The sequence below is a fragment of the Sinohyriopsis cumingii genome, chromosome 4 (assembly GCF_028554795.1).
Source record: "Sinohyriopsis cumingii isolate HCF-2022 chromosome 4, ASM2855479v2, whole genome shotgun sequence".
Classification (NCBI taxonomy): domain Eukaryota; kingdom Metazoa; phylum Mollusca; class Bivalvia; order Unionida; family Unionidae; genus Sinohyriopsis; species Sinohyriopsis cumingii.
Window position 1 is genome coordinate 82,081,690 of NC_142964.1, and position 72,089 is coordinate 82,153,778.

Consider the following 72,089-nt stretch of genomic DNA (forward strand, 5'->3'; position numbering starts at 1 on the left):
TTTTAACTCTAATAATGCACAATGTAACTCAGAATTGAAATTGTGAGCGGAGTAGAGTGTGCAGAGCACCAGAAGCACACGTACGGCACGATTATTGTAAATGTTTAAGCAATTCTTGGTTATTACGTGTTCCGCATGCTAACTCAACTACGTATGTAAAGATCGCACTGTTTTAATTTATAAGTACTTTAGCTATGCAACTGTGATAGGTTTAGACTGGGGAGAAACCGAACTTATCAGCAAATCAATTTACTTATTTTATTTCGTGCGCGTGAGCCAGGTGGGCCAGTTTGTTTTTGAAAAACCCGAAAGGGTCAATGGGAAGGCAGCTTTTCTTTAGAAAAAATAAATGGTGGATGATGAACATTTTTAGTTGATACATTTTGAAAATGGAAATGAGACAAAAAAATGTTTACTGTCTGAAAATTTTAAGGCAGGATTCATACTCTTATACGAGTGTTTTAAAATAAAAGACAACAGCATGCTGATGAAAATTGTGAACACAGGTGGTAGATTAAGCTAGAACTATGGTTTTCTATGTACCGAAATTAAACTGCAGAGACTGAAAAGAGCTGTCAATTCCAGTTCTAGTTTCACAGCAGGTACTATGCACTGATCAATAGAAAATGACTTTCGAATTAAGTGGGAAATGCTGATTAATTACATAGAGGAAATTGTCAAAATTTACACGCCAAACTATCTCTAAATGAATAAAAGACATTAGCGAACGGCTTTCTAGGTCTTACAAAGTTGTTCACATCTATAAAAGGATATGATAAGACTGACCGCCGATGGAGAAATGCTAGAGACGCTACTAAGACACTGTTCAGAGGACGTTATGATTTGAATGCTAATCCAAAATGTACGTTTACGTAAACATTTAGACCAATCCGTTAAAGCTAGCTATAATACGTCAACTTTCGTCCGTTGAAATAGCAATCCGCTATAACGATACATTACGAAATCAGTTCCATAAAGGAATAAGAATGCTTCCGTTTTGATCTTTTGTACATAAATTTAAATTATCAGTTAGAGACTTATTACTAAAAATACATGATCGATTTAATTTTAATTTATCCTCCTGTGGGTTTGCGGATGGATAATACATTGTTCCCAACTCGTAGAAGGCAATTAATAGACACAGGATCTACGCTTTCGTAGGCGTGAGCATGCAAAAATCGTGACCGAATGGGTGCGGGTTCGATTTCTACTATTGCATCAGTCTGGGTAGGCTCTCATAATGTATCCTTGGAAGAAATACTTTGCGCCTTTTGCATTGGCACCAAATAACCTGCGTATATTTCTTTACAATAAAACACCAAAACAAACCAAACCAATTCATTTTCTTTTTAGTATGTGCGTATATTAGTTATAATAATTTTTAAAAATATTAATTATAGATCTTAGACGTAAGAGAAAAACAACATAATCCATTATAGCGATATGTTCAGGTTAGAAGAAGGTAATGTTTATTACAACTTTTGTATACAAACCTATACTTTTATAATACTTTATTTGAAAATAACACATTGCAATTTTTATGTACATTTAATTTTTGTATTGCTTGTTGGCTTTTTTGCAATGATTATATTTTATGTATATCTATATTTTATACTTGACCTTTTTCCAAAATGAAGTTAATGATGTACCTGACCAGTGACATTTATTTTGTAAACAACATGAGATATAGTTAATATTTTTCTATGATTGTGGATTAAATATTCAGATCAGTTTTAATTGTAAACATGTTTACTACAGTTTGAGTAAAAGTCTTAATTCTGACCTTAGAAAGTTCTAGAAAGGAACTTTCCCAATAAATTGACAGAGTCGTTCCAGAAAATGGTAACTGCGACTTTGGTCAAGTGGATGGGTACATTTATCAACCGATTTTTAACGTTTCGTCTGCAAATCACAAATTGAATCAGGAAAAGTTAGTTTTAGCCTGATGTTAATAAACTCCGACAACAACAATTCACATTCGTGTGTTTTTATTTTACTAGTAATGAGAGCTGAAGAAGCAGCAAGGAAGTTTAAAATGAAAACAATGTTTAGGACTGAAGTTACTTTATTTTTTGAAAATAAATTGCCATGATGGTTACATGCACCACGTGATGTCAAGCGGAAACGGAATGGCATGATCATTTAGTAGAATATAAATTGCATCAAACTTAGAGAATGCATTAAGCTTACATCATTGCAGGAAAAATCGAAGTCTTCCAGTCGTAAAAAAATCTTTTTAATGTCACTGAAGATTACAAATCTACCGAGGGAATTCGAAAACAATTTCGAAAACTTGTGCACGCTAGTTTCAGCTTCTCAGAGATTAAGGCTTAGATTAAGTCAGTACCAAAATAGTTACATCTCCTCGTTTGGGAAAACGTGGCGAATAAAAGTTCTTTTTCTTGTTGGCGAAATGCGCCTAAATGATATATTTCTCAAATCTTCTAGAACTAACAGACAAGAAAATGTATGGAGTATCTAGAAGTCCATTTGAACCATGGAAGTATTAAACTTAGTGCCATGAAATCTCATAAATTCTTATGGACTAACTATATGTTTGCTTATTTTCAATGTCGAAAATATGTCTTTCGTACGTGAAGAGCAACATAAAGACCACCATTATATCAGCAATTTTTAGCTGACAATATTAATCATATAAAATACCGAATTATTTAAGAATGAACAAATGAACGTGCAGTGAATTGTCAACTGAATGGTCAATGTTTTTTTCTTACGCGCTAGGATCTGAGAATTCGCAAAGCAAATATCCCCGCTAACCTTTCGTAAAGCAAGAAACACTTTGAAATAAGTGAACAGAACAAGTTATTTTCGGGTACTAAAGACGCATAATTTTATGTTTCAAGCTAAAGCATACATTATGCTCATGAAGCCTTTTGGACAATTTTGTTTTGCATATGGAGGATTTGCCTTCAGTCCCCCACGCAAAATAAACAACCATTGAAAACACCAAAAATGATCTGCCATGGAAACGTTTAATAAAACAACAGCGATTGATACAAAGTAAGTTTACCCATGAAATATGTCATTTCGTTTTGCACAAATACTGTTGATCAGTTATCGAGTATAGACGAGGATTTAAAAATATAAAGAAGAATGAAATCTTCTAACGTGTACATTTTTACAGGAAGCATCCTCCTAACTTAGAATGTTTGCTTAACTGTTATTGCATTCAACTATAAGTTATATATCAGGCGTGTGAACGCTTTCAGGACCACTTGATTTCTTGTTTCCAGTAACTTGAAAAAATTATCTAAAGACAAAGTTCCGTGAGAGGCGAGAGAGAAAGCACTAGCCAACGTTTGACAAAAAGGAAGAAAAATGTTTGCATTTGCAATTGATCAAGTTCAAGATCATTATTTGATTATTAAAATAACTATAATCATCGTTTGTCTGGTTGATGCGTATCTGCACCACATTTGATCCGCTAGGCATCTGAACCTCAGAAAGTTTCTTACCAATGAGATCGAAATACAAATGTGCAACATACTATATGTGACTCGCACCCTGACCTTAATTTCTGAAAATATTCAAGTGTATCATAGACGCAGGTTACTGGTACACACGCAAGTTTTGAAACGTTGCAGAATAGTGAACAAAATCTGATAACTGTCTGGCAACATGGCAATATTGGTTGTGGTCAACAAGGTACAAATGCTACCGGTCATTTCGCACAACTGTCATCTTAAAAATGATTTTCGAGAAAAGTAGAAAATTATAGCAATTATCTTGATGTAGTCTGGTTTTTGTTGCAGCCACTCCTATATCCATATCCAAAAGGAATACGATGCATTATTTATATTTCAAATTGCACCGTTGAAAATTCCACTCATTATGTATGGCGGAGGCTGGAGGACCTTAAAATGAGGCTCATTGTTTTCTTTAAGGATTGTTGACGTTTGTTACATATTACACAAAATGCTATTCAGGTTAAACTCATCAGTATTAACAGAGTCTTGATGAATTCAGTGTTACATGAATACTGTTAAATTCATCAGTGTTACCAGAGTACCACAATGCAGAGGAAAATATGTATATTTTTGCCTTAGGAAGCACTGTTCAGGTAAATTCAGTGTAATTAATTGGGAAATATTCTCCATTTTTAATCTCTCGCTATAACTGACAGATCATGCAACAATTAAACTCATGATGTGTCATGGGACTGAAGGTTGGTTTAACATCAGAAGTAGCTGATATTTGAGTTGTATATAGCGTGGCGATATGGGCACAATGGGAATTTGAAATTACGCCTACATTTTGAAATGAGGCGATAAGGGCACAAAGGAAATTTAATATTATTCCATATATTAAATATTAATATGGCACTATAGACACAAAGTGAAATGTAATGCTAAAATGTCCATACCACTGACATGAAATTTCTCCATGTGCTCATAAGTTGCTTCGCTTTAGGAATACATAGATGTCTCTATGGACACAAGTGAAATTTAACGTTTAGAGTATCCATAAGTTTAACACACACCTACTATCCACACACACACACACACACACACACACTGATCGAAACACCGTCTTACTGACCAGCACCCATGCTTACTAACCAATAACCAGCACCCATATATGCTGACCATTACATATACTTACTAAGCGTCATCTACTGACCGGCACCTACATCTCTTAACCAATAACCAAGCATAATAGCCAATACGTAGGCTTACTGTTCAGGACCCACAACAGCTGACCAGAGGTCACATATATTGACCAACACCCATTCTTACTGATCAACACACATACGTACTGGCAGCACATTTTTACTGAGCAGCACCCACACCTATTGACCAACAATCACTCCTACAAACAGACGTGTAAATGTAGAATGTAGCGTAAGTGGACAAACTATATAGATTTATTGTTGGGTCTTGGCGATAATTTTCCATATATTATACTGTTGTCATAAAGAGTTGTAATAAATGAAGCCGCTCATACTAACACTCTAATGGCGTAGACTTAAGTGATGTTAAAACTACAAAACTATTACGGAATTTTGAGGAGATTCTAAAATAAAGCATGGAATAAGTTAAAAAGGACGACTTCGTAATATTAAACATTTTCGAAACTAATAGGGACTTTAGTGGAGAAAATTCAAAATAAAATCTAGAAAAATGTAAAATTATAGTTGGTACGGATGGCGCTACTAAATAAAGTTTGTCCCATTTGAGCTACCTCATTATCAGGTTGAACAACAACTCAGTTTGAGCTGACCCATATGGACCAATTATAAATGCTCGAATGGAATCTGGTAACATTGGATGATGCTTGACCGGTACTTGCTCACGTGTCGCTGACAAGTCAATCACGTTCATATTGTACAACCATAATATTATTTATAATCACGAGTTTATAATGTGTTCGATGCAAGACAGTCTCCGGTACAAAATTTCTGAAAGCAACCACGTTGAAAAATAACATGCCGACACTTACAGGTAAATGCGCAAAATGAGCACACAAAAATATAAGTTTGTGAGTACCCCTGTTGTAAAACAAGCTGGCGATATTGCTTAGGTACTCTGAACAAATACATGGAACACCATGGGCTAATTATGTTGGGGAAAAACATCTTCCAAGATGTCTTTATTGTGGTACTGGAACTCAACTTGATAATAGACTTGAGGGAAAAAAATCAACCAAAACCAGGCGAATTTCCGGTGAATGCGATTGATCAAACGTGCCATGTTCACGTTGTCGCGTATAAAAATCAAGATCTACAACAACCACATACTGCGGTTGTCAAGTTAACTCACACGCTGAATTCTTTAAAGAATAAAAACCTACGATAATTACTCGCGAATTGGTTGTTACAATCGGTGATGAAAGATAAAATAATATTGAAAGCGGGCAATGAAATTTCAACAATTATATAATGGAGTCGATTTATTATAGTCCAAGAGGATATTGGACAAGTAGAGCAGCAGTTAAAAACTCGCCGATGCAGCAGGTGTCACACGAGCTGTAGCCGCAGTTTGGTTGTCACGACAGGCCTTATGGCAAATTATCTACCACGTCTCAAACCGATTCAACATGGATGGTTTGATGTCAGCACACCCAACGAAGTTCAGGAGGCAGAAATCTTGTTTTTACCACATGACGTACATAAACAGTGCACATACAAATACGCGTTAACTGTCGTAGATGTTGCTAATATACAAAGAGGCTGAACCGTTATCGTCTAAAACTGCAACTGAAGTCTCAAGCAGCGTTTGAAGGAATTTATTTGTGAGGTCCCAGGCCACAAGGTAACCTGCGCTGGCTACAGTTTAATCCTGGCAAAGAATTTCTCTGTGCAGTAACGACGCTGATGCAACAACATAAAGTTAAAATCAGACGGTGACACACAGCGATACATCGCGATCAGACAATCGTTGAATGATTTGATCAAACACTTCACAGTGACTCTCTGGACACCAATTTGCCCAAGAATTACTGATAGGAACGCTGAGCGTTCAGAACAGATCTCGTGAATGGGTTGCGAGACTACCTCATATGGTGATCGCGTTAAACAACGAGGTCACGAGAGGAATTAGCATGAAACCTGTCGATGCAATTGCGGAAAAACACATATCACGACAAAAATCACCAGATCAGTTATAACATTTATATGAACCTAGTGAACTTGAGGGTGGTACGTCAGGAACAACTGATCCCGAGTGGACTGTAACAACACATACAATTTTCAGCGTTGTATGATCTACTGTGCAGCCACCAATCTATGGATTGGATTCAACAACTCCTCAACGTGGATTTGTCTGTGAACAGTTATAGGTAATTCCTAAAAAATAATAGGTACCACCAGATTAGTAACGCGCCAACAAAAAACGCTAATAATTGTCACACGCTCTGAGGACCGAAGCTCTTCTACGTATGTTACATTTAAGACATGTCAGTGAGACATTTTCCAGTGTGTGGCATAGACTACTATCGATTCTGTCCACGGTAAATTGTCTTGCGTCATTAGGAAAATACTGCCACAACATTATTGTGTTAAGGCAGACGCAGTGATTATTTTGTCGTTGTTTCAGCATCAGGACAAATTTCACATCCAGATCAAACTGGCGCTATTTTTTTTTTATGTCATCTCGCGCATAACCAGCTAATTTTGTTTCTTCAGTATATCGATAATTCCTGGTGACGCCGTTGTTGTTTGTGATGCTGTTGACAGCTCCAACACGCAGACAACTCTGTGTAACTGAAATATTTTTGTTACTCTAGACACACCCAGATAAACTTAATTTGACCATTGGATGCGATCATCGACATTTCAGAATTTAATATTTTATATTGTTAATCCCTGAGACGAATGAATTATTATCGCATATCAAAGAGTACAGCCGATGGGTTTGGTCGTGAAATGACTTGCGCCTCCAACGCCTCCAACGCCTGTTGTACAGCCTCTATTGGAAACTCGACGATATCATTAAGAACGAAATTTTGCTTTTGGCAAACTCCGTTTTCTGCCGAAATATCAGCAATTATATTTTGTTTGCATCTATATGTTGGTCGATAACATAATGGAACAAGTTGATCAGTAAATATTTTCATTGTGAAGCTCAGATAATTTATGCTGAAGTGAATCACGGACGTTTCTCCTGGATAAAACTATTAGATTATTCGGGCGCCATAAGTTCCAGAAATCCGACATTGGAGTCTCTGAAAGTACAGTACGCAGCCAGGTACTAATCTTATTAACGATTTCAGTTGTCGTAGTTGTTCATCCTGTGATCGATGGTCGTACAAAACTTCTTCATAGTGACTAACATAGTTGATCAACCATTCGTGTGGGTATTCACCTGTAAACGGCGGAAGTTGTCAATGATCGCCACACATGCTAATTGCAGTAGATTTTGTACATAACCAGTCAAGAAATGTCTGTAATGTTTCTTTAGGTACTGTACAAATCTCATCCCAGATAACTATTCTATATTTCTCACCCATTCGTTCGGACGACTATGCATCACCTCGCCGGTGAGTTAGAGTCAACACAATCATGCCAGAGTTTTTAAATAATTCTATCGCACGTGTTGTTTTACCAGAGTCACCTGGACCAGTCAGATAGACAGTGTTATATCTCGTGATTGGATCGTTTACTGACGGTGATGATATGATGAAATCTGTGATAAATTATCGTTGCGATAATAAACATCTGGTGTTTGAACGTCAGCCTACTCTGAATATTTACGTACTGGTTCGTGTTTTATTCGTCATGAACCCCAGTTGACACCACCGGCGTCTTCTTTGAAAATGGCTCAAAAATGTCCATTTTACATAGACTAATATAAAAATAAAACGTGGAGGCTCTAACAGCATCATTGGGAAACCTCTTAATCATCGATTACAGATATGTTGATGAGTAGGAGAGCACTGATGATCGCAAATGAGCAAATTGAGGAGAATTGCCGTCGCAGTGGCTAATGATCGTGCCAATAATTATTACATCTCGTGTTGTTGCATTTCTCCGCGACACCAATATATCTCTTGCCACCGTGTCCTTGACGACAAAATCTAATTCTGCCGAGTTTATAACTAATCTTGTACAACGACGTGTATTATTAGATGATGAACCCTGAGTGAACTTTCCGAAACTTTTTCTGCATATATCTTTGTCGTCTTGTGGTAACCAGAAAGATTTTTGTTTTATTTGTATGAAATTATCGCAGATGTTACAGTCAACGATGTGAGAACTTCGGCATCGAGACTGTATCGTAATAACACTATTTGAGCCCAACGAGGCTGACATTTTGATCAACAGTCGTTGAGACTGACACCGGTATAAGGTTTATTAAAGTGTCTACCAAACCAAAATGGTATCACATGATGAATACTCGCTGAAAAACTCGAATGATTCAATCGCCTCAAATCCAGTAAGATATCTGGTACTGATTCGTCTATTGCAACTCGTGTTATTGAGTGTGTTGGATATCCGAATCGCTCAAAATAACGATAACACTCGCCAAGTCCAAGAAAAGCAGCCGGATAAGCAGCGACATTGTCAACGAAAATCATGTTGTGTTATATTTTGTGTTCCAAAGACCACCAGAGCCAAAACTCAACACAAGATTGTGATACATCGTCGAGAAATCCTTTCGAAGTTAGACGCCATTTATTTTTTTTTTTGTTGGGCTATATGAGCCACAAAAGATGACCTTGTAAAACAGTTAACGAGTAAATTACCGTTGTCACCGTCATATTTTACCAAATTCTGTTTCATCGCACGTTGGAGTGACAGAAGGCAGAAGAAAATGATCAAATATTGATTCACCCGACTCAGAGTCATCTCCGTGAAATAATATGATCGATACAGGGTCACGCTTACTTATGTTATATATTTCTTCGTAGATATCGCCGTCATAAAATCGTATAATGTCGTATGTGATGCAATGGAAAATGACGAGACTTAAATGGGTAATTGTAAACTAATAAAAAAACTTACCAGGGTGCAACTTGCCTGCCCCCCGCCCCAAAAAGGTGTTAATTTTAAAGCGCACAGAGTTCACTTAGGGGGGCGTGCTTGTTTACAAATTAAGTGACCTGAGATATGTTTGGAAGTAAAGTATCTCTTCAGTAAATAGGTTATAAAAAGGAGCCAATTATTAGTCCAAAACCTTCCTTTGAGAAGTAAGGATGAAATTCGCTCGTCTGATCAACTCCATTCATATGTTCAATGCAACATTTTTAAAAATTCAAAGCTAAATATTAAATACGTATATGTAATGTAGACAGACTGATGACACAACTGCCATCTTACATATATCGGCTTAGCCCCAGCTAAGTAAATGTACATGTTGAGGGGGCTGTACAATATCTTTAATAAAACGCCAGATGCCTAATTCATTTTTAAAGTATACATTATAAATATTAAATGAATGTGTTAATAAACAGGGAATATGTAATAAATAAAAACCCACATGCGTGTTTTGTTCCGAGGGGGGGGGACTCGTTTCATACGGCGTAGGTATGACGGCCTCGACTTTCCTACGCCGTATCAAACTCGTTCTTTTCGTCTGTTCCGAACAATACACATGTTATTTTTTACTGATAAATGCATACACAAACATTATCCAACACTTTTGGGAAAAAGTATGCACTCTGAATATACTGCACAATTTTTGGACATCCGTATTTTTATTGCGATGACTTATCGAGAAACGTGAGGTGCTAAACCATAACTTACACTGATTACAAACGACTTTAAACGCACGCTCATCTTACGATCCTGTTTGGTGATTGGTTAAATCAACGACCAATAACGCAATCAGAATCCAAATTTGCGCATTTATAAGGCTTTAAGAAAAATGTTTTTCAGAAAAAATATGTTAACTTTTTTATTTGCTCTCATGACTTCTTTATAAACTAGTCTTTAAGGTTCATTAACTGGATATTCTATTTCAATACAGATAACAATAGATTTAGGGCTTTTCAAGCAAACCAGCTGAAGTAAAAACCATCTCGCGCCAATACCTTAGTTGTTTGCTGGAAGGGCTTGAAATCGACATAAAACTAAGGAAGTCTAAATATAACCCTAGAGTGACATGTCGTGTAGTTATAAAAACACATTATGTCTAGTGCGATTTGTAAGCATCGTGGCAAATCACATGAAATTAGATGATGCACAAATACAACGTTTTGTTGGCCCTAATTTAATGTATGTATGTATGTATGTATATATATATATATATATATATATATATATATATATATATATATATATATATATATATATACAACCACACATAAACATATCAATCATTTAATTTTGAGACCTAAGATTTATTTATAATCTGACACTCCTAATTATGTACTTTATGTTTGAAGAGTAATGAGTTCCAATAATACATTTTAATACATATATCCAAGATTTTGTTGATATCAAAACAATGGTGTATATGGAATGCGCAGATTACCTTAAGTATATAAATTTCCAATACAGCTAAATCCGGAAGATATAAGATATTTCCATTTCATAAAAATAACCTAATGTTTTATGTCAATAACTGATTTTGAAGCAACTCATTTCATGAAGATAATCGCCAATCTGTCGTATTATATCGGAATGGTTGTATCACATCTCGATGAACATATTTCCAGAAGCTACATGAATATGATGCATACATGTTCATAATTTGCCATACGTGAAGGAACTGTTATAATAAAGATGAAAAGATTATTATAATACAACTGAAAGGAATAATGTAATAAAGATGAGAAGATTATTATAATACAGCTGAGAGGAATAGTGTAATAAAGATGAAAAGATTATTATAATACAACTGAGGGGAGTAATGTAATAAAGATGAGAAGATTATTATAATACAACTAAGAGGAATAGTGTAATAAAGATGAGAAGATTATTATAATACAACTGAGAGGAATAATGTAATAAAGATGAGAAGATTATTATAATACAAATGAGAGGAATAATGTAATCAAGATGAGAAGATTATTATAATACAACTGAGAGGAGTAATGTAATATAGATGAGAAGATTATTATAATACAACTGAGAGGAGTAATTTAATAAAGACGAGAAGATTATTAAAATACAACTGAGAGGAATAATGTAATCAAGAGGAGAAGATTATTATAATACAACTGAGAAGAGTAATTTAATAAAGACGAGAAGATTGTTATAATACAACTGAGAGGAGTAATGTAATAAGGATGAGAAGATTATTATAATACAAATGAGAGGAATAATGTAATCAAGATGAGAAGATTATTATAATACAACTGAGATGAGTAATGTAATAAAGATGAGAAGATTATTATAATACAACTGAGAGGAGTAATTTAATAAAGACGAGAAGATTGTTATAATACAACTGAGATGAATAATGTAATAAAGATGAGAAGATTATTATAATACAACTGAGAGGAGTAATTTAATAAAGACGAGAAGATTGTTATAATACAACTGAGAGGAGTAATTTAATAAAGACGAGAAGATTGTTATAATACAACTGAGAGGAGTAATGTAATAAGGATGAGAAGATTATTATAATACAACTGAGAGGAGTAATGTAATAAGGATGAGAAGATTATTATAATACAACTGAGAGAAGTAATGTAATAAGGATGAGAAGATTATTATAATACAACTGAGAGGAATAATGTAATCAAGATGAGAAGATTATTATAATACAACTGAGAGGAGTAATTTAATAAAGACGAGAAGATTGTTATAATACAACTGAGAGGAGTAATGTAATAAAGATGAGAAGATTATTATTATACAACTGAGAGGAGTAATGTAATAAAGATGAGAAGATTGTTATAATACAACTGAGAGGAGTAATTTAATAAAGACGAGAAGATTGTTATAATACAACTGAGAGGAGTAATGTAATAAAGATGAGAAGATTATTATTATACAACTGAGAGGAAAAATGTAATAAAGATGAGAAGATTATTATAATACAACTAAGGGGAATATTGGCATAAAACTGAAAGAAAAATGTTTTTGACATCGTCTTCAACAGAAATGCTGGAAAATATATAATAACACATTCATTTAAAATATACATATTGACACGGCCTGATTATTCTTCGAGATTTCTACTTTCACTTCAAGTGTCCCGGAAACCCAAACACATAAAAACTCCTAGATTCCATTCATGTTTTCAACCTCAAATAGTCAGTGAACCAACCCACCCATAAACATGGTCACATTTTAGACTGGATTCTTCATAGACCTGATGATAATATTCTACGGTCCTCCCTGGTATCTCACGAACTTGCATCAGATCACCTCTGCATTATATGCCATCTTGACGTATCAGTCCCTAACCCTCCACCTTTATTTGCTACTACTACCGCTCCAGTGGCCCAGTGGTTCGAGCGTCCGCCTCGGATGCGGGAGGTCGTAGGTTCGATCCCCGGCCGAGTCATACCAAAGACTTATAAAAATGGTACTAACAGCTGCCTCGCTTGGCGCTCGGCATTAAGAGGTTAGCGTTAGGACTGGTCGGCCTGGTGTCAGGACAATATGACTGGGTGGGACATCATGCTACATGTCTGCGGCATGATGCCCCAGTGATAGACATCGCTTTAAATTGACACACTGCAGACATCGTAGCGATATGACTGAAAAATTGTTAAAGCTACGTTAAAAATCGAAACCACACACACACACACACTATTTATTTGCTACTAAGAGAAACCTCCGTATGATAAATAGAACGAAACTAATGCATGACATCCAAGCAAACCTAACAACTTGCTTACCTCCTACAGCAGAACAACTCGATAACTGACTGAGTTCATTGCTCGACAAACATGCCCAAGTCACCAAGTGCAGAGTATCAATTCAAAAGTGTTCTCCATGGTATAGCAGTGTTTGGGACCAGCTTCGTACTGCTAAAAGAGACCGCCGTAAAGCTGAGAGGCTTTGGCTTTCCACCAGATTCACTATTCATAAGCAAATCTATGAAGCCGCTAAGTAGAACGTCACAAACATAGTCCATGCAGCGAAATCAGTCCACTACACTACTAAGATCATGAAACGTTTCAGTGGCAAAGAGCTCTTTCGAGATTACTAACAAGCTAATGTCAAGGAACAAATCTACACCACTTCCAACTACCTTCTCTCTAGTCGACCTGTTTGCAGATTTCTTCCGTGACAAAGTACAAACCATTAGAGATAAGCTTGACAACACATTTGATTCGTCGTCACCATACACTTGGGATACAGAATTTCAGCGGCAACCATTAGCAGCATCTGAACCTGTCTCTATGGATTTAGTACGTACAATCGTGATGAAGAGTGCACCAAAGTCATGTGAACTTGATCCAATTCCAACATCACTGCTGCTTGAGTGCTTAGATCCAGTATTGCCTTCACTAACTGATGTTATTAACACCTCTCTTTCGTCCGGGGAATTCCCATTATTTTTCAAAACTGCCATTGTAAAGCCTCTGCTGAAGAAACCAACATTCGACTATAACGATTTAGAGAACTACCGCCCAGTTTCTAATATCCCATTCATATAAAAAATCTTAGAAAAGGTTTTTCTATCCCAGCTTGTATCTCATCTGAATTCAAACAGTCTTTTTAGCAATGTACAATCTACATATCTCCCTTACCACAGTACTGAAACTACTCTTCTAAAAGTAGTTAATGACATTCTCTCTACTTTTGATAGCGGAAAGATTACAGTCCTCACCCTCCTTGATTGGTCTGCAGCATTTGACACAATAGACCATGATATATTACTTCACCGTCTCCAGCATGTATTTGGCATTCATTACACAGCCTTACTGTGGTTCAAGGTCTACTCGGTCAACATGACATAAACTGTGTCTGCAAATGGAATACAATCCAGCCCAGTTAGTCTATGCTGTGGTGTTCCATAGGGGTCTGTTCTTTGACCTGTTCTCTTTATTCTATGCACTCAGCCGCCCTCAAGTGTCATAGATCATCATCCAGTGTCTCACCAATTGTACGCTGACGACACCCAAATATACATATCTAGCCACCCAACTTAATCTGATGCTACCATCCAAGTTGTAGAGAGGTGCGTTTTTGAATTGAAATCATGGATGACATGTAACAAGCTGCAGATGAATAATGATAAAACTGAGGCCATTCTGATTACAACACAAAGACTTTCTCATTTACATCCTTTACCTCAAACAATAAATATCAGCAACACCAACATTAAATTCACACAATCAGTATGAAACCTAGGTGTTATTCTGGACAGTTCTCTCACATTGCACCAACATGTCATGAACATATGCAAAGCTGAATATCTTGAGCTGAGACGCATAATCTCCATTTGCAAATATCTTTCAGTTGATGCCACTAAAACACTTGTGTGTTCATTAGTACTTTCAAGACTGGACTATTGTAACTCAATTCTGTCTGGTTCATCTCAATATCTACTTCAGAAACCTCAAAATGTTCAAAACACAGCTGCTCGGATCATACTTAGAGTACCACGATCAGAGCACACCTCCCCGCTGCTCTGTACCCTACACTGGCTATCCATTCGATCCAGAATCAAACACAAAAGTTGTTATCTGTGCTACGTTTCACTGACGGACTCCAGTCCAACATACCTATCCGACCTCACCCATGTGTACACACCAGCAAGATACTTAACGCTAAATCAGGCATTGATTAGTGGTGATGGCAAACAGAAATTAAGTGACGATGCAACGTCTACTATGGTGCTGGAGTGCTAGCTTGCAAAGTCCACACAAAAAATTAAATTTGTATGCAGAAATGAACAAAATGAAGAACTCAAATCTTTTACAAGTAATTTCTCAATCATTAAAATCAGCTTATTAAAGTTGTTACGCTCTGAATTTGTTAGATACAACCGCTGTGTATGGTTACCACATCAAAACAGTATCACTCCGTACATGAAATATGTTAACATAAATGAAAATGTGTTCATTTTCATGCGAATACAGTCATTATTTTGACAAAATACACAATTTGAAATATGATATATATACAAGCTAATTTTGTAAAATGTCGATGTCCAAACGTTATTGTAAAATTTAAGAAATTATTTTTATCGATGTAGTAATGCAGTTGTCAGTCGCACTGGCAAATAATGGAAAAATAAAAAACAACCAAAAACCAAGCCACTCGTGACAATACAATGTTTCCACTCCGCGAGGGAAATATTTCCGTGTATCTACTCAAGAACATAGATACTCTTGTTTATCCCATCATAGCTTCAATATCCTTTTACTAAAAATGACATTGTGTCAGAATGTGTAACAAAACATTAACCGAAGACTGTACTTTCCATATGCTATGCACACATAGTTATGCACTACGTTCATAAATTATACAAGTCTGCAAATGAAGGTTATCATACGATAAAAGAAAGAAAAAAATAAATAAAAATTAAATACCAAACAAATTTGTTTTTGTGATACGGAGGAAGGGGAGATAACACCTGATTTCTTTGCAAGTCTATCCCGTATATTGTTTTGTATATCTAATGTTTCTCATGAAATAATCAAAAAGAGTTTTTGTTTCGCAACATCTTTCTTTGTACAGGTGATATAATTGATATTTTTGTATTGCTTAGTATAAACATGATATCTGGAACTGTTTGCTGAGCAAAAACACTTTGCTGGAACTCGGCTGTAAAGAAAGTTTGAAAGCTAAGGTTTAGGATTCCAGCAAAAACAGTTCTAAAAAAACGTTTCTATTGCATTTTCAACTTTTTAAAAACATCCTTGCTTCCCATTGCCTAAAATATCTTCATCTGCAACGATGAATGGGACTAACAAGTTCTAATCAATGACATTGCGCTGACACGAACAGTTCAATGTCTTACATATCTGGCTGACACCAGCAGTTCAATGCCTTACATATCTGGCTGACACCAACAATTAAATGCCTTACAGGTCTGGCTTACATAAAATGTTCCTTGCTTTACATTTCTGACTATCACCAGCAGTTCAATGCCTTACATTTGTGGCTGACACCAGCAGTTCAATGCCTTACATATCTGGCTGACACCAGCAGTACCATGCTTTACATATCTGGCTGACACCAGCAGTTCAATGCCTTACATTTCTGACTTACATAAAAAGTTCCATGCTTTACATATCTGGCTGAAACCAGCAGTTCAATGCCTTACATGTCTGACTTACATAAAAAGTTCCATGCTTTACATTTCTGACTTACACCAGCAGTTCAATGCCTTACATTTCTGGCTGACACCAGCAGTTCAATGCCTTACATATCTGGCTGACACCAGCAGTTCAATGCCTTACATTTCTGACTTACATAAAAAGTTCCATGCTTTACATATCTTGCTGACACCAGCAGTTCAATGCCTTACATTTCTGACTTACATAAAAAGTTCCATGCTTTACATTTCTGGCTGACACCAGCAGTTCCATGCTTTACATGTCTGACTTACACCAGCAGTTCCATGCTTTACATGTCTGACTTACACTAGCAGTTCCATGCCTTAAACTTCTGGCTGACACCAGCAGTTCAACGCCTTACATTTCTGACTGACACAAAGAGTTGAATGCCTATATTATAGTTTGCATAACCTGCGAGACTACGAATGTGAGCTTATTGCAAATAAACTGCGAAATTATTTTTCCAACCTCATCTTCGCGTCATTAAAATTCCTTCAGGAAAGTGCTTCCTTGAAACGTACCTAACTTTTCATTATCCACATAATTAAGGTGGGATTGGGAGAATATTTAACTGTGTAATATCGACCTTATACATCGTCTGATGGTCTATTCGGAGAGGAAACTGATGATGATTATTGTCTTTGTGGGTTTAACGTCATTGTTCAAGACATGACAGGCTATACGTAGCGGCCCATGTATCTGGCGGAGGAAGAAAATGGGGGGGGGGGGGGGGAGAACCAACCGGGAAGCACCTGGCAAGCTTTCTGACATACCCACGTCGACTGAGCCTGAGACTCGAACCCACGCTGACAGGTAAGATGTCGGTGATCTGTAAATACGGGCACAGTATACCACTCAGACACATACAAAAAGTAAATTCATTAAATATCTAGTTAATGAGACAGAGAAAGAGTGTAAATTTGCATGGAGAGTATTTTGAGGGGATCTACTACCGTACTAATCAAGAGCTTTGCTGTAGAGAACACTAATAGTCAGAGCGTGTTAAATAGCCATCGTATCTTGCAGTCATTAAAGCGTGTTCAATACCCATCATATCTTGTTGGCATTAAACCATTATAATACCCATCGTATCTTGCAGGCATTAATACTTGATAATACCCATTGTATCTTGCTCGCAATTAAACCGTGATAGCTCATAAATTTAAATACGCAGCACTTACCTGCCTACAAAACATATGTGACCTTTAAGTTGAATATGTCTGCAGGATCATTGGCCTGCTAGATTTACACTCGTATAATTAAGGCTTGATAATTAACTACAAGGACCATGCCGTGTCAGAGTATCATTGCTATTAATTAACATGAAATAATTACGATCCTGAAAGAGATAAAACTGATAGTTTTAGGGTCATTCGGCTGACAGCTTATGATGCATAAATAATTTTGGAACTCGCATAAATAATGATCTACCGGTAACTCCATTTGTTCTATAAGGACGGATTTGAAAGTTACATCTTTACTTAAATCTAAAGGTAAACAGGATAATAATATTTCATATATAGCTCTAACAGGACATGTCTTTACAGTAATACATTACCGCACCTAAAATAAATCTGGCAACAATTAAGTACGTGTCACTGAGATACGATCTTTCTTGCACATAACGGTTTAGATGGAAAGTCGCATAATTAATAATACATTTTATGGACAGTGCTGTACGACAATACTTCATTATCTTCGATATAATTACAACCATATTAGAGAAATATAGATGATAGTTTATGTGCCGTCTGACTGATATCACATGTCGTGGAAATGTCTTGGGTGAGAATTTCAATTAGTAAGGAGCTAAATTCAGGTTGACGCATGAGATACCATATTTTTTTCTGACAGGTTGTTTCATTCTGGCATATTTCAGTTATTTTAAATGACTGTTCTGCTGAATACTTTCAGGACATCCAAGGTTTTTATGATAGGAGTGCCTAAATGTAAACTTGTTCCAACCAAGAGATGAGCAAGAGAAGAATTGTGGTAAGTCCATTTCCGTTCTTACCTTTCCGTAGGATATAATTACACTTCGTCTAGCACGTTATGCTGGATTTTTCAATCTGACGCAATTCTTTTTATTTCGTGCATTAAGATGTAGTTGCATTTCCCTGATGGTGTTCAACATATCTCTGTTTTAAAAGTGATGATGATGATGATGATGATGATGATGATGATGATGATATTACGAATAATATAACATGTATTCTCGTTGGCGTCATTTGCATATCCAATGTTTCTAGCAACTAATCATTATTGCTATTATCATCACAAGGAAATTTATACCAAGGTACACGCTGAATTTCATGATAAAAAGCAATATTGTTGGAGGCATTAAATCATGTGAGTGAGATTGATTTTTAATGAGCTTTAACACTTTAACTCATATCGATGCGATGTCTACAGAGTGTCAGTTTATAGTGATGCCTAGCACTGGGGCATCATGTCGCAGACATGTAGCATCATGTCCCATCCAGTCACATTATTCTGACACCAGGCCGACCCGTCCTAGTACTAACATCTGAGAGCCAAGCGAGGAAGCTGCAAGTACCATTTGTATAAATCTTTGTTATGACTCCGCAGGGGTTCAAACCAGTGACCTCCCGCATCCGAGGCGGAAGCACTAGTCACTATGGCCACCGGAGCGATGGCATTAAGCTAAATATAAAACCTGCAAATAATCACTAAAGCGAGAAAAGAAGGTCAGAAAAAGAAGACGAAGACGAGGGAGAAACTGAAGATTATATAAAAATAAGACGATCATGGTGATGGTTATTATAATGACGATGTCGATAAGAAGAATGCATTTAATTATCGTCGTCTTCCTTATTATCATCTTTCCTTATTTTCTTCCTCACTTCGTTACTATCTAGTGATTATTTGCATGTTTTGTATGTATCTTGATATATGGCACAATATAACCTATATGATCATGACAGTTGATGTGTACCATGGTCAGTAGTAGGGGAACCTAAACTAGAAATGAGTGGCGTGCAATATGTGGGCTACAATTTTTGCACGTAAATCGGTTTTTAATGATACGATGCACTTTGTCATCCGGGTAATTCAAATCGACACTGTACTTTATTCTGAATAAGATTTCGCATTTACTACTCAGATAAATAAACCACGATAATGCCTCTAGTCTGTATTGTGGCTAACTCTCTTCACTTAATCGTTGTATCCTCCAGGAAGTTATTCCCGTTATATTATTGTCACGAAATAAAGCCCTAAATTATATATATATATATATATATATATATATATATATATATATATATATATATATATATATATATATATATATATATATATATATATATATCCTTGCAGCAGTTACATATCAACAGTTTTACTGTACTCTTAGCCTCAACGTTCCAGCCAGCTTGCAAAACCATTTAATAACTTCACTGGCTTTTCCAAATATGACGTGGGTTTTGTTTTTCTCCCTTAAAAATTGGCCACCTCTTCTACTTTGTTTCAGGCATGACTGAAGGTTGAATTTAAGTCTAGGTTTACAAAATCCCCTCTTCCAATAGGTAAAAGAACGATGCTATTCAAATTCAAGCCATTTTCCCTGGTGACCGAGTGGTCTAAGGCGTTCGCATTTACCCATCACTGAATTCTCATCGCTATCAGCATAGGTTCGCGTATCCGTTTTGGCCAATGTAGATATGCGCAAAAGCTTGCCAATAGCTTCCTGTGGGTCGGTGGTTAGTCACGGGGTTTCCCCGGCATCTTCTTCCATTAGTTTTATTGGCCACCATGCGTAGCCTTACGTGTGCTGAAAAAGGCATTAAACCCAAACAACAACAACGTTTGTTAACGTTGCTTCTGTCCAGGAATATAATGATATGAAAGAATCGTTGACGGAAAACAACACATAGGATTAAACGAAAATTTCCATACTTATTGTCTAAGAAATGATTATGCGACATACTGATATGTTTAGCGAAGACATGCTGTGACTTTGAACGAATAGGTTGTACTGACATTTTAAGTATATTATGACTATTTCCCCTTTTGAATTATGAAAATACTACATAGACATAGAATATATCTGAATTAATGCTCTTATTCTATGTAAATCTTTGTTTAAAGAGCAAGGCAAATACTTCAAATCGATTAAAAGATGCAGTAAAAATGACTCAATGGTGTTTAAATAAAACCAAAACTTTAAGGATTATTTCCTCTGCTTGTCCGCGTATAAAACTTGTCACTTGGAGAAATCTTACTGACAACAGTTGTTTCTCTATTCATAAGTACAAAATGATGCAGAACGCACTGCCTTTCATATCTTATTTATCCAGAGAGTATTTCTGCCTAACGCTTACAGAGCTGTTAAATCTTTCCTCTTAATCAATACCACAGTAGACTCATTCTCAAACGCATCAACCAGCTTTAGCGTTCTTTATGTGTTATAAACACGGGGTAGCTCACAGCTGTCAACATTTGTACAAGGACCGCATTAAGAGCAACCTTCTTAAAAGCGATTTCCTGTTTCAGATTTAAAATAGAATATTTTGGATTTTAACCATCAAGATAACTTATGTAAATGCTCAATATATATCGACTCAGATATTCTATGAATCGAAATTTATAACATCCTATTTTTAATTCTAGCAAGGAACACAATGAAGATAACATGATTCAGCGATAGAAATGTTTTGAAGACATCAATAATTTAGACGTACATTACTGAGAAGAAAGTATTTTTCTGAGACTGTGAATATATGTATTTTGTGGAGAAATGGAGTATGATTGTCTTGATTAAATACATCCAGTTCATTCACTAAACATGAATATCAACTTCTTTGGAGGTTTACACGCAGACTAAAGAGATATATCAGAAAAGATATAGTCTGCCATATGTCAAACGAAAGTACCACTGAATAGATGTGACTATGGCGTTCAATTCAACGGTTTCTTCCATAATAACCCTACTGAGTGACCCTCAAGTCAATTTTATCTCGTCCACGCGTGACCAGAACAATGTGACGGACTTATTTGCTCCCCGTGTCGATTCATCTGGCAAAAATGAAAGCATAGATCTGAATTCTAATCCACCAGCAAACCAGGAGATTGTGATCATCATTTCTATCTTGTTTTGTTTCATAGGGGCTGTGGGACTCCTAGGGAATTGTCTAGTTATCATCGTCGTACTTCTGGACCGGAAGATGCGTCAATCCGTCACTAACATTTTCATCATGAACCTTGCCGTTGCGGATTTCTTCATCATGCTATTCGGAATCCCTGAAATCGTGCAGTTCATGATGAATAGGGGATGGCTTCTAGGGACTGCTGTCTGTAAGATCAACAGATTCGTTCTTGTGGTGGCATTATATGTCTCTATTCTATCACTTGTTTCTGTATGTATTGAAAGGTAAGTTACTTATTTTGTAATATGTTTCAATTGTTGCTTTTTTAAAGAATGGTAATTATTTATAAAATTAATTTAACTCAGGATCTTTTTCATTGTACTAGAATTTGTCAAGGAGTTGCAAAGTTACTGAAGGAAAGTTAGATACATTTCAAAACAGAGCAGATTTTGTACTTGTAAAAGGAATTTTATCTGGGCAAAGTACAAAATTTAATGTTTTTATTTTAAGCAGTAGATAATCTGGTAATGGTAAGACAAACATAGGTTCCTACCTATAAAACTAAATTTCTTTCGACATTTCTCTAAATCTGGTAATATGCTAAATTTACTTAATTTAAAAAAGCGTTGTTTTTGTATTTGTATTGCAATACTTGCATAGTTTGCAGAAACTTTAATATAAATAAATCAACACTAATTGACATATCATCTTTCGGTGCATTGTTAAAATATGGACATTTCATAAAATTTTGACTTCTAGTGGTAGTCTTGGATTTTCTGTTCTTTCACAACTGTAATGTGTCAATACAACGAAATCTGTCACACTCAAGTTCTAGTCTAAGATTTCCTGTTCTTAATTTACAATTAAATCTGCCACACTGTTGTGGCAATATAGAATTTCATGTTCTTAATGTACAATTATAATGTCTTACCTTAAATGGCAAGATAATCAGTTACTCTTCATAGTTAAATTCAAATTTTAAAATTATATAGTTGACATATACAAATGCCGTATATGCAGTCGTGAAATAAGTTTATATATATATATATATATATATATATATATATATATATATATATATATATATATATATATATATATATATATATATATATATATATATATATAAATATATATATGTATATATATATATGTATATATATATATATATATATATATATATATATATATATATATATATATATATATATATATATATATATATATATATATATATACCACTAATTTACATCCATATGTTATTTATTAAAAGTGAAATCAACATTTTAAAAGTCGAATGAATTATATACATACTACATATGTAGAAATGTCCGCGTGGTTTTATTTTCGCGAATTTCGCAGCCCTGACGAAAGTCGCGATTCAGTCTCGCAGAAAATTAGTTAGTAAAACAATTCGTGGAAACAAGTGGCAGAATTGCGAAACTTAAACACTAGGAATTTTCCAAAATTGTAAATTTGGGAGTACTTAACGACACGGAAATGTCCCTATGAACAGTGCTTAAATATCTAAAGAGTGCTAACGCGTGCTTTGTTTGGTTTTTTTTTTTTGTTTTTTTTATAGCTTAATTATATTAAGTTAGCGTGTTCGCATGCTTTTGTCAGTGTCTGTCAGTATATTGAGTTTCTATTCTTTAGTTAGCGTGTTCACATGCTCTTGTCAGTGTCTGTCAGGATATTTGGTTTCCATTCTTTCCAACTGATGAGTGTTCATTAATGGCGGACAGACGATAAGTGAAGTTTTAGGACAAATTGGAAATTTGGCAAAATAATTACCTATCTGGATTCTTATAATTAACCATGGAACGCAGAAATTTCTTAATCCTATCAAATTTACCAACGATGAAATTTGAATCTTTCCGCAAAGCAACCAGTTGTAGACGTCGACCGAACAGCAGTGGCCTTTAAGCTATTAACAGGATGCAACGGCACCGTGCGTTGTATTGTTTACACAGAATTCAGGACTCATCAATGCCTGTCACCCTGCATCATAATGGTTGATCTCCTTCTCGAATGAGGGCAATTGTACCAATTTTTGATGCGATCCTGTGTATGACTCCAATGCTGCTAAATTCAATATCAGAAAAAATATGAATTGAACCAATCAGCTGTTGTTACATCATATTGGAGTCCCCAAAGAAATAATTTTTATTTTTCTGTAATTTTAATGTTCTTATAGCCAGTGAAGAGTGTTAATTTCAATCAAGTCAAACCACTGTCACGGCTAAAAAAAAACAAAAAAAAAAAAAAAAGAACTTTTACGTAAACAAAAATGTGATTTGACATGTTCCGGTAAATCACTTGCTCTAAGTGTCCCAGTAAGTTTATTCAAATTCAACTATTCTTAGAAAATACAGTACAAACCATTTTGATTTTCTTACATGCTATGTACAAGTTAATGCCTAACATAACTTAATTAGTCTTGGTACATCAGAACATACAACTAATGTGCCGGATTTTATTAAAATGTAGAAAAATGAAAACAATTTGCAAGGAACTTAATCGGAGTACAATAGATTGAACTGCAAAAAGGAAAAATCCAGGTGAAAACATTTTTCTTTTGGATAATAAAGCATCATAGATTTATTCATAGCTCATTATGTTTGCATATAAGCTAAATACGTAAATAAATGGTTTTTGTGCACATGTGAAGTATGCAGTGCCGAAAAATAAACCTTTTTCCAGTTTAAAGGTATTAACATGCACCTTCTATACTCTTAACGTGCCACTTCCATACTTTTACCATGCCACATATATGCTCTTAACGTCACACTGTTTACATGCCACTTCCATACTCTGAACTTGTCACCTCCATACTCTTAACATGCCACTTCCATACTCTTGATGTTCCACTTTCATACTCTTCACATGCCACTTCCATACTTTTACCATGCCACATATATGCTCTTAACGTCACACTGTTTACATGCCACTTCCATACTCTGAACTTGTCACCTCCATACTCTTAACATGCCACTTCCATACTCTTGACGTTCCACTTTCATACTCTTCACATGCCACTTCCATACTTTTACCATGCCACATATATGCTCTTAACGTCACACTGTTTACATGCCACTTCCATACCCTGAACGTATCACCTCCATACTCTTAACATGCCACTTCCATACTCTTCACATGCTAATTCCATACTCTTAACATGCCACATCCATACTTGTAACTTGCCACTCTCATACTCTTAACATGCCACTTCCATATTCTTAACATGCCACTTCCATACTCTGAACCTGACACTGTTAACATGTCACTTCCATACTTTTAACATGCCACTTCCATACACGTGATGTGCAACTTCCATACCCTAAACATGCCACTTCCATGCTCTTAAAGTGCCACTTTCTTACTCCTATTGTGCTTCTTTCATGCTCGTAACATCCCACTTCCAAACTATAAATTCGCCACTTACATATTCTTAACATGCCACTTACATACTCTTAACATGCCATTTCAATACTCTTAACAAACCACTTCCATACTCTAAACATGTAACTTTCATACGCTTAACATGCCGCTTTCATACTTGTACCATGCTACATCCATACTCTTAGCATGCCACTTCCGTACTCTTAATATGCCACTTCCTTACTCGTAACATGCCACTTCCATACCTTTCACATGACACTGATAACATGTCACTTCCGTGCTCTTAACATGCCACTTCCATAACCTTAATATGCCACTCCAATACTCGTAACATGCCACTTCCATACATTTAACATGACACTTCCATTCTCTTAACATCCCACTTCCATACTCCTAACGTGCCACTTCATTACTATTTACATGTCACTTCCATACTCTTAACATGACACTGTTAACATGCAACTTCTATGCTATTAACGTGCCACGTCTTTACTCTTAACATACCACTTCCATACTTTTACCATGCCACATCTATGCTCTTAACATCACACTGTTAACATGCCACTTCCATGGTCTTAACATGTCACCTCCATACTCTTAACATGCCACTTCCATACTCTTAACATACCACTTCCATGCTCTTAATATGCCACTTCTATACTCCTAACATGCCATTTCCATACTTTTACATGACACTGTTAACATGTCACTTCCGAATTCTCAACATGCCACTTCCATAATCTTAACAAGTCATTTCCATACTCCTAATATTCCTCTTCCATACTCGTAACATGCCACTTCTATACTTTTAACATGACACAGTTAGCATGTCACTTCCGTACTCTTAACATGTCACTTGCATACTCTTAACATGCCACTTGCATACCCTTAATATGCCACTTACTCGTAGCATGCTACTTCCATACTCTTAACATACCACTTGCATACTCTTAATTTGCCACTTCCATGCTCTTATGATGCCACTTTCATACTTTTAACAAGCCACTTTCATATTCTTAATGTGCCACTTCTATACTCTTAACATGCCACGTACATATTCTTTTAACGTGCCACCTTGTTACGCTTAACATGCCACTTCCATTCTCTTAGCATGCCACTTCCATACTTTTAACGTGCTGCTTCCATAATCTGAACATGCCACTTCTATCCTCTTAGCACGAAACTGTTAACATGCGATTCCATACTCTTAACATGCCACTTCCATGTTCTTAATATGATACTGTTAACATGCTATTTCCATACTCTTAACATGCCACATCCATACTATTAACGTGCCACTTCCATACTCTTAGCATGCCACTTCTATACTTCTCACAAGCCACATTCATGCTCTTAACATGACACTGTTAACATGCCACTTCCATACTCTTAACATTCCATTTCCATACTGTTGAGATGCCACTTTCATACTCTTTACGTGCCACGTTCATACTCTTAACATGCCACTTCTATTCTCTTAACATGCCACTTCCATACTTTTAACGTGCTACTTCCATATTCTTAGCATGCCACTTCCATCCTCTTAGCATGAAACTGTTAACATGCAACTGCCGTACTCTTAGCATGTCACTTTCATAACCTTAACATGCCACTTCCATTCTCTTAAGATGCCACTTCCATACTCTTAATATGCCACTTCCATGCTCTTAACATGCCACATCCATACTCTTACCATGACACTGTTAACATGCAACTTCTATACTCTTAACGTGCTACGTCCATACTTTTACCATACCACATATATGCTCTTAACGTCACACTGTTTACATGCCACTTTCATACTCTGAACTTGTCACCTCCATACTTTTAACATGCCAATTCCATACTCTTAATATGCCACTTCTATACTCGTAACATGCCACTTCCATACTCTTAACATGCCACTTCTATACTCTTAACATGCCACTTCCATACTCTTAACATGCCACATCCATACTCTTAACGTGCCACTTCCATACTCTTGGCATGCCACTTCCATACTTTTAGCATGCCACTTCCATACTTCTCCCTAGCCACATCCATGCTCTTAACATGACACTGTTAACATGCCACTTTCATACACTGTCATACTCTTAACAAGCCACTTTCATACACTTAACGTGCCACTTTCATACACTTAACATGCCACTTCCATACTCTTAACATGCCACATATGATCTATTAACTGCCACTTTGATACTCTTAGCATGCCACTTCCATTCTCTAAACATGCCACATCCCTATTCTTAACATGCTACTTCTATACTCGTAACATGCTACATCCGTACTCTTAACATGATACTGTTAAAATGCCACTTTTATTATCTTAACGTGCCATTTCCATACTCTTAACATGCTACTTCCATCCTCTTAACATGACACTGTTAACATGCCGCTTCCATACTCTTCTCATGCCATTTCCATACTCTTAACATGACACAGTTAACATGCCTCTTCCGTACTCTTTACTTGCCACTTCCATACTTTTAGCATCCCACTTCCATACTTTTATCATGACACTTTTAACATGCTCCTTCCATACCTTTTACTTTCCATTTCCATGCTTTTAATGTGTAGCGTTCTTACTTTTAACAAGCCTCTTCCATACTCTTAATTTACCACTTCCATACTCTCAACATGCCACTTCCATACTCGTAACGCGCCACTTTCATATTCTTTACATGCCACTTCCATACTCTTAAGATGCCACATACATCCTCTTACGTACCATTCGAGACTCTCAACATGCCACTTGCATGCTCTTAGCATGCCACATGCATGCTCTTAACGTGCCACTTCCATACTCTTAACATGCCACATCCATACTCTTAACATGACACTGTTAACATGCCACTTCCGTATTCTTAACATGCGACTTCCTTACCCTTAAGATGCCACTTTCATACTCTTAACATGCCACTTCCATACTCTTGACGTGCCACTTCCATGCTCTTAACATGCCACTTCCATACTCTTAATATGCTCTTCCATACTTTAGGTGCAATCACTTCACGAACTAATTTTCAAGGTAAGTAATCTAGTACAAATGCTATTATGTAAAATCAATTTATTCTTTAGGTCTCAGTGACTTTGAACTTTTAGTTTTTTGAGCCCAAAATCAACTAGCGTCTTTCCTACAGAATATGTAATTAATCCATAACCTTTGGTGAAAATGTATGGTCAGGAACTGAAATTATTATGCAGAAATCAATGTTCTCTGAGTCACAGTGTCCTTGACTACTGATATTTTGTCTTCAATTGCAACCCACAATGGTTGGTCCAAGTATTTGATGTAAAATAAATATTATTGTGCTGAAAACGCGAATACATTTTTCTTCTTTCAGTCACAGGGATCTTGATCTTGGATCTATTGATCCCAAAGTCAATTGGGTTCTTCCATACCCAAAGTGTAAATCGATCCAAGAGATTATTCATGTCTGTGATAAAGATGTCATGATGGCGAAACTTTCTTGAAAATTTTATGACAGATGGCTAGGTTTAAAGCACTGATTCATGGTATACAATGAAATCATCTAACTAATTTGGAAAGTCATGACGCCTTATGTTCCAACCACCTAAACACTCCATTGGTGGTTCCGGGATGTTTTTAACATAGTCCGACACAAGACTGGCCACTGATTCAATGACATTTTGAAAAAAAGATTGCTTGTCTAACATATGGTGGTAGGTAGGTACGTGGAGCTTAACAATTTCTTACAAGTTGACATCAGTTTTTGGTTTTAATGTCTAAACTTTGTACCGAATTATATATATCATACGACAATAAACATGTAATTTAGATTGGATGTTGTCAACCGAAGAAAACTTTGCAATTTTCAAATCAATATTGTTTCATTGTTATCATTGCAATACACTGATTTCATAATATTTTATATAATGAAACCAATATCATGCCCCACAGGGTATTTAGAGGTGGATGCATTAATCTTGCTAATGCAAGAAAGAAAATTAATGTGTCAATTTAACTGATTGATAAATTGGTGTCTTTTTAGTATGGAATCATCTCTCCTCATAAAAATAGTTTCAATTGTGAAATAATGTTACCATTATTCAAAGATAATTGCTTTTTAGGCGGTGTGGCTAAAATATTTATTGCAATCTAAATTTTATTAACATTAACATATCCGTTGTAATAGCAGTTAGCAACGAGAAGAGTCGTCCTGACAGAATTTTTTTATCAAAGGGGGAAAAACGGCCATTGCTCAGATCTCAGTGAGCATCATGAAGATTATTTTCGATTTCAATCATTTCAAAAATCAGACAGAGAGATCCACATCATGCGAGAGTCTGGTACAGGTCATTACAACTGATTGTAATCTCCAGGACGAAACTGACTGAAAATGTGTTAAAGTCGTTAATGAGTTGCCAGGTTAATACTGTATTCTTAATAAACATTTAAAGCACAGAAGTGAGCAAATGTAGCAGCTGTGTTTATGTGTGGGATGGACCACATAATATATGTACATCTAATATACCTTTTCTCTTTTGCATGAAAATTATGCAAATCATCAAGCTGATTGCATAAAGGGGCATGTATTGTTCGATTCACCGCCAATAAATTCTGTTGCTTCTCACTTTACATAATACAAGTATTTTCATTTATCAGCTGTGCACACAATGTGTCCATGAACTTTACAATACATATGTAGAGTTTTTCAGACTGAGAAAATAAGAAAAGAAAAAAGAAATAAGCGACACTTATCGATTGCAGTCAGTTGTAGAAGACCTTTACCAATCTCTTCGCATTGAGTTACGCCAGAGTCTAGCTAAACGAGACTATGCGGATAGTACTTTTTCATTCATAAGGCACAGATGGTTAATGTTGACAATTCTAAGATGTCTTTGTTATCATTTGCGGTGCCAATGTGCCATAGTTAATGCTTGAATTGCCTACTTGCAGGGATGTTGTTGCTAAGAAGTATTGTTATGTTTAATAGTCAACTTCAACATAATTAATGACTTAGATAAACGATTCCCCAGGTGAACTAAATTTGAAGAAAAATGCAAAACATTCGAAGTCCTTAAGTTGCTCGCTTTTGTAGGTTTGTCTGCAGATTCAATTTAACTAAAAGTTTGCTTGACAAATATAGCATAATATAAACTAAACAACGGCTTAAGTATAATTAAATTTTTTATCTTTCTTACTTCGACAGTTTTGGACCGCACTGCTGGCCAAAGTGGTTACAGCGTCCGTCTCAGATGCGGGAGGTCTCGTGTTCGAACCCTGGCCGAGTAATACCAAATACTTATAAATATGATACTTTCAGCCGCCTCGCTTGGCGCTCAGCATGAAGAGGTCAGTCTTAGGACTAGTCGGCCTGGTGTCAGGATAATGTGACTGGGTGGGACATGATGCTACATGTCTGCGGCATCATGCCCCAGTGCTAGACATCACTATAAACTGCCACACTGCAGACATCGTTGCGATATCACTGGAAAATGTTTAAAGCTACGTTAAAAATCCAAATCTCTCTCTCTCTCTCTCTCTCTCTCTCTCTCTCTCACACACACACACACACACACACACACACACACACAGGATAGTTCTGTAAAAACGCAGATAATCTTTTTAAATAAAAAGTCACAACATAACGCTAAGCATTATTGTAGCCTATCCAAGTTCGGTACTTTTCTCCGAGTTCTCAGATTTTCTCCATCTTCGAGATCATATTACACCAATATGAAAGACACGGACAGTGTGGTTCAAGTTGACAGAATGTATTGTGCAATCAACGTTAGAGTTTAACCTTAAAGATCGTATCACAACAAATTCGTTTTTAGAAATGAATGCAACAAGATCCCAAGTTTGTTGGACTACCATACAAATTCTGTCTTTTGGTTATTCAGGGCAAGAAGTTATGTTTAGAATACATATATAATGGGAACAAAAAACATTAATTCACATACAATTGTCAGATCTCAGATACAGTGTCTGAAGATTCACTGTAGACGAGCTTTTGTTTCTATTTTAAAGATGAATTAATGTAAAACCCAAACCAATATAATGTATAAATTATGAGTTAATCTTTCTTTATTGCGATTGCGCCTTTGTTCACTTCGCAATTTGCAAAACCGTCAATTAAATTTTAATATTATTACATGACTGATGATAGTAAACATTGGGAGAATTGATCCAAAAGATTCTCATAAATTGTTTACCGTTAGTGAATACAATTGCAAAGTGACATATCTTTTCTTTACACGAGGAAAATACATGTATTAATCGTGCTTAATTTATTCTCAAAAGTATGTATTATTTTGGAAAAAAAACAGTTCTGCCCTTAAAACACCTTCTCAGTGTACATATAATGGCATATTTTTATTTTAATACGAGTAAAAATGATACAACTGGATTGGGAGTTTCGGCAAAAATATATTGCCAAAAGTCATCTTCAGGTTTTATTGGCTCATTTAACTACTCGTTTGATGATTCAAAGTGATATGCAGATACTATTAAACAATTACCATTAATCCAGGTAATGTAAACTGTCTGCTAAACATCCTGGAATGTAAATACAAATCGTGATAGATGAAGAATTACACAATGAATTTTGTGTGTACGTTTTCTTGTGTATCTTTGCCTTTGTAGCCAGATATGACTAGATTTGTTTGTTCAAAACGACTTTTTCAAAGAAAAATGGGGTCTGTTAGTTTCATCTTTGTGTCCGTTCGTCCGTTTTTAAATCAGCTTTATTACTTCCACCATGCCCAACCTGACATTTGACCTTCCCATGGAGATTTAGATCTGCAGTACGGATTTTGAATCTCACTGCAGCTCAAGAGACCCCGGTGCATCAGGGGCAGGTTTACGTTGTGAAAATTACGTATAATACTAATTCTTCTTAGCTGAATACACTTCCTAACTGAATAACTTACAAACATGTCATAAAGGAACTAATGGAGTTGGTAATTATTCTATATATTGCCCCTAGGAACAAGAAATATCGAAAGCTAACGATAAAGAATGTCATGAAAGATGATGCACATGGTATCTCGCCGAAGAATTTAGATATCTTTGTAAATTAAGATTTTTAGTTTACTGTTTGTGGTAGAGCATTGAAACTTAGTAACTTCCATGGAAAGTGTTGTCAGTAAGGTTTCAGCGCAACCCCATCTCCAGGTCAAACTATATGTATGCTCTTCATTCCCTGCTGATTGAGTGTTTGATTTACCTATTCGTACAGATCTTAAAGAACTAAAAACTTAGATGACATTAACTAATTTTACATCCAGTTAATAATAGCGGCATTTAGGTAGGGCTTATAGCGGGCCAGCAAATATGACGTACCTGCATAATACCATCATAGGTGTCAAAACAAAAGTGTTTTGGTGTTTATAAATATATATATATATATATATATATATATATATATATATATATATATATATATATATATATATATATATATATATATATATATATATATATATATATATATATATATATATATATATATATATATATATATATATATATTCTTATGTATATTTACTTTGCATCACTGTTGGTTTTCCTATTGATTATACATTTATATTTGTACTTGACATTGTCCAAAATCAAGCACACTGCCTACCTGGCCATGGACAATTATTTTGTAAACAACAGATTACGTAGCTAAAATTTTCTATCTGATTGTGGATACAATATTCAGATCATTATTAATGTAAACATGTTTACCGGAAGTTGAGTTAAAATATACAGTATTGATTCTGACCTTAGAATCTTCTATAGAATGGAAAGTTCCACGAAGTCAGAGTATTTTCAGAAAATGGCAATTGCGATCTTCGTCCAGTAGAGGGGTAGATAATTTTGTTTATCTAAAAATTACCCATTCTTGTTTTAATATCCGAAGCAGCAACATTCTTAATTTTGTGTTCAGTATTTGGATGGATTTATTTATTCAGATTATTATTAATTCGAATTACAAAGTGTTCAATAATATTCTTGGAATAGAAAATTAATTTGGAATTATAGTGAATTCAGGTAAGAACATTTTATACTATATTATTGTGATATATCAAAAACTTCTGATCACATCGCCACACTGCAGGCCATTGTCATATTAGTACATTAGAGACTACAGGCACGTCAACCCTTGCAATATTGGAACTTATTTGGAATACCACTGGAATTGAATTGAAACTTCATTGATTTGGACTTGTGATTTAACTTTTCGACTATTTGAGATTTAATTCACAATTCTTAACCACTGAAATTGAATTGGAATTTTATATATTTGGACTTTTGATTTAACTTTTAGACTATTAGGGATTTAATTCACATGTCTTTAAGTTCTTTTTAAATTTTCTCTTTGTATTCTAGGGAAATAAATTACTTTGTTGAATTTTACAAAGCTTGTTGGTTTTCACTCTTTTCTGTTACTTAAAGACCATAGAGTCGTAAAAATACACACACACACACACACACACACACACACACACACACTTGCAGAGATTTCTAATTGCTACTAAGTACATGTTCCAAATTATATATCATCACAACAACAACAAATCTGCACCAGTCGACCTTACAGGAAATACAAAACATCTAACATACAAATTTACGGACCTCCTTTCACTTCGACTACATTGTTTACTGTACATTTTTTCTGATTTCTTTTACACAGAGGTAGCATGTATCCTGACAATTCTGAGATTAATTTGGTGAAGCTAAAGGAGCCATAATGCTTGTACACTCTGACATGATGATGAAAATGAAGAAATACGACTTTTTTTTGTACACACGAAAGTTGTCATAATTTGCAGCTAATGTAGTATCATTTATTTTCGTTGGGCTCAAATTTCGTGGTTTTGTAAAACAAAAGGCATTTTCGTGGGTACTTAAATTCGTAGCTTTGCCTGTCAAAGTTTGCACATTAGTAGTTATTTAATTTCATGGTTTAACCTCTACAGATACCCAGAATAAAGAATACAAAAGAATAAAACTATGCCGATGCAAATGGCGGTCACTTTAATGTTTAAAACAATACAACCACCTGTATGAGCACAAATCAAAGACCTGGCAAGTTCAATACTTACACCGTGTTTCCGACCAAGTGAATAACACCAGTCGAAGCCGACGCAGCCACCAACACTAAAACAATACTTTCCATCTCTATGAGCAAAAATAGAACACCTGTCACGATTAATCACTTTCGCCATGTTTTCGCTTGAGTGCTCATTATAAAAAGGAAGCCGGCGCAGCCAACAACGCTAGACCAATCGGTTATTAAAGTACATATGAATGATCTCTTACTTAAACCGCTGTCCATCAAGTTGCATCATCATAAATTTCTGACGTTTACACAGTGGCTTAGGAGTGGTAAAATTTAACTTAGGCCCCCCCTCAGTTCCTGGACTTCCTAACTCGTTAGAAGCTGCGAACACTGCGCAGGCGCTTGCTTACCAGGCAGCTAATAACGCAGTAGAACCATTGCTTAGATTCCTTTCCTAGAAAAGAAAGCGAGGAGCGTATAACAGAGTGGTGTGCTGAACAGGTCATGGACGCCATTACGGAAGAAGATGTTACTGGTGACGATCAATGAACAGTATTAGTAAACCTTGCAACCTCATTAATCAAGCCAGTTCACGCTGAATGGATAATCGTAGCTCACACGACAATGAGTGAAAGATCGGACCTAATTATCAGTGGCTTTGAGAAAGCTGGTCTTGCTTAATTCCGCAAGTTGGGGATTATTTACCCGAAAAGCATTTGTGTGTACCATGAGACTCGATTGATACGATGTTGATACAGTGGCTTTGTCCAGAAAATCAGTAAGTGTGAGCTTTAATACTCTGCTGTGATTAGTGTGGAGGATTGGGCGTGGGGCTAGCAACCCGACTCTGCAAAACCCAACTTGCTACAAAAACGCCAACAGAAGAAAAACCAGAAACGGAAAGCCTGTTTACCTGATGACATCCCAGCAGAATCCCTCAAAGCAAATCTAGAGGCTTCAGTGGAAACGCTATATCCCCCCTTTGAGAAGATTTGGGAAGAAGAAGAAAGACTGACTGACTGGAAGGAGGGACACATCATCAAGATCCCAAAGAACGGCGACCTCAGCAATTGCTCCAAGTACAGAGGAATCACACTCTTTTCAGTACCAGGGAAAGTCTTCAACCAGATCCCCTTGGAGAGAATGAAGGAGGCCGTCGATCCACAGTTACGAGACGAGCAAGCGGGGTTTCCGCAGAACGGATTGTGACCAAATAGATACTCTTCACATCATTGTCGAGCAATCGCTGGAGTGGAATTCTTCGCTCTACATCAGCTTTGTCGATTAAGAGAAGGCATTCGACAGTCTGGACCAAGAGACATTCTGGAATCTTCTTCGCCACTACGGCATCCCCACCAAGCTGATGAACCTGATCAAGAATGCAGCGGAATGCTCTGCAGAGTCATTCATGCAGGACAGCACACATACAACTTCCTAGTGCGGACTCGCGTTAGATAAGGCTGCCTGCTGTCGACGTTCCTCTGAATTATGAAGACGTACACCAATGGGCGAAGAAATTGGATCCAGTGGACATTGTAAAGTCACCTTGAGGACCTTGACATTGTTGATGTCCTAGCGCTCTTGTCCCACAGTCAGCAGCAAATGCAGGGTAAGACCGACGTACTGGCAGCCACATCAGCACAGGTTTTGGCCTCAACATCCACCAAGACAAGACCAAGATCCCCAAGATCAGTTCTGTCAGTAACAACCGAGTCACATTGCATGAAACTCCCCCGAAACAGGTGGAGTGCTTCACATACCTGGGCAACATTATCAACCAGCACGGTGGCATAGACGATACGTCAAGGCCAGGGTCGGAAAGGCGAGAGCAGCTTTCATACAGCTCAAGAAGATCTGTAGCTCCAAAGAAATTTCCTTGACTACCAAGATCAGACTGTTCAACTCCAACGTGAAGTCAGTCCTACTGTATGGAACAGACCCCCGGAGAACCACCAAGTCGACCGTAAAGACGGTTCAGACATGTATCAAAAGCTGCCTAAGAAGAAGTATCCAGATCCGCTGGCTAGACACCATAAGCAACGCCAACCTGTCGCAGAGAACCTCCCAGATTTCAATGGAGGAGAGATCAAGAAGAAAAGGTGGGGCTGGATAGGACAAACCCTACGTAAGCCGCCAACCAACACTACCTGGCAGGTATTGAGGTGGAACCCTCAAGGCAAGTGGAGAAGGGGACGACCAAGAAACATCTAGCAACGTAACCTTGAGGCGGACATCATTAAGCTGGGTCACACCTGGATCCAGCTCGAGGGGATGGCTTAGGACAGAGGTCTCTAGGGATCTTTTGTGGGCGGCCTATACCCCGGAAGGGGTGACGGGCAAAACTGACTAAACTGTAATTAGTGTATATACGAAGAGTTTCATTAATAATAGTGTTTCAAGAAATAGTATTTTACAGGATTGTTGTTCTTTTAGATTAAAAATGCATGGATAAAATGAAATGTGCTTTCAGAAGAATTTAAATGTTTCAACAACAGTTGTACTCGAATGAAGAATCGATTTGAAGAAGTATTAAATTTCATTTTCATATACTGTTATTTTGTATTATTTTTTCTTTCATTTTCGGTATTACTATTGTTTGAATGCTAATGCTTTTTCTCTATTTTCTCTCAATCATTACTTACCTCACAAATCGATTTCAGGTAGTGAGTGTAAAATTACAGATATCAGATACCTTATCGAACGTGTGCATCGAAACAATATAAAATGATTTATAATTCTTGTTTCAAAAGGTTAAAATAAAAATAAAAACACATGTAAAAGCTAATATTTAATTATCAGATTACAGTATTGACCTTGATTTATCTAATGCTAGTAGCAGTGTTAATCTCTAGGAATGAAACACTGTAAGAAAATGGGGGTGGGGCATCATCCTACGTGGCTCATTTCTCGTTGGGGATTTAAATTCGTGGTTAGGGGCAACAGCGAAAACCACAGAAATTGGCCCCCTACGAAAACTGATGATTCTACAGTAACTGATAGTTGAATGCAAGGTTGACTGAACTTGAAATATTTAAACATATTTTTCTTTTTTGAATTGATGGGCATTCATTTTAGGACAACCTGCTGTAGTCATTCAAAATCGTTCATCAGTTTTCTCAGAGTATTAAATATGACTTTTCGTATTGCATCATGGGACATACTCGAAAAAAAAAAACAACAGTAATACGTCAGTTAGTGCACGTACAGAAAACCAAAAGAACGAATTCATAAAATTATACGATGAATATGTAGAATAGTATATAGAAGCTGAGAAGTATATATGGAATAAGGATTGTTTCATGATATCAGTGACGTATGGTGAGTGTTGCATCAGTTACACATACAACATCGTATGATACAATGCAAATGTTTCCAGTAGATTAAATGTACAGAATGCATATAAGCTGCTACCTTATGCGAAGATTATTGGCTATGTCATAAGAGCTTATATTTGATCCTAGTTTCGAATTAGAGATACACAATTAAATAATCGATTTTTTATGTTTTACTTTTGAAAGATTAATCGAGCAGTCGTGTACTTTTGTTATAATAAAGAATCAGGTGAGAGTATATGAAAACACTGTCTTCTTGTTCAAGTCTACACTAATTTAACACGTGTCGTGACTAAACAAGAGGGCCATCAAGTCTATGTTGCCTACAAACACCGTATGAATAAATTTAGAAATAAATTAAACTGAGCAATACTGTCAACGTTGCCGGAAATAATCAAAACCTGTGTGTTTGCAGGTGTTATAACTTGACAATCATCGAGTACAGACAGTCGTAAACATACGTGCTTATTTGAAAATTATGCAGAGTTTTGACGTTTAGAAGGTAGACGACCCTAAAAATTCAACTATATGGAGAATGTCATGTGTTAATTCTCATCTTCTTTCAAAATACTCACAATCCATTCCATTATTAGCATTGTTCTACACATGAAAATGTCATAAGCACGCGAAGCAACACAGAATAAATATTTTTGTGCGCTCTCTCTCTCTCTCTCTTCAAGAAACGTTATGACTCAAAATGCAGCACAGAGGAAGAAGTAAACGGAGAACGATTCTTTACGTAAATTCATACATGCACAAGGTCGGTAGAAACGTAAAGTAGTAATAGATAATAAATTGTAGAGATTATTGGCTGACATTCAAAAATGTTTTTGAATTATTGCCATAGTGAAAATTATAAAATATTTTCAAAGCGTAAATTAGTGAAACTATGGATATGTAGAACTTGAAATTATCCTTTCTTGTGAATAACATTCAATATGATGCATTGTGCACTGTAATCAATAATTAAATTAGAATATTAGAAGAATTTGCGTTGATGTCGCGAAAGATGCATGGCAATCAAAGATATTAAATTCTTTGTGAGGTTTCGATTGTTTCCAAGCAAATTAATCGAAGAGTGTCATACATCTATCACTTTATTCTTTTTTTTTTTTGGTATTTGTTACATTCGTTGATGAAACCAGTTATAATCATTCGAGTATAATACATCGGATCAGTGAAAGCATCGTGTTGCAAAACATATACAACTGCAATTTTTCAGACTGGTGCATTCCCTTCATAGGATTGTGCTAACATTGTGTCAGACTAAATGGTATTCAATTCTGAATAAAAATAATTACACACCCTTCTTTGCATGACTCCATTACCAAGATTACTCGTGTCATATTTTATGATCACGAACATGTATAATTGTGTATTAGCGTCAAACGTATTTCAACTGTCAGTAAAATGCACTCATATTAATTAAAAAACATGACATTATTGCGCGGTATTACTTTGATATTGCAAGCAAGATACACAAATCAAGGTTTTAATTTTGTCAAAAAGTGCAATGAAGTGAACCAGAGAGAGGAAAATACGTATACTCTCCAGATTTCCTTTTAATTACATGGATCACTAGTTTGAATGAGCACATTAAATGTCTGTACGAATAAGATTAATTAACTCGGTGTGGCATCCTTCTTGTATGGTGATTGCAAAAGATAAATCTATTTGTGCAAAACCAAAATTTAATGGCCATGTACCATTCACACACACACACACACACATGGCTGGGAGAGTTAGTTGTGTAGTTAGTATAGTAAGCAGTCTGAAACTACAGCTAATATTTGCTAAGCGTTTTGAACAGAATCTTGTGACATATTTTCAGCTTCATTTGTATGATTAAAATTAAAATATATATATATGTATATGCATGTATATGTATGTATATATATATATATATATATATATATATATATATATATATATATATATATATATATATATATATATATATATATATATATATATATATATATATATATATATATATATGCATATATATGCGTGTGTGTGTGTGTGTGTGTGTGAATATAGTGAAACTCATTAAAACCGAAACGAATCCGCAGGATACAGGAATATCCTAAAGTTCGAACCGTTTATTGTTTTTTACTCCCGAAATTTTCTGACTTTAATATTACCATTTTCTCTCACATTTTCATCTTACGCTTTAAAGTACTCCATAAAATCAAAACCTGGATATATGTTTAGCTGCTAAATTTCCGACACGCTCTTGAACAGATTACTTACGATGAACGAGTGCTTAAATGCCTGATCTGTGAAACAAGGATCCAGAAATGAATCCAGGGCAAGTGCGGTTAAAACAACACTTGACGCGCGCGCCGACACAGAGAATGCTAAATCGAAGTCTTCTTAGACTACAAAAGTTGTTGTTGTTGTAGGGTTTAACGCCATTGTTCAGCATAAGACAGGCTATACATGGCGTCTAGTATTAATGGTGGTGGAAAAACCCGGAAAAACCCCTGAAAGAAGCACTTACCCACGACAAACTACTGCCAAGTTTTCTTACATACCCACAGTGGCCGAACCCGAGACTCGAACCCAGAGGTGAGATGACAATGATCCGGAACGGTGAGCGCTTTAGACCACTCGGCCACTGGGGCCCCGTGTACTAAAGAACCAACATTTAAGGCCAATTAATGTTGTAATAACTAAAATGTAAGACTATGTTTATCTGCCAATGTATCGAACTGTGATTGATGCTATTAATTGGAATGTATGATTAATTGATTGAGGAAAATCATTTCTTACATGTATGTAAATAACCACAACGTTTTGCACGCAGTGCTACTGATGAGAAATTGAAACCACTTGTAATCGGCAAGGCTCAGAAACCCAACTGTATTTTTAAGGCCATTAAGGTTATACATTTGCCAATGACATACGTAGCTAACAGGAAATCGTAGATGACTGCACACATATACTCGTTAAATGGATAAATAATATATTCAAACATATAAGTCTGAAGGAGAGACGAACCTTTATGACTTCGACAATCCTACATCACACACACCTAAACTACGTAGTCACGTCATTTCAACCTTGCGTCGTGGTTACGTGAAAGCAATCAGGCTGACGATGAAAGCGATGACTATTGTGACAAGAATGCATGTTCTCAGTTACCTGGCAGTGATATAACACATCTTAAAATTTTAGAGCTTATACAAGAACTTATAAAACGTAGCCATCCCTGAGGATGCCCATTACTTGGCTCTGTTACAATAAATGGAGTCATTTACACAACCACATTAGTTAAAGACCTATGTAAGATACAACAGACAACGCTCTTTGAATTCTTCAGGCCTGGCTCTTGAACTATGAACATAATGAACTACACGGAGTATTTAAGCGTTGTAAAGTATCATTCATAATTCCAATAGACTTATAGTAAAGCTATAAAAGTACCATATATCATTTCTCAGATGTTTCTTGTGATGAGGACAGTAATTTAATGTGGAAGGCCAACATTTGTTCACGTGACTGGATACGAGTTTTGGTAGGAAGATATATCGTTCAGCTAATTCAATAAATGCATAATTTAAAAAAATATTGTGAACTGTTACACATACAGACGCTGATGCTTTCGTAATTGCATTATATATGTCTGTCTGTCTCTAACGCCACATAAGCGCTCAGAAAACTCATTTCTTCACATCTTTAAAAGCGTCAGTGAATCGAACACACACACACACACACACACACACACACACACTTGCTACCAATTCAATGATGCAATATTGCTTTAGATTTTGAACGTAACTTCAGGCAAGTATTCATGCAAGTATTAACAAACTCTCAGCTCATCAAATTATTATATCCTGAATGGAAATATTATATCCGGGATGGAAAATTTTGGTGACCTAAAAAAATACGATTGAGACCAGTTGTTAACCATTCCTATCTAAAGTAAAAACACACAGCATCGTTCAACCTTTACTAAGTATATAATTGTATTTATCCACAGCAAACACAATGTAGACTTTGTAAAGTACCCGCGTTGCTGTGCTTTGCTGTGTTGTCCATTGTGTAATTATCTTTCTGACTTTTTAATCCTTGAGAAAGGAATCGGTAGATTTCGAATGCTCTTGGGCTGGTATCGCACTAGTTTTGCACTGTTCTATGTCAATTATTACGCAGCAAATAGAAGAGAAGGGGCCACAAGATACTACCTTGTGGTACCTGTAAGCTACAGCCATGGGTTCAGACACGTTTTCATTTAGATTAAAAATCTGGATTCTGTTCAATAAGTATGGATGAAACCAGTCAGTTAATTTTACTTGCATAGCAGAAAGTGTCTTGCACAAAATGGAATGATTCACTGTGTAAATTGCCTATGTAAATCGAGCAAAAGCCAACCATTGTATAAACCTTACACGTCTGTATTGTGATGTTGTCTCCCATATAAATTATGCATGCATTTGTTGAATATGAATTTCTAAATTCATACTTATATTTATACATTATTTCGTTTTGAACTAAGTATGTTTCAGATTGGTTGTGGAGATTTGTACATGATGCTCAGAAAGATTTCAGGCCGGTAGTTTCGTAGTTTCTTTCTATTCTTTTTATTAAACTAGGACTTTTCTCTTTGTCATCTTCAGTTCAACAGGCAATATGACTCTTTGGGGCGTACATTGCATCCAGTACCAGATGAATGCATTCCAGGGTCCTAAGCACGGAACATATTATAGTGCACCTCCTCTTAAAAAATATGAAACTAAGAAAAACCAACAAACCAACAAAACCCAATATTAAAAGCTAAAAAGGTGGGAAAATATCTATGTTTCCATCGTTCCAAATTAAAATACTCGTACGTGCAGATCGAAATGGTCATTTATAATTTATTCAATGTTGTCATTAACAATTAACTTGAATTTTTTTCTGGTGCTCTAATCCGGCACATGTTGCACCCCTTGCGAATCTGGCACGTATATGTGATTGAGATTGTGAATTTCTTATGAATAAAGTTTTTATAGATAGGATGTAGTTGAAAATGATTGGCTGAAACAGTCTTTCTTCTGTTATAGTTGCTAATAAAAGAAATCCCGAATCTTTATTATATAGATTACGACTAATGCAATGCTTTATTAGAAAAACTGATGCGAAAGTAGTAGAAGATGAAGACACATGTGATTGTGTCTGCATCGTAGCATTTATTGTCATCAGTACTCAGAATTGTTTTGCTGTCCTGTTTTTTTTAAAGCATAACCTAAGATTTTAATTGCTGCCATAATTGTGTGTGTGTCGGGGGGTAATTGTATGTCCTTTCAATTTTTGTTTGACAAATATTCACATTTAATTCTCTCAATGTCCCTTCTCACCTTGTTCCTTAGTTGACAGTAATATTTTTTAATGATCAGTGCCATTTTTCTTTCTATACAGTCAATGGTCTCTACGTCTAATATTTTTTCTGAGATTTCAAGAGACATTCCTTTGGGTCAGCCATATATCTTTAAAAGATGACTAAATGAAAACGCTCTTTAAAAACAATCCATGCTTCACTCGCATTTAAATTATGTACAATATTTTTCCAATTAACGCCAGAGAGTTTTACGGTAAAGTCTTCTTTACTGTAATGTTTTAAGACCTGATTTTTACAGTGTTATGTTTATTGACAAGATTCTTGATAATTTTCTTATACAATAGATCAGCAAATGGTCACTCAGTCCTAAAGGAATAGTTAATGATTGGCAAATTGTTTCATAATTGTTACAGAAAATGTGGTCTAAGAATATTGAAACTGATTACACTGGTGCGCTCTTTCAATTAATCAAGCTTATAAAGCCGCAAAATAGTTGAATATTTATTGAACAATGCTTACGTTCCACGAATAAAACATATGTTGATATAATCCAATCAGGAAATTTCAGAGTCCTAAGTTTTGAAAAATCTCTTAAAATGTTTCAAGAAAATGATGCTAACTTTAAGGTTTATACCAACTGCCAATTGTAATTTGTTTATATTTACATCAGATAACATCTGCCGTTTTAACTTATATATTTTCTACGTTTATTTCTCTTTAATGAGAATAAGAAATGTTATTTCTAAAATAGGCACAAACGCAGCCATCATTTCTATTTTTATCATGACCAATGGCACGTTACTCGGAAATGGCAATCTCTGCATCATTTACAGAATCATCCAGCAAAGTTCTTGAAACATTGGTATGGACCCGAATCTACTAAATAGGGGTTTTAATTTTTAGCATATGAATCAAACAATTCAGAACTTTCATCCGGATATCGAGCTAATGGTAGAGTTGTAATAGAACCATCCTACAACTGTTGATAAGATCTCATCCGTGGGCCACGTTCGGGGAAGGCGCTGGTAATGGGCTTGAAATGGAGGGTATGATAATTAAATATAATAATAATAAAATAAAATAATAAGAATCTTCGTGATTTTTTATGACGAGCTATGGTACTGGCTGTAGTTTAAACGTTTTGCACGTAGACCTCTAAACGCTTATTCTCGACTGTATCTAATAAGTCTGTATGATGCAATGGCATTTATAAAGTAACATGTTATTGTACTGCAATAAATAACACAAGACATTGCATTACAATCAAATACCTGTACAATCAGTTCATTCTAAATCCTGCACGGCTGAAGAATGTAGATGAAATGCTGATTTGCCGAAGGTCATTCAACACGATTTATTTCAGTCATATATTTCTTCTGTGTCCCTATCACTTAATATAATTCGTGAGAAATTATCTATAAAAGTTCCTTTAAAAGCAATTAAAACTAATTTCTTACACAAGCAATGAAATAAAATGAAATTAATAAACCACATTTATCATGTTTAGTACTGTTATGAGTATGGTATTTAGTATGGGTTTACATAAAAAGTATTACTTTACATACTCTCCAATTAGTCACGTACCATTCATTTGCTATACTCTCCAATTAGTCACGTACCATTCATTTGCTATCACAGCATGAGGCTAGAAAACCATGTGAAGCAATTTTACTAAAGGAATATACAAAATAAATTGTATACTTGTGAAACTAGGTCCATATTTTAAACGGTTGCATGCTGTGACGAATAATATATCATAATTATCCAACTCAAGGTTCGAATTTCACACGAGATGAACACAAGTGTGAGATTTTGTTCACATGATTAAATATATAATGTGTAAAAAAAATAAGAGCTGTGGCCCAAACCATATTTGGACGCTCCCGTCATTGTGGTTATTCATCGTATGACATCTTGACGTGATTCATGTGTAATATCAAATATGATGAAACGAGTTTATGGAGCGCGATATGAACAATACTCTTGTTTAATATATATATATATATATATATATATATATATTATATATATATATATATATATATATATATAATATATATATATATATATATATATATATATATATATATATATATATATTATATATATATATATATATATATATATATATATATATATATATATATATATACATGGATATATATATATATACATATATGTATATATATATGTATCTATGTATCTATATATATGTATGTATATATGTATATATGTATGTATGTATGTATGTATGTATATATATATATATATATATATATATATATATATATATATATATATATATATATATATATATATATATATATATATATATGTATGTATGTATGTATGTATGTATATATATATATATATATATATATATATATATATATATATATATATATATATATATATATATATATACATATATACATATATATACATATATACATATATACATATATATATATATATATATATATATATATATATATATATATATATATATATATATATATATATATATATATATATATAATATATATATATATATATATATATATATATATATATATATATATATATATATATTCTCGTTTCTTTGACCATCTGCGTTGTTAACATCTGTAGGTTTTGCACAATTTTTAAGTCACCTGGCTTGTTTACGACTATCTGTTCCGAATGGCAATGACATGTGCTATCCTTCTGATATACTGTGTTTTGAGTATTTCCAGCCAAGCTGTCAGCATATATTATCCTTATTTGCAGATATTCATGAGTGCAAAATGAAGTTTTCCGACATTTGGTTAACCGCACTGACTTCAAGCAAGGAGCAAATTGTTTAATCAAACATATGACGCAGGAATGTGTCAGCTCGTTAGAGCTTGCAAATTTACGCTCGTCACTGTCTGTGAATAAACTTCAAGGGCTTCTAAAATTATACCAAAATGGACAATTGTGTATTCTTTTAATGAAATTATTCCAAAAAGTACAACTGTTTACTCTTTATATGAAATTACATCAAAAATGACAAGGGTGTACTCTTTAAATGAAATTATACCAAAAAGGACTAGGGTGTACTCTTTTAGTGAAATTATGCTAGAAACGACAAGGGTGTACTCTTTTAATGAAATTATACTAAAAACAAGGGTGTACTCTTTTAATGAAATTATACTGAAAACGACAAGAGTGTACTCTTTTAATGAAGTTATACCAATAAAACAAGGGTGTACTCTTTAGTGATATTATACCAAAAAGGACAAGGGTGTACTCTTTTATTTAATTATACCAAAAAGGACAAGGGTGTACACTTTTGTTGAAATTATACCATAAAGGAAAAGCGTGTACTCTTTTATTGAAATTATACCAAAAAGGAAAAGTGTGTACTTTTTAATGAAATTATACCAAAAATGACATAGTGTGTACTATTTTAATGAAATATACCAAAAAGGACTAGGGTGTACTCTCTTAATTGAAATTATACCAAAAGGGTCAAGGGTGTACTCTTTTAGTGAAATTATACCAAAAAACAAGGGTGTACTCTTTTAATGAAATTTTACTAAAAAGGACAAGGGTGTACTCTTTTAATGAAATTATGCCAAAAAGAACAAGGTATACTCTTTGGTGTAATTAAATAAAAAAGACAAGGGTGTACTCTTTAATGAAATTATACCAAAAAAGACATGTGTGTACTGTTTTAATGAAAATATACCAAAAAGGACAAGTGTGTACTATTTTAATGAAATATACCAAAAAGGACAAGTGAGTACTGTTTTAACGAAATATACCAAAAAGGACAAGGTGTACTCTTTTAATGAAATTACAGCAAAAACGACAAGGGTGTACTCTTTTATTGAAATTAAACCAAAAAGGACAAGGGTGAAAAAACTCTTTTAATGAAATTATACCAGAAAAGGACAAGGGTGTACTCTCTTAAAGAAATATACCAAAAAGGACAAGTGTGTAATCTTTTAATGTAAATATACCTAAAAAGATCAAGGGTGTACTCTTTTAATGAAATTATACCGAAAAAGGACAAGGGTGTACTATTTTAATGAAATTATACCAAAAAGGACAAGGGTATACTATTTGAATGAAATGTTACCAAAAAGGACAAGAGTGTACCATTTGAATGAAATTTTACCAAAAAGGACTAGGGTGTACTTTTTAATGAAATATACTAACAACAAGGGGTTAGTCAGATCAAGATTTTAATAAAAAAAAGACAGAATAATGTTGTCATTTTATCATTTTTAAAACTTTAGATTAATATATATTTTAAAACAAATCCCTATCATGTTCATTTTTATTTGGATTCTATTCTTTCTATATTTTCCAAATTGCAGTTTTTATTGTTATTACCTTACATATCAGTTAATCAATTCCGTATTTAGAAGCAAACATTTAATTGTTGCGACGCCAATCTATTTCTATTACCTTTCTTAAATTGACAATTATTTATACACATTACATTTCTATTGACATTTAATCCATTGCTGTTTAATATTTTATGGTGGTTATTTTTTCTTCCCATTGTAATGGTCTATTTTGTTTCACTAAAATATTATTTTCTATTAAATCTAATTTTGGGAAAGGATAAAGAAGATATAAATGGATATGAATGTACATTTTCCCTCTTCGTTATCGATAATGGGCCTCTCACATTATATTTAATTTATAACAACATAATTCTGTTTGAACACGTGTCTCTTAGAGAGGAATCAATAGTTTAAGACGAACATTTCATTACTGGTAATATCTGATGCTGGTCATTAAGTTTACATAGATGGAGTAGTGCTAATACAATGTTTGTTAGTAGCTATGTATCTGGGGCAGTGCTAATACGATGTTTGATAGTAACTATGTATCTGGGGCAGTGCTAATACGATGTTTGATAGTAACTATGTATCTGGGGCAGTGCTAATGCGATGTTTGACAGTAACTATGTAAATGAAGTAGTGCTAATAAAATATTTAGTAGGCTATGTAAATGGAACAGTGCTAATACAATGTTTGATAGCATTTTTGTAGATGGAGCAGTGCTAATACAATGCTTGATAGCATTTATGTAGATGGAGCAGTGCTAATACAATGTTTGATAGCATTTTTGTAAATGGAGCAGTGCTAATACAATGCTTGATAGCATTTATGTAGATGGAGCAGTGCTAATACAATGTTTCATAGCATTTATGTAGATGGAGCAGTGCTAATAAAATGTTTGATAGTAGCTATGTAGATGGAGCAGTGTTACTACAATATTTAATAGTAATAATGTAGATAAAGCATTAGTAATACAATATTTAATCGGCTATTTAGACGGAGCAGTGCTAACACACTGCTTGATAGTAGCTATGTAATTGGAGTAATGCTAATACAATATTTAATAGGCTATGTAGACGGAGCAGTGCTAATACAATCTTTGATATTAGCTATGTTTTAAGCTTTGACGAATTATTGCGCAAATGCAATGTTTTCTCTGTAGAAAAGAATATAACAAAGAGCAATACGGTTGTGTTTGGAATATTGATATGCAGATAATAATTGCTTGAGTAAAATCCTTGCTTAGAAATGAAACAGAACGTTTGACTGCAATCTCTTTTTAAATCAGAAGGCTACGCGCATTTTGAACGATGATAACTAAAGGGAAGCAGTGCCTGCTTGAAAAAATTTGTCAGATTTCGCTATTAAAAACATACATGTCCTACTGGCTGAAATAGGTTTGTTCATTCTGCGAGAACGAGTTATTAATGGCATAATTCTAATTCATATTCATCGAGTTTACATCATAGTAAAAACAGAGTGAAAGCATGCGTCAAAGAGCGAGAAATAGTGAATTATATTCTATTTCTTTGAACCAAACATGGACTGTATAGAATTGATTAAATATGAAGCTTTGAGATTCGCACGAAATAATTGTAAAGAAATTATTTGTATTTGTTTTATCAGCGGTATACAAAAGACATTTTCTTGCTGTCATTTATTTTAAGTACGAACAGACAAAATAATCTTGGATTTCCTAAGGATGATTTCTCTCTCAGTATATGAACATACTGCATGATGTTCTCTGTATAATATGAACATATTACATGATGTTCTCAGTATAATATGAACATACTACATGATGTTCTCAGTATAATATGAACATACTACATGATGTTCTCAGTGTAATATGACACACACACACACACACACACACACACACACAGAGACACACACAGACACACACACACACACACTCTCTCTCTCTCCTTCTCGTTCTTCTGAAAATGTGAAAATGCTTTCTGCTGGTGGCAATTTTCAGTCAATAAACCTGTCATAGACAAACACATTAAATGTAACTTTGCCTAATACATTCATGCATCTGAATTAATGAGGCAAAGGTTGAGTGATTTGTTGTGGTAATATAAAATTTTATTAATTGAATTACAAGACATGTATTGTCAATGTGGCTGATAGTCAATCCATAATGATAACAATACACTATGCAAATAATCGCATTACTAAAACGATATGAGAAACATTTCATGATGAGAGTAATTATAGAATTCCATCAGTGTCAAACAAGAGTAAGTTTAAAAATACCTTGATTCATACCATTACAATTCTGACCAACTTAGTACGGTATTAAAAGACGGTTAATAATTCTTAGGAATTTTATTACTGAATTAGGTTTCTTTAAAGGTACCTTGATATCAGTTCCAGCTCTTCAAACAAATTCCAATAAAGGCATGAATAGAGCTAGAAATTAAGAGGGTTCAATAATTCGCGAAGAAAGCCAGATTAAATCGCTGTCTTCACGTTTTGATGTCCATTAAATTAGAATAATACCAGAAACAAATATATAACAACTTTTGCATTTTCTGGACAATTTACTTGTATAATGCATTGCAACCCTTTGTTAACAAGTCATGACGCAACTCAAACACAGCGGAGTCGTTTTCTCTCCGCATGACAGGATATGTGAAAATTGTAATGTATCGTTTAAATTTGTTAGTTAGGTGTATGACGACACGCATACGTCTCTCTCTTACCTGATAAGACACGTGTACTATTTTGACGTCAGACGTACTCAAACATTGAAATCAGACATGATGTTTAATAAAACCTTTTGTACAAAGGGTCCGTATTTATAGGTATTTTGTACCTAGTGTTATGTGCTTATTAATTGTTCATGGAAGAATAATGAATATACACGGCTGGATCTCATTGAACCTCTTGTGCTACAGCAAATATTAGCACACAACGAACTCTGTATGGGTCCCTATTTTACATAGAATAATTCCAAAGGTTTTAAACCCGAAAACCTAGCAAGGCTTTTATTATGTAAAATATTCACATATCCAAATATTATTTTGGACTGAAGACTTCTTTTGCGCCCAAAGCATATGATTCTTTGTCATATGGTTTTCGAGGATTTGTGTTGCTGAAATCACTTAATTAGTAGTGTTACGAAAGAACAATGCAACACATTGATGCATCAATCCATACACCCATATTTAATCATGTAGCCAAACAGCTCTTTCGAAAGACAATTTTGAAAGAAAAACCATTTGTCCATCCCAATATCCATATCAACAGTCAGTAATTATTTTTAATATCCTACTTAGATAGGAGTGCCAGCTAATACACGTATAAACTTTGTTTTGGAGTATTGACATCAATATTGTAAAATAGTACAGTAGTATCAGTGGCGTAGCTTCAGAGTTGTGCCTTCCTGCACAAATTCAGTAATGAGAAATACGCCCCATGTTCACCCCTTATGTAAAAACGTGGGATTTTTCGCCTTTTCGAACAACCCCCGCCATCTTTCCCCTCTTTGCAGGGCACGAAAGAGGATTTGCGACGCGGTTGAGTACATTGGACAATAGCAGAACAATTTATTTAATATTATTAAAACATAACGACTAATGCTGGAATGACATTATTAAATTGTTTTAATTTGCAATATGCTTCTGACTTTTCATAGTTTTATCAAATACTCGAAAATGGATACAGTCAGGTTTTCAATCATAATTGTGTAGAAGATATTTGCATAACAATTCATTTTTAGAAGGCCCTGTTTCTCAAATATTGAGAAAATGTTGTTCAAGGAAAGCCCTACACACATTGACTCAAAAAAGAAAAGGATTTTGAATTATATTTAACATGTTTAGTGATAACCTCGCAATGTTTTGTTTGTTAGTTATGTATTGCTTATCGTTGATAAGTAATTCTCCATCAAACTCTGTGCTAGCTTTATTTGTGACTAACCATAATATAATAATAATAATAAAGCTTTCAAGCCGGACCTAGAATCGATCATACCGTGAAAGATTAAATTATTAGGCCAATCAAAAACGTAAGAGAGAAAAATATCCATATGTTGTGTATATTATTTTTTACAAAAATATTATGTTACAAAAAGAAGGGCAAAAGATTTCTTTGTTCATAGATTGCTTAGATAAGTTTAAATAATTTTCAACATTTAAATCATATCAAGTTTAACGTTTTAGCGTAAAGTTGTCAACAAGAATAGTTGTGCATTTCTTATCGTTCAATTATATTATGAGTCAATGCTTTTTGTATTTGGTAGAAAGTAAAGACATGCCATATACTAATTATACATAAGCAGACTAGTTATTTGTTAAATCCACTAACAAAAAGTTTCAATTTCAACAATGTTTATTTTAAGTCTGGAACGCGTAAATTAGAGATATAAAATAACAAAGTACGCAGCTTTGTTGCACATTTTGTTTCCTACAGAAACTGTCCAATAAATGCTTGCTTGACCAAAGTTTAGATAACATGATTAAATCCTTATACTAAAATTTAAAAAAAAATACAGTGCGCTACTCGCTCCATAGGTTTTATAAAATATAACCAGTTTGACATTTTGATTAGATATACAACGGAACTCAGTATACATAAATAAAACGAAACTCATTTTTAAACTCTCAACTGGAAACCTCGACCAAGTGCTACAAGTTTGAAACTGAGTGCACAGAGGGTAAATTCATTGATCACTAAATATAAGGAAATATATGACGAGTGAAGTGGAAACATTGTATCAAAAAAAAATGATTTAGCCAATGTGGCGATATCATTTATCTTCTGCTGATTATTTCAATATCTCATAGTGAAATACATAATAACTGATTGTATCACATGTGTTGTATCCTACATTTATGTTAGAATCTACGTTTTATTTGTAAAGTGTATTCTTAGGAAGTAGTATGTGTCGTATCTTTAACATTTGTGTGGACATGTGAGTTATTGTTTGGTAAAGAATGTGAATCATCGTTTAAAAACAGCGGTGGAGATTGACAGGTGATCCTTTCTTACATATCCTGCATTTTATCTGGTAGATTGCTGCAAACGTCAATCCTTGTTTCTGAGAGTTTCATGAATTATTTGCATTAAATTAATATTGAATGTCTCTGCTCTTTTACGCCGGATGTACTCCGTTGAATGGCATATATCTGGCTTGCACTGAATATTCCTAAATTATATTCATCGGAGGCTTGGCTGTGCGCCAGACAGACATTGACTCGGCGTTGCAGATATTAGACGAACGAGAGCATGGTGAAGAGAAAGGAACAAATCATTTAGAAACTACTTATCATTTTATTTTTGCAAATAACTTGCTGGTGAGGTAATAGAAATTTGATGAGAAAATTATAGATATTGGCATGAGATTTAAGTCTGGAGAAAGGTGACTAAATGGAAAACTTATCTTCCTTGCCAAAGTCTGACTCACGTCTATGTATTTCTTATGTTTAAATGTAACATTGCTTTTAAAGGACAATGCGTCTCAAGGCTGTATTTATATGTCTTCTATAATGGAAAGAGACCAAGGTTGAAAACTATTAGTCATAACTTAACAACACAGCAATAAGTATAAGCAATCACTTAGGTAATAAGCTGACTATAAGGAAGTAGTGAATGTGGTGCTACTGTCCAAGAGGAACCTGTCGCTTGAATACTAAATTATGAAAAAGGAAGCAGTCACTTTTGAACTAGACTGTCCCAAATCAAGCAGCCACTTGGGTTCAAAACTATCCAAGAGGAAGCAGTCACGTGGGTAACTCAGTGTCCAAGATGAAGCAGTCAATTGGGTAATTCAGTGTCCAAGAGGAAGCATTCACTAGGGTAATTCAGTGTCCAAGAGGAAGCAGTCACTAGGGTAATTCGGTGTCCAAGAGGAAGCAGTCACTAGGGTAATTCAGTGTCCAAAAGAAAGCAGTCACTAGGGTAATTTCAGTGTCCAAGAGGAAGCAGTCAATTGGGTAATTCAGTGTCCAAGAGGAAGCAGTCGCTTGGACACTGTCTAAGAGGAAACAAATAACTTGGATAATGCACTGTCCAGAAATGAGAATCAGTACTAAACTGTCCTAGAGGTAGCTGTTGGTTGCTACAAATGCAATCAACAAAAGTATGTATGTATGTATGTATGTATGTATGTATGTATGTATGTATGTACATACGTACGTACGTATGTATGTATGCCACAGTATTTGCAGTTTCACTGTTCATGCTACATGATGGTCCAGTACTGTAACTAAACCGAACATTAAACAGCCACCTTATGTATGATGGTTTCGATTTTAAATACACAAGACCTAGCTAAATGAAGTACTACATAATGTTTAGCAGAAACTGATGCCTGGAAATAAAGACCAATTTTTAAAGAATAATGAGACTTATCATTCCAAACTTCGAGGCTAGTAGAGATGATGTGTAACGCACAAGTTGGAAATCTATTGTATGCTGCTTTCATTGCCCTCTCACATGAACACCTTTTGATCGCAAAGATTAGAGTGTAAAGTCTTAGGGTCTCATGCCTTATTGTATTGAGACTGACATAGTCAAGATATCAATTATATTATCTTACATGGATTTTCATTTCTAAATTGCTCATCGTACAAGACACGCAGACAGCAGCCATACTGTACAAGGAATTCACACAGCAGCCATACTATGCAAGGCATGCAGACAGAAGCCATACTCTGCAAATACATGCAGACAGCATCCATACTATACAAGGCATGCAGACAGCAGCCATAATATGCAAGGCATTCAGACAGCAGCCATACTATGCAAGACATGCAGATAGCAGCCATACTGTATAAGGAACGCAGACAGTAGCCATACTATGAAAGGCATGCAGACAAAATCCATACAAGGTATGCAGACAGCAGCAATACTGTACAAGGCATTCAGACAGCAGCCATACTACGCTACGCATGCAGATAGCAACCATAATACACAAGGCATGTAGACAGCAGCCATACTATACAAGGCATTCAGACAGCAGCCATACTACGCAAGGCATGCAGATAGCAACCATACTACACAAGGCATGCAGAGAACAACCATAATATATAAGACATTCAGACAGCAGCTATATTATATAAGGCACATATACTACAGCCCTACTATACAAGACTTTCAGACAGCAGCCATGTTATAGAATGCATGCAGACAGTAGCCATACTATACAATATATTCAGAGAGCAGTCGTACTATACAAGGCATTCAGACAGCATCCATACTATACAAGGCATGCATACATCAGCCATACTCTACAAGGCATTTAGACAGCAGCCAGGCTATACAAAAGGGTTCAGACAGCAGCCATACTATACAAGGCATGCATACAACAGCCATACTATACAAGGCATTCAGAGAGCAGTCCTACTATACAAGGCATTCAGACAGCAACCTTGCTATACAAAGGATGCAGACAGCGACCATACTGCACGCCGGCAGTACCCACACTATACAAGACATGCAGACATATACACATGCATATTTGGAAGAAGTGGAAGGTATGCAGCGACTGAATTGTTATAAAATTCCAAAAATAGAATTTAAGTAGAAACACCATACCTACATTAAGCGGAACATAACGGACACCTGCAGGAATGACTTTCTAAATCTTAAAAAGAGATTTCAACACCGAGGTGACGTAGCTCGCTGCATGTTTTCATTAAAATCATTCCAAAGTTATATAGCAGTGTCTTTGAAAGAGGACTTTGCAATATTTAGGATTGTGAACTGTAGGAAATTCAACGACACAAATATATCTGAAAGAATAAGAGTACTGCTTTTTAACAATTAGGACTTGTGGGGGGGGGGTAACTAATGCCACTGTAAATATTAAAAAGTTGTAATCGCTATAAATCTGAATCGATAAAATGTCGGAATTAGACTTAAACTGATTATTTGTTTACAATTAATATAATCGTTTTAGAATACGAATTTTAGTGCTCCTTACTAGAGCATTTTCATAATTGCTAGTAGTGGTTTGCTGTAGAAATATAAACTAAAGGAGCACTTGTTGAAGTCACACATGAAAGAATGGTAAATAGTCTTTCCTGGAGTGTCAGGAGTCTGCCAAATCTCTACACAATAACAATAATCTCTTAAGAAGCTTTTTTGTTATAATTTTACAAATGTTAAAGACATATTCTACAAACATGAATAACATAAACTATATCCCCACCCCAAATAGTTTAACAGTTTTATCACATTTTAATTTGATTTCAGTCGATTGAGAGACGACCATGTTGATTATGAACTAATTTTAACCAGTTGTTAGGATCTGAAGTTTGTCTAGTTTGGTTTTATAAAATTATCATAGAACCATGGAAAAATTGTATCACGGTATGATTCCAGAGTCTGTTTCAGAGTTTCTTAGTTGATATCAGCATTGACAATGGTTTTATCGTAATTACACAAATTCTTGTGTCTGAAAAATGAAAAGATATTAAAGACTACAGGTGCGAATATGTAACATTGGGTACTATCGTAGGTATATTGGACCTGGAATTGACAGTCTCACCTATCTTTACACACTGTTGTCTACCATTCATGAAACTGTTATAGTTACAGCGGTGGCTGACCCGCCATATTCCAAGAGGGTTGCAGCAGTAAACTGTGCCAAACGCATTCAAAGACCTTAGATAATTCTAAATATGATAGCAACAAACTTCTTCTCATCCATATCTACCTGCCATTTTTCCAGCATCTTGAGGAGAATCGTTTCGCATCTATAATCTATAACCTTTTAGATATGGCCAACATATAGGACTGGAGCTTATTTTTTTAATAATAATCAAGCTGATCAACCTTGACCTTCTAAAATACCTAATCGTAAGTAGAGGACTGGTCGATACTTTTGTTGCCAAGACTTTCTTATATTTTAGAGACTTGAACTGAATGAAGTTATTTTAATACGTCAGGAAAATTACAGCAAGTGACTGTATGATTTACTGTGGACAAAGAGAAAGTTTCTTTTCTACGTATGTGTTTCATATTTGTCATTGGTGTGAACACACAAAAAAGCATATTACGGTAATAACATAACACCTTAAAGATGGAATTTCGTAACGCTTAATTTAGTTTTTACACTACTTGAGGCTTGAAATAATGTCACTAATTATAGTTTTTAATTTTCTTTTTCAGATTTGTAGCTATCGTCTACCCAATCAAAGCCCACATTTTGTGTGGGCGCCGTAAAATAATAATTACAGTCCTAATCATCTGGCCTATTGCTATTGGATGTGGCTTGCCGACGGCTATATTCAACACTCTTCAGTCGCCACAGTATGTAAGGGAAATCCAGTACTGCATGATCATCTTTCCTGACATAAGTAACCTTATAACCTTCCGATACATGGAATTCCTTTTGTTCTACTTTATACCGGTGGCAGTACAAGCTGTACTCTACGCTGTAATCAGCCGAAAATTGTACGTAAGCACGGATAAACTGCACACTCGGTTTCAGATGCGACCAGACTCCAAACACCGAACGGACAGAGCATCGGACACCATTAGAGCTAGAAAAGACGTAGTCAAAATGCTGGTAGCCAGTGTTTTAGTGTACCTAATTTGCTACGCACCACCTCAAATTATATTATTCTTCAACACGTTTTCTAAACGCCAATTTCACTCTACCTGGTCATTTCAAGTTTTCAGTTACGTTATAGCCTACATTAATTCCGCAGCAAATCCAGTGCTATACTGTATATTTAGTCAAAATTTTCGGAGAAATTTTAAGAAATGTCTCTGCTTTATTTGCGTCGGAAAATCCAAAGAATATCAGAAAATTTTGTTGGATTCGTTTGAATCAAGAGAACTTTCCCAGAGGAAAAACCCATCGCGGAGTACATTTATTCACCAATGAAAGCGTTTGTTTTCGGAGATAAGATATGTAAGGAACAATTAATAATCGAATTGAACCTTAGAAATCACATGCAACTTTAACTCGCAGTAAGTTCGTTTGGAAGTGAATTTATTTTACTTCATTACATACATAACAAAAGTTGCTTACTATTGTCCGGCATGGGTTCGAGTATCTGACTCAGCCAGTGTGGGTATGTACGAAAGCCTGCCAGTAGCTTCCCGAGAGATGGTGGTTCTTATTGGGGTTTCACCCAGTTTTTCTGCCACTAGTTACACTATCCACCATGTATAGCTCTCTTGCGCTGAGACATGTTGTTACACCCCCAAACAACCAACCAACCAAAAGTTGCTTTTCTAAATGGTTGACATTAATTTAGGAAAATAAACCAGATCCTTCTCATGCATATCTGTATTTATCCATCTGTCTGTCTGTATATCTTTCTTTCCATTTCTTAAATCATAACAAGGAAACCTCTTTTAAATCCCAAAGTCTTATTATTCTGGATTTCTACAATGTTCAGTAAAATTATAGTACAATTAATCCCCCCCTTTTTCTGTGAAAAGAATTGTTAAACTTTTTAGTGTTTAATATGAAAATAGAAAGATTTTGATAATGTCATTATGCCAATTATGGAAGTATATGAGAGGATGTAATTACATATCTAGGCAATTTTATGTCAATTTGTGTTTGCTAGAATATTAATAAAGTTTCTACACTGAAATAAGTGACCAATCACATCGTGAAACATTCTTCAAAGAGCAGTATTTACAATCCACTTTTCCAGTTGTTTTGTTTCAAGGACATCCAGTGATGAAGCAAATTGCATTGTGAAAACGGTAATTAATTTAATTAGGTCATTTAGTCAACAAAAAGACAGCTCACTCAGTGTATTACTGATCTAAAGGAATTTAATCATTGTAACGACACTACCCACATAGTCATGTTACCTGTCTGTATTCTTTGGGAACTATTATATTACCTGATGAAGACGACTGATGTAATTTACTGACATATTATAAGACCTAACAAAATATGACAATCAGAAAGCGAACAACGTCCAGATGGTATGTACATTGTAAGCTGAAACGGTCATTGAAAATCAAATTTAGCCAAACCAAATAAATATAGAAGGATATATTTCCATTTGGGAATAAATTGCGAGAGATACGTGGAATAAAATCGCCCAATACTGTTAGTGTAAAGCTACTTCGATGTACATTATACCATATTCTGGTTCAATAAGTAAGTGAATATCTGAAAGAGAGGATACTTTAAAATGCGATGATACATAAATGGCGCATTTAATGATAGGTAAGTGTTGCAGGGCAGTAAAAAAAAGAGATAGAATCATATATGTAAAACCTTATCCTTCAATATATTGCAGACATGTAAGTAGTAAAGGGAGGCAATTTAGGGCCAGTGTTAAAATTGACATGGGCTTTTGGGTCTTTATAGTGTCAACGGGAATTGAACATGGTGGGCCACTATAAGGTTAATGGGAATTGAACATGGTGGGCCACTATAGGGTCATTAGGAATTTGACATGGGTGATGTCACGGTACTGAACTCTGGGGGAAAATGGCAACAACGTTGCAAGTGTCTGACCTCAATCGGGCAGCTACTAAGTAACACTGCTGCAAGTGTCTGACCACATTCTACGCCTATTAAGCAACAGTGTTGCAAGTGGCCGACTGAATGCGGGCTGCTATAGGTGGGTAGGTAGGTAGGGACAAACAAAACATATACATACACATATGCACATATACAAACAAACAAATACACATACAGATACACAAATACCTATAAAACAGAAAGACCAGAAAGTTTTGTTTTAGCAATGGAGTATATCTTTCCGAGGCAGTGGAGTGGACCTAAAAAGGGCCGTTCGGGTTTTGTTAACATCGTTAAGTTAACATACAGAATATCATACGGGTTTTTTCTTCCTCAAACTTCGTCTGACATCTCGGCCGTATATCAAGACTCTCTTCAACAGCCTTTTCACTCCACATAAGTCCTTCGTTTCCAAATAGCCGTATGTGTAATATTCGTGATAGCCTAGGATAATATCACATACATGGGATAGTCCGGATTGAACAGCATTTCCGATATGAGGGTAGATGACTATCTACATTAGGCACATCTTATCATGAGGACAGTTGAAATGAATGAGACAAGTGATGGGTATTTATAGTTCAAGAGCGGGTCGAAACGGTTTGATCTCTTTCACCAATCCAAACATGCGTTGCAAAATTTAGGCAGAGCATGGAAGCTCTCTTCCAGTCAGTCAGAAGAGAGCTGCATGTGACGTCACATTCCCTATAAAAACCCGTCACTTGTCTCATTCAGTTCAACTGTTTCGGCGACGTTTGGAGAAGAAAAGAAGACCACTTGCAACACTTTTAATTAGTAGCCGCCAGATTGAAGTCAGACACTTGCAACACTGTTACTTAGTGGCCACTTTGCTGCTATATTTCATCAGTGCCAAGTACGGTGTGCCAAGTCACCCATGTTAAATTCCAACTGACCGTATAATGGCCCACCATGTTCGATTCCCGTTGACCCTATACAGGCACAAAAGTTCATGTCAATTTCTTATTGACCTTATTGTGCCCTACTCATGTAGCCATCTCTTCTGCTTTTCATCAAAGCTCTCTCTCCATAAATTAACCGTTATGAAATATTAAACGTTTTTATCTACCTAAGATTTGGGATACTAAATAAATCATTCAGAACCTTACTAAAATAATTACAAAATAATATTCAAATTGGCAGGTACACGACATCTAATGCTACAGTGCATTGCTCATATCCGTATGTTTCAAATTTTTCTAACATAATTGTGGAAATATTATTTTGTCTGTGCACTTTGAATAGTATTAACAGTCATCGATAAACCGTGTATGTCGCCGAATATTTCATTTAAGCTCATTCAGGTTATATAAAATCAATCTTGAAGGATAATCGTTTTCATTTTCTTTAACCTTCTTGTTCGTTTTAATCAATTTAGTTTTTTCTCCTGCTTCTTCTCATTATTATTATTATTGTAATTATCATTATTTTCATTATTATTATTATTATTATTATTATTATTATTATTTTTATTATTATTATTAGTAATAGTAGTAGTAGTATTAGTAGTAGCAGCAACAACAGCAGTAGTGGTGGTGATGGTGGTGTTGGTTGATGTCAAGAATTATTGCCCTTAGTAATAATAAACAAATTTCCTACTGATCTTGTTTTATTGTTACCCAAGACAAATACATGAAATCATTTATTTAAGAGTTTTTCTACTGAGCTACAGATTTCTACCTTGACAAACGGGCATACATAATACTATCATGCTGCATGAGATGGATAAGAAGCTAAAGATGACGATAATGATAATGATTATGGTGGTGATGCAGGAGAAGAATCAGAATACAAGATGGTGCTGAAGAAAAAGAAGCGTCAAAATTTGACCATTGCCATCATGAGCCTCACACCTTTATATATATATATATATATATATATATATATATATATATATATATATATATATATATATATATATATATATATATATATATATATATATATATATATAATATTAAAAGTGCCTGTCAGCAAAGTCATGTAAGGTGTCAAAAGGGGAAGCCCACAGCGATCACGATAGTGATCAAAGTTCGAAATGAATGTCAGCTAGAAGCTATGCAAGAATGTTAGGAGATAATGCAAGAAAATCCAACAATAAGCCAATAATACACGCAAAGAATGTATGTGTAATGACTGAGAAGAGGCAGCAGAGTTAAACATTAGATTTTTCTGGAAATTAAATGATAAGTAACTTAATATGGACAGAAACTCTAAAAGCTGTTTCTAACTAAAAGCTAATGGAAAAACATCACGCAAGAAACAAGAGATAATTTGCCCCAAGCTTTAAACACCTATACACTCCATATAATTATTCATTCCATAGCTCTACTAAAATAGAAGGATCCATAAAACAACATTTAAAGCGTCAATGATAGATACTGCACATAACAAATATACAATATATGGTGGCAGAAAACGGATAGAAATTATTCCAAATTTGTTCAATACGATACTAAAAATGTTAGTTAAAGACGATATGAAAAGTCTAAGTACACCAATCTACAAAGGTGGAGGAGTGTGTTAAAATGATTCTCAGAGCTAGAAGACTGTATCTTAGCTGCTTGGTCTGTACACACGATTTGAAAAATGGGTATCTATTAGAATAGTACAAGGTACAAAACTAAAATGCTCAAGTTACCTAATATTCATTAGTAGTGAGTCATTAAAGTACTGAGTTGTCCAACGGCATCGTTTGACTTACATGAAGCTATCTTCGCTAACCTGAAATTAGAACCAAACGTCTATTTGGACCTAATTAAAGCATTGACACCGTATGACACAAAATAATTTTAATAAAGAATGCCTTGTTAGGAATTACTGGCAAACTCTGCCGTGTACTTAAGAAATCATACTCATATCTTTAGCATTGTAACTATAAATGACACTAAAAATCTGAACCTTTACCAGTCAGACACGTTGCTTGCCAAGGTGGGGTACTTTTTACGCTTCTCTACCTGGTATATATCAATATGTTTAGGTTACTAGAAGACTCCAGGTTATGAATAACTACTGTAGGATCAGTTCATTCTGGAAGCACTACGTTTTGCTGATGAGATCACTTGTGTAGAGACAATCACCTGCTCATTTACAAGGAATGTTTGGAATGGCTCACTTGTAATTGGTAACCTGGAATTTTAAAATCAATCAGAATAAGGGTTGCAACATTGACTTCAACAGGAACAGACAGAAGAAAGACTGTAGGTTCGAGTGCAAAATCGATTGCCATTTCCTGAACTACCGAACACGTCAACATCCATGTGGGCTCTGACAGAGCTGCATAGCATTTGTAGGAAAGACATGTTCTGAAAGAAGAAAATCACTATATTCCCTTATCGAGACGGGAAGAACGGAATGAAAATTAAATTACTTAACCAGTGAATGTCTATTTGAAATGCACTTTATGGTTGCGAAATGTGGTCAAAGATTGGATCTAAAGACATGAAAAAGATGCATTTACGCATCAATGAATCACACAAGAATTCTCATGTAAGACCATATCTATAATGAACTAAAGCATTCTTGGAGTGAACAGAATTGTTCCTGAAAGTAACAAAAGAAAGCTGAATTTCCTTTGCAAATTATGACATGTGCCTTAGAATCCGTTCTTTCAAAGAATATTTGTAATGAGATTGTATACTTTCCTCACCAGGAATAAAACAAAATGGAAACTAAAGGGACTTACTCCCGACATATAGAGAATTCTTCGCAAAGATGTGAAAGATTAGACTTTTCCGGCTACGAAGGAATTGAAGTACATTTTATTGAACACCATAATTGAATATGAAAATAATTTCTTGAAGCATGCGCGCTTCAATGATTCATCCTCGCAAACGTTTAGAAATACTTCATTAAACCCGCCGTTTTGTGGAAAATAAAAAGGACAAACAAAATTTTATACTGATACAAATTTTAGCCAGGCATCTGATCACTCCATTTTATCTAGGCTTCTGGTCTTTCCATCCATTGTGATACTGTCAACATTGAAATACTTCGTACAATAATGTTTCTGCTCATATGCTAGCCTCGTATTCAAAATTTGCCAATACTATTCATATTCAACTAAACCATCAGGTGAAAACATGTCTCTGACTTATATTTTCGTGTAACGAAATCTATATTCTTTCTGTGAAATTGTACCCTACGCATATGATGATTATTAACATTCTGATAAGAAGATAAATGTTTACAGAGAAAGCTTAAAACGGCTTTTATCCCGTTTGCTTGCAAGTGTGTAGTACCTACCTTACCAAACATTCCGCCAATCACATGACTGAAGACTTAAAATAGATATAGTTTTTGTTCTCGCAAATTAATCTGGAAAAAGTTTGATGATGCTTTTATAAGTTCCAGCAAAACCAGTCAGTCATAGCAGTCGTATTTAATTATTGTTTCAAAAGTTAATTTAAAAAGAATCCGGTTATCATATCAATATCTTTTATGTCGGCAAGAATTGATCGTTTTATGAGGTTATTAAATTACAATAATAAAATACTTGCAGGACTGTACTATGTGGAAACGGTTATGTCGACAATAAAAATTAAAGACATTAATGTAATTACTTTAATGGTAAACATCAGAACATAACGTTCTTTAAAGCAATTAATAAAGGAACAGTAACGGATGACTTTTGATCTGATCATTTGCGTCTCAATCTACAATGTGTAGATTTAAATGATCTTTACCTAATAGTGTTGAGAAAACGTGTGATTATGCTGTGCTCAATGAAAATAAATTTCCAATGATCCAGGACTTAATCTGTATTGCATGATATGTAGGATTAAATATTTACTGGAAAAATAGCATATGAGATCTTTTTTCCTTTCCTGAAGCTTGTACAAGCCACGTTTGTAATGTTTTTGAGTCCCTCAAATTGCCCTTCAACTAAGCATTCATGACTAGTGAATATGGAGACGCATGTGCTCGTTTCAAATACAGTTTATGAAACATGTTGAATATCTTTTGATAGCACATGATTGAAATAACTTAATTAGAACACAAATCAGATGTAGCATAATGTCCGATGACAAAACATCAATACATAACTCAAAGAGAAGGTAGGCAATGATAGCGGCAGAGTGGAAGATATTTTGAAGCAACGAAAGAAACATTATGAAATTATTCAGACTGCTATTAAGTGATATTGCTTATCAACAGTCAATGCTATCTTTTTGCTACATAATCATGGGTAGTTTTTGAATGGCGCAGCTCTACTCAACATACTGATCAAATATTAAACTATTTGATCATATTGGATGAGAAATTCTAAATTTGTACACGTGAAGGATGCTGTATGTAACAATTGGAGGTACAGGAGGCACTAACAATAGCTTACAGGTTGACGGAATGGGGCACAACGGGATTCCTATGTTAAAGTGATCCATAGGATTACCATTGAGGGTATATGGTAACATTGTGAGAAGTAGATAACCTGTTTACATGGTTACATTATTTCAGTTGACCTCAATATGAGTCCCTCTGGGTATAGACACACTCTGTTTCTCAAATAATATAGAAGAATCCCTCTTAATATTAAATTCCCTATACATTTTGCAACTTTAATATATCTGACGTGAATTAACATTACAACATAGATCAACGTGACTGAGTCATTTGCAGGCACAGTGGGAATGGTAATGTTAATATTTTAGATACATTGCAACACTCCACATATACTATCTATTAGCGAAATTCCAATTAAAATCCAAACACATGTCGGTACTATCCAGCAAACCCACTTTTTTCACCCCTCCCCACTTTTTTTTACTACCCTCATACTGATTACTATCCAAACACCAACAACTACCATCCAACGAAAACGGTAGGAAGTGTTATGGACACACTACTGTACCATCTCACACATACAAACATACTGTCACACAAGGACGGGTATAATGTAAACGAAGGGATACATATGTGTTTTGGATTTTAGCGTAGCTTTAACGATTTTAGCCATATCGCAACGATGTTTAAAGTGTGTAAGTTCATAGTCATGCCTGGCACTGGGTTATCATGCCGCAGACAACTAGCATGATGTCCCACCCAGTCACATTAGCCTGACACCAGGCCAACCAGTCCTAACACTAACCTCTTAATGCTGAGTGCCTAGCGAGTCGGCTGCAAGTACCATTTTTATAACCCTTTGGTATGACTCGGCCGGTATTCCAACCCGCGATCTCCCGCATCTGAGGAAAGGGGATGAAATCATGCAAGCATACTATGTATAAACCACTTTTTTAAAATTCTATCCGACACCCACTATCCCAAACAGAAAAAAAAACTATCGAAAACGCCTTGTGTAGTGTCTTAAAGCCCACACATATTATCCAACTAAAAGAGCATGATGTAAAAGAAGGCGGATGGCGTCACACAAACACTCCTTTGTATACACTAACCACCTCCACTTTTGGATTGCGACCCAGCACACCACCCTAATTACGTTTACCCTCTCTTAGTTGTTATCCAACACCCACACTTTGAGTACTATCAATCACCCCATACATGCTATCCAAAATGCCTTGTATTGTAAAACAACCTTGCACCTACTATCCACCGAGAATGGTATGATATAAAAATGAGGATGACATCACATAAAAATACTATCGCATCACACCGAAGCTTAAGCTTAGTACGGGGATAGAAAACATTGTTGTCGGTTTTATTTTCCAAGATAGATATATATTTTGTTTTAAAAGCATGCTTAATAATGAAATTGTTTGTACAAAAACATCATTGTTTTCAAAATCAACATGTTTAATAATAATAATAATAATAATAATAATAATAATAGCCTTCTCTATTACAGGAACACAAATAGTGAAAGCGTTAAATATGAACTTTTTTCACCCTGAAAATATTTCCGAGTCAGACTTGACTTCTAATAATCTAAGGTACTGATATTTTGATAACGATTCACGTTACGTTTCTGATTTAAAGAAAAGAGATAGCCAGGCTTTTCTCAAAATCATTTTTCTGTTTCATCATCGTTTCTCGAGTGCCCACAATCTAAACAAGTCACTAAATGTTCGAAGGAAAAACCATGATGGCGTGAAAAAGGAAAATACATAGTAATGTCCACACAACATGGACTATCTGATCATTGTAATCTTACATTATTGAGCAGATATAGTACTTCTTACCATAAATTTAATGACGTTTTATTCCAGATTAGGTAATATACAAGAATCAAAATATTCTACATTGTGATCGTTGGAAAAGTAGTCGTCTACCCCAATGGGTTCCTGGTCAATTAATGTTGTCGGTGATGATGCCCCGAGCTTGAAAGTCTGCAAGTTTTAGACGTGGAAGTTCATCTTTAGCACACACCACATGATTCTAAGAAGCTGTGTATGAACTGTGAGACATAATTTTATAATTTAAGTTTATAATTTAGAATTATTAGATTTTTTACCGGGAATATAGTGAGACGCAGACTCTACAATTTCATATATTTCTTTTATTATTTTAAACAAATTTTGATAGAAGGATACACCTACGCTAGATGATGTGAGTATAATGTTGGTATTAATAATTTACACGTTTTAATCATTCCTATCAGAATGCTATTGAAAAATTGAAAATATTTAAATGATCAGATGACACTACTGTAAATGGACAGTTTAGAGGGGCACATGCAGATTCTACCTCCTGAACTGCGAGTAGGAATTTACAATACTTTGTAATGATTTAAGTGATATGCAAACGGCATATAACATTTAATCATTGGTTTCTGAATGCTGTGAGAAGACTCATTACTCAAATAGTCGTGGTATAAGACTTTTGTCATCATGTCATGGAAGAAAGTCAATGCCATTATCACTCTTCAAGACTTAGTGGATTGACAAGTACTTTTAAAAGTCAATGCCATTATCACTCTTCAAAACTTAGTGGATTACCAGGAACTTTAAAAGTCAATGCCATTATCACTCTTCAAGACTTAGCGGATTACCAAGTACTTTTAAAAGTTAATGCCATTATCATTCTTCAAGACTTAGTGGATTACCAAGAACTTTAAAAGTCAATGCCATTATCACTCTTCAAGACTTAGTGGATTACCAAGTACTTTTAAAAGTCAATGCCATTATCACTTCTCAAGACTTAGTGGATTACCAAGTACTTTTAAAAGAACTGATTCCACAGACGGAAAGAGCAATTTGAATTTTTTACGCAATGGTGTGTGTGTGTGTGTGTGTGTGTGTGTGTGTTACTTTTTCGCTTACCGATAGATCATTGGTGGCAAGTTTATAAACAGTACATGACAACTATTGGGACTTTACCGGTATGCACTGAACAGTCTAAGTGCTAACTGTTTTTTTAAATAAATTTTCAGGAAGGAAGATTTGGGTAGCTAGATTGTGAAAATAATCTATACAAGCCACCAAACCACTTTCTTTCTTGAAGAGATATTGTTTCTCTACCTCTCCAGTGAATGTTAATGGTGTTAGATATGAACCAATCATGTCATCTTCAAACGCGCTAGAGATAATTTTTGCCAGTACTTCTTGGAGAGCACTGGGTGACACAAAACGTCGACGTCGCTTGGTGACTGGTTTCTTCTTGTAAATGTGCGATCATTTAATTGAAACATTTTACCAGGTTACATATATATATATATATATATATATATATATATATATATATATATATATATATATATATATATATATATATATATATATATATATATATATATATTACGACTATATGGTCTTAAAATAAGTTACGAAAAAGAGTCGGAACCAACACACTTGGTAAAATTTAACAAACAATATTATTCCCAAGAATGTAAAGTCAAACATGAATTAAATCCCAAATCAGATGCCAGCTCATAATGACAGTGTAATTTGTAGTACAGTGACTCGGCCTTTCATGTTTGGCCCGCTAGGATAATGACAGTGTGATTTGTAGTACAATGACTCGGCCTTTCACATTTGGTCCGCTATGATAATGACAGTGTAATTTGTAGTACAATGATTCGGCCTTTCACATTTGGTCCGCTATGATAATGACAGTGTAATTTGTAGTACAATGACTCGGCCTTTCACATTTGGTCCGCTATGATAATGACAGTGTGATTTGTAGTACAATGACTCGGCCTTTCACATTTGGTCCGCTATGATAATGACAGTGTAATTTGTAGTACAATGACTCGGCCTTTCACATTTGGTCCTCTATGATAATTACAGTGCGATTTGTAGTACAATGACTCGGCTTTTCATGTTTGGCCCGCTAGGATAATGACAGTGTGATTTGTAGTACAATGACTCGGCCTTTCACATTTGGTTCGCTATGATAATGACAGTGTAATTTGTAGTACAATGACTCGGACTTTCATATTTGGTCCGCTAGGATAATGACAGTGTAATGTGTTGTATGAAAACACATATCATCTGCCTAATTTTAAATAAATTCATAAATGATGACAATTAATGTGTCTGAAGTGGATTAACTGTTGATTAATAATTTCAAATTATTATGATAAATCTCTGTATTTCAGGTTTACTTGAGAATTTATAGTGATATGTAAGTGATTTATTTCTCTTCTTCTGCTTATTAAAACAATTCCAAACCTGCGTTTTTTTCCTGTTGTGCAATTACAGTGTGTTATATATTTCTTTATGAAAATATGAGTTCACGCAAATAAATTATTTTTTTCTCCGACATAAAGTTTACCCTTAATTTGATTCACGTCTCATTTTTGCAGACGTTTGGTACATTTTATGGCATTTCTTTTGATCAAAATTAATGAGTTAAAAAATCACTGACTTCTTCCACATTTTAAGTACATGAATGTCAATCTTTTTTCTGACGCTAGCTTCCGCTTGCTCTACTTATGAATGAGAAAGGATTTGGAGTTCATCGTTGAAATATGAAGTAGTAACAAATTTAAATATTGCTAATTAATCGCATGCAGATACACAATTGGTCCAAATCTCATTTCTACATACTTCTAAGTATATTCGCTACACTTGGTTAGATGCTAATTAATTACAAACATAATGGTCTATCATACAAGTCAACAAGGGATTTTCTTCTTTGCTCATGCAAGGTCGTTCTGAGGGCAAGTAAAAATATATGAATTTGATTTATATATGCATTTGATTTATTATTAGAATTGCATTTTAAAAAGCAATTGCAATTGTGGAATCCTCCAAAATGCATGTCGAATACAGAGGAGATATTGAATGTATATAGGATTATTCGTGTGGTGTATACAACATTCATTTAAAAATTTGTCATTTTTAATATAATTGCTCTTACGAATTTTGTAATTAAGAGGAAATTAGTAATACCGCCATAACAATAGAAACTATGAAGATGGTATTTAACAGGACACAACAAGTTATGGGATGCTTGCTTGAATTCATACCGATACTAGTTTTATCTGCGGTTTAGGATCAAGTTCTGAGGGTCTATAACTCAGCTGGGACCGTTGTAGCCATTTAACTGTTTTACAGCTGTTTGTAAGGGACGTAAACTAAATTATGAATTCTGTCTTCAACTGAGACGGTAACAGTAACATAACATTCGACCGAACTAGAATACCCACTGTATAATATTTGACCCAGTCGATACGTTACATGTCACATACAGCCAACGAAAGTACTAGTTGTTGGTCGAATGCTGCTCTGAAAGTTAAAGGCGACAGTCTCAAATGTCTATATACGAACTTTACTTGACTTTCCTTTACTCACTTTTATGCATCCAATAATCACCCTTCAATTCTGCTTTGCGACATTCTGCTTCTTCTGGGCAATGTTCTATATCTTCTCTTCCATCATCATCATGCTCACTAATATCGTCATCTTGAGCTCTTTGTACATATATTCTGACGTTAATGTATTATGTATACCCTTTCGTTGAACTTGCCCCTTTTATTCAGGACACAAGTAAAACACTGAATGATACAAAGTTTCAGACAAAAAAATCGACTTGATATGATTGGCCTTAGCTGCTATTAAAAGACCACCAGGAAATGCAAAAAATAATACTTCTTGATGTTCTGAGAAAATTATCTTTTCCATCACGTAATTAATTGAATTGTGCATTACTTTATTATTACAAGCGACAATAATTCTTGCAACACCAAGACAACTATTACAGCAACTACTACTGATACTAATAATAATAATGAGAAGAAGAAAAGGTAGAATAAGAAGACGCAGAAGAATAAGAGAAGGGGACAGAGAAGATGAAGGAGGAAGAAGACGATTATTCTTTAAATTTGATCGCATATAGCCGATTTTATATCATAAAGAATATACGGTGTCTATTTATGACTGTTCATAATATTCGAAGTGTATAGACAATACAATATTTGCGCTATTAGTTTTGAACTGTTTGAAAACAAATGGAGATGAACAACGCACTGTATCATTAGATGTCGTGTACCTGCCAGTTTGACAGAGATATGCCATGCGGTTACAAATCTTTGTGCCTATTCAGTAATTGTTGCACCAATGTAATCCAACCTTTGTAGACTTTCACTCTGCATACCCTACTGAACAATAACTGGTGATGGAAAAAGCGAGATAATTGGGTGTTCTCGCACTGGTTCATATTTCCATTAAGCGATTGTGCTCATAATAATTTATTAATATTTCGATTCAAGTACAAATCAATCATAGAGCCTTTTCAACTTTAATTCATTATCAACATTGAAAATTTTCTGTGATCTGAATATTGCATATTTTTCCATTAACGCCAAACATAACTGATGAAATGATAGGCATTTATTCAAATACCACCCTTTCGAATAATGAGTTCACACACACACACACACACACACACACACACACACACACACACACACACACACTATATATATATATATATATATATATATATATATATATATATATATATATATATATATATATATATATATATATATATATATATATATATATATATATATATATATATATATATATTTCAATTCGCAATCAATATTAATCTTGTTTCTGAATAATATTTTTAAAACTCCTCAACGTTTCTTGCAATTTAAGAAAGGAAAGGAATTACAATGCTTGGCATCATTTTGCGTAAACTTTTATTAATGTTTATTTATCAAAGATATTTCAGCTAGATCAAAAATATTTAACATTTCATAAGTGTAAAATTATGCAGGGATGAAAAATGGAGGAAATAAATGAGTATATAGCTAAAGGCATCATTTAAAAGTATATATTTCTATCTAGCTGTTAATTGTCCTGAGTCAAGTGCAGTTTGTAAAATCCATTATTTATGTTATCAGATTTGGATTATCGTCTCTTTTTTATATTCATTAATTTATTAAATCAAAAATATGGCTCTGGTTGACATGTACATGTATAATGTGAAAGGAGGTGTCCTTGCCACACATTAAAGTATTGGGGCGAATTCATCGCAAAATGACTGGAAATGTATATCTCTGACTTGCTCATATACCTTCGAGGAACAGTATTCAATAGTTCATGGTCTATCGACGTTGGAATACTATTTGAATGCCTAAATGAGAACATATCCCTAATTAAATGCCTTGAGAAACGTTATCTGTACTTAAAAAACAGGGTATGGATTTATTACTCAGATGATGTTATTTGTGCGTATTGCTCTTCAAAACCTAACTTCAGACTCTTGTTTGTTTGCTTTTTTAGCGACCTGTTCAACTGATCATTCGGGTACCGTTGGATATGGCTTGCTTTGATTTGTTATTATCAAATTTCGTTTGTATATCCTCGTTTACCGTTTTCCGACGGTCCCTTGATTTATCCGGTATATGATGACAAAACAAGCTGCCTTTGTTTCGTAATGTTGCGGCTGCAACTAATTGCTGCTGTGTCATTATTATGCCTCAACGAATCTGTTTTGTATCAGATTCAAATGGTTTAATATTTTCTATTGTTTCGCTTGCGTTCCGTTTTCTTATCTTACTATAACAGTTTAGTCTTCGTAACGTACAACGGACACTGCAGTAATTGTAACTGTTATCTATATTTCAACTATACCGTATGTTTAACTTTTGTCCATGATTGTAAGTAGTACTTCAGATTGACCACTCTTAAACAGAATGTTCACGTAGTATTTGAGTTCAAATCAAGCTCTGTTTACAATTAGATTAGTATTTCCGTTGGATTGCTTCATATTCGTTTGTAGGGCAAATGAAAATGTGAAAAAATAAGGGATTTGATAAGCAAATAACACATTCTTGTTTTAGGTCAGTCTGTGAGAATCCATTTCTGATCAGAGTTTACAGGTTCGTTGTTAAAATCAAATAAAATTCAAGAGGAACTATTTATTTTAAATATTTATTGGAATTACTAAAGTATTCATTGACTTTTGATTAATATATTATTTTGAATTTATATGAACTCATTCAAAGACATTCAAGATGGCATCATTGTGTTATATCAGGACATTCAAAAGTATTGAAATTAAGCATTCTATATATCTGGACTCGTGACAGGACATCCAAGATAAT

The 72,089-nt window shown here is 34.9% G+C and overlaps 1 protein-coding gene across 4 annotated transcripts; it reads left to right on the forward strand.

The window, feature by feature from the left end:
- The first annotated feature begins 17,981 nt into the window (after positions 1 to 17,981).
- On the forward strand, positions 17,982 to 60,229 carry LOC149801547 (neuropeptide receptor 15-like). 4 transcript variants are annotated; one of them, XM_089955748.1, is made up of 4 exons: positions 17,982 to 18,143; positions 18,565 to 18,642; positions 21,280 to 22,039; positions 56,278 to 60,229. In XM_089955748.1, the coding sequence occupies exons 3-4, from the start codon at positions 21,561 to 21,563 to the stop codon at positions 56,996 to 56,998; spliced, it is 1,200 nt and encodes a 399-aa protein (XP_089811874.1). In that variant the 5' UTR covers positions 17,982 to 18,143; positions 18,565 to 18,642; positions 21,280 to 21,560; the 3' UTR covers positions 56,999 to 60,229. The 4 variants fall into 4 exon arrangements, with proteins under 4 accessions (XP_089811874.1, XP_089811875.1, XP_089811873.1 ...); XM_089955747.1 differs by lacking the exon at positions 17,982 to 18,143 and adding an exon at positions 18,209 to 18,435; XM_089955749.1 differs by lacking the exons at positions 17,982 to 18,143; positions 56,278 to 60,229 and adding an exon at positions 33,806 to 34,045 and having other exon boundaries at positions 18,203 to 18,642.
- Positions 60,230 to 72,089: the final 11,860 nt, after the last annotated feature.

What these genes read in the sequence shown, in the direction of transcription:
- LOC149801547 (XM_089955748.1), top strand. Translation starts at nt 21,561, where the DNA reads ATGGCGTTCAATTCAACGGTTTCTTCCATAATAACCCTACTGAGTGAC. An exon ending in GTTTCTGTATGTATTGAAAG is followed by an intron (nt 22,040 to 56,277) that starts GTAAGTTACTTA and finishes TTTCTTTTTCAG; the next exon opens with ATTTGTAGCTATCGTCTACC.